Consider the following 72,089-nt stretch of genomic DNA (forward strand, 5'->3'; position numbering starts at 1 on the left):
ACTATAAATTTGGGGCATGATCATAGCGGAGGTCTTGCCAAGGATTCGTGTAACGCATCAAGCTGAGTGTCTTTCCTTCGGGAGAAGACTTTGGGTTGCCTGAGGGCATTGCCAAGGTGAGGAAACGGATTTGAGGGTATAGCGAAGCTTCGAAATGGGGCGAGTTTCCAAGTTAGAAGGTGTCATCATTCTGGAAAGAGGTATGTCGAAGTGTCCAAGTGCGAGGCACACCGAACCGGGAAGCCGTGCTAGCAGGGCCAAGAGGGCGCCTGTCTATAGGGCGAGTATTGAACTACTACCGGGAGCATTGGCTACTTGCTTAGGAAGTGACAACTGGAAAACAAAGAGCTTTGTTCGGAAAGGCGGCGATGCTATGACTTTGGGAATGTAGTACTCACCAAAGGTCGTCCCAAGTGGCCGAATGCCAAGTGGGACGACAGTGCTAAGATGTATCCTCCACATTGAGTGTGGGAGGATCCCGCCTATGCAATAGGCATAAGGGCGAAGTCGTGGGTCTGGAAGCGAACACATCTTCAAGGTAGTGAAGGCAAAGAAAGGTACGGGAGCAGAATGCTATGTGAGCTATGCCAAGAGGGCATCTTAATGCTACGGGAGCGAAAGGCTACCGGAGCCATGCCAAAGAGGGCATCTTAAGGCTACGGGAGCGAAAGGCTACGGGAGCGGCGTCAAAAGAGCACATGATGTGCTAACCTGTGAAGGAAAGCCTCAGGCGGACATGAAGGCCGTGAGGGTCATGGTGTGATTTGACTAGTGTGGGTCAATCACAAAGTTAGACACCAGAGGGTGCAAGTGCGGAGGCACTTTCCAAGTGAACACCGAATGGAGGTGAAGTGCAGAGGCATGCTTGGAAGATACTTGGGGGAGAAGTGCATGGGGCACGACTCCTTTTGAGAAAGGACTTCGAGGAAGTCCAACCCACAAGACAAAGGGAGCTTGAATGGGCATACCTGAGGGGGCAGACTCCGGGATGTCTTAAGCCATGATGTGTCATCGGGGACGATGACATTATGAGTGTGGGAGGATGTCACAACTCGCATTTTGGAGTTGTGATTTCGACCAAGAACTGGTAAAAAAAGGTCCTTCTGATGGTCTGACGTAGAACAGTCTACTCGGGCAACTTGGGCTTTTTAATTTTAAGCATATATAAGGGGGGTATAGGTGATGAAAGCTCCGACCTGCCTCCCCCATGCGTGCTGCCACTGAGCTGTATAGAACGAGCTACCTTGGGGGCAACCTCAAGGGCCTGCCTAGATTACTCAAAAGGAGTGTCGAAGGCACCCATACGAGTTAGGGAAACTCTATGGGCGGCGCAACGCCTTCGGGCCTGCGTTGGGCATCAAAGTGGTGCTGGAGGCTCGACGTATGGAACGGCCAGCCCTGCGGGCTGCCGAATGTTGGAACGAGACCTCCGTGCCGATTGGATACTTGACGCACCTGTCATAGGGGCATCATGTGTCAACTTGTGAGCATGGCTTTGGTTCAACCATGCAAGCAAGGGTCCGTTGGCCTAAAGGTGCAGGTGTGGGCGACACTGCACTACTTCGGAATGGAAGCATGCTACAAGAGGTCTATGTATGGGCATGGCACGAAAGAGGCGCATGACAATGGCCAAGGGCTAAAGGTTGCCTTACTCAGGCGAGGCACGAGCTAGTCGTGGATGCACTAGGCGAGTGTCAAGCTTGAGGATTGGGCTGTGCACGCGGGAGCGATGCTCAGTCTTGGGCTAAGGACAAGGCATGTCCTAAGCCAATTCCCCCAGGGCGCACATGGATTGTGATCCTAAGATGAAGCGCCACGACATGTCTAGGGCCAAGGGCCTAGGCATCTTACGGGCGGCACAAGTTAGGGCGAGCCTGAGGACGAGTCCTACCAACAGGCACAGGATCATGCTTGGGAATCCTAGGACAGGAAGGAAGGCTGGCCCACGGCGAGGGGAGTCCGCGGCCGCCGCACGGGCTAGCAGGTGTTGCTACCCAATGTAAGGATTTGGGCCCGTGACACTAGTATCATATTCCCTGCCTCTCAATATTAAGGTTTTCTTCTATGAGCTTGGACATCCAATTAGGCGATTAATGATAGTTCAAATGAAAACCATTTAAATGATATGGATAATCTGCTTGCTTTCTAACGAAAGTTCTTTTTTAACAATTTTAGAGTTAGAACGTAATTGATATTGCGAAACTTCATTGACAGCCGTTAAAAAGCTTAGATGCTTTGAATTCGAAAATTGAATTTTGTGAAATTGTTACTTGTTTGGATTGGATGTTTTTGCAAATGCTTGAAAATATCTTTTGGAGTTTATATCTCAATTTTGGGAGAATTTAGTGTAGATTCGAGGTGGTTTTGTATCGCAACCCCAATTTTTCACATTAGGATGTTGTGATGGAACCTAATCTCTAAACCTAGGTAAGTCTAACATTCATTGATAGCTTAAAAGAAATAATAAAATTGAGATAATAAAATAAACTATTAAATCTCATAATAAGCCCGAAATGGAACATCAACAACATAATCCCCAAAACTGGTGGAACTAAGTCATAAGCTCTGCAGAATGCTCTTAAATCTCTAATACAACACTGTCTGATAAAAGGATGAACAATAATGAGAAGATAACGGAAGGTGACTCCGAGGCCAGCAGACGCCGAGCAGGTATTCCTTAAAATTTGCGAAAATAGTTGAATGATCACTAGCGTCCGGCACTGGCAAATGTACCTAGATCTGCACAGAAATATGCAGAAGTGTAGCATGAGTACACCACAATGGTACCCAGTAAGTATCAAGCCTAACCTCGTTAAAGTAGTGACGAGGCCATGTCAAGACACCTACTAGGAAAAGATAAACTGAACAGAGTCTAATAAAGACCAATAACGGAGAATGACAAAATGAATGGTAACAAAGCAGTATAATAATGTAGGCTAATAATAGAATTTAAGGCAACGAGAAGTGAACACATAATGAGAATAACAAGTAATCAATTACGGACAGTTACAAGTAAGAAAATGAAGAAAACAACAAGAACTGTTTGACCAACTAGTCTTTTTAACATGGAATGTACAACAAGAATTTCAACTGAGGTACCACTTCTCATATCCACATTTCATAATTTCAATCACAGTCTTTCCTTATACCACCGCGTGAACCTTACATTTAGATATTTTTGAAAATATTTTTTTCGAAATAGCTACACGCACTTTAGCCCCCTTATGTCGCTATGTGGCTTCAAGTAATTCCCTTACCAGCAACACGCACATAAATTTCCACCCTATGTCACTGCATGCACATTAACCCCAATCCTTATACTGCCACATGCACATCAATATCACAATACAATAACAACTCGTACCATAAGTGCCCATATGCCACAACACAATAACAACTCATACCGAAGTTACCACAATATATAGCCTACGACGCAACCACAATGTGAACAAGAATATCAATAATAACAAAATAAGTGAGAATTAATCAACAAGGAAATATATCTCAATAATCAACAACTTCAAATAATAATAACTCGATAATAAAGGAGGCAGCATGACAATAAGAGAGATAACAAAGGCATATAAGAGCATATTGACAATAAGGGATAGAGCATGTGACAACAACATCAAGTAAAGCATGTAAGCGAAATTTAACAATGGAAGATATAACATGATATTAAAATTGCTAATTAAATGCATGAAAGAGTCTAAGAGTCTAAACAGGTCAAAATACCACATATAAGAGAAATCTAACGCGTCGTTCGATAGTTTGAGGCCTTGAGAAGTTTCACTTCAGGTATTATGACTTGTACGTGTGGTTGGAATTGAATTCTGGGAAGTTCGGAGTTGATTTGGAGAGAAAATTCTAATTTCAGAAGCTTTAAGTTGGAAGAGTTGGCTAAGGTTTGATTTTTGAGTAAACGACCTCGGAATCGGGATTAGAAGGTTCCAACAGGTTCGTATGATGATTTTGGACTTGAGCGTATGTCCGGATCGGGTTTTGGATGACCCGAGAGTATTTCAGTGCCTATTGTGGAAAGTTGGCGTTTTGGAAGAATTTCATAAATTTGGGTTGAAGTGTATTTTAATGTTATCGATGTCCGCTTGGGATTTCGAGTCTGAAAATAGCTCTGCATGATGATCTTGGTCTAGAAGCGTGTCTGGATGTGGATTCAGAGGTCCGTAGATCATTTTGGGGTCTTTCGGCGAAAGTTGGAATTTGAAGGTTTTTGGAAAGTTTGACCGGAAGTGGACTTTTTGATATCGGGATCGGATTCTGATTCTGAAAGTTGGAGTAGGTCCGTAATGTTGAGTGTGACTTGTGTGCGAAATTTGAGGTCAATCGGACGTGACTTGATAGGTTTCGGCATCGATTGTAGAAATTTGAAGTTTCAAAGTTTATTAGATTTGAATTGGAGGGTGATTCGTAGTTTTGATGTTGTTTGGCATGATTTGAGGTCTCGACTAAGTTCGTAATGTGTTTTGGGACATGTTGGTATATTTGGTTGAGGTCCCGAGGGCCTCGGGTGGATTCTGGATGGTTAACAGATCGAGTTTGGACTTGGAAGGAAAGCTGAAGCATCTGTCTTCTGGTGTAACCGCACCTGCGATGTTTTGGCCGCAGGTGCGGAGCCGCAGAAGCGGTCGAGTTTCGCAGAAGCGGGGCCGCACCTGCACATGCGGAGCCGCAGAAACGAAGGCGCGAAAGCGCGTATGGGGCCGCAAATGCGGAGTTGAGGGGCCTGAAGGAGGACTGCAGAAGCAGTATTTCGGTCGCACCTGCGGGACCGTAGAAGCGGTCAAGTGACCGCAGGTGCAAGAGGTCGCTGGGTAGTGTGCTCTTTTAAGAACGGAATTTGGCCCATTTTCTTTCATTCCCTCTTGGTTTGGGCGATTCTTGGAGAGGTTCAAGTGGACGTTTTTATCATCAATGGCAAGGTAAGTTATCCCCATCTATTTTGAGTTAAATACATGATTTTTGTATGGATTCAAGCATGGAAACTAGTAGAAATTGTGGGATTATTTTGGGTAGAAAACCTTGAATTGGTATTTTGGATTTTGACCACGAATTTGGGCATGAAATTAGAAATAAATTATATATTTGGGTTTGTGAGGTTATGGGTAATGGTTATCTTCGAAAATTTTCGGAATCCGGGCACGTGGGCCCGAGTGTGATTTTATCGACTTTTCGAGCGGAGTTGGAAATTTGTCTAAATTGATTTGTTATAAGTATTAGAGTATATTTTTATTGGTTTGCACATTGTTTGACTAGTTTTGGAGCAACGAGCACCAGTTTGAGGTGTTAGAGCGGCGTTGGAGCCGGTTACGGAACTTTGGAGCGAGATTAGTCTCATGTCTAACTCTGTGAGGGGAAAACTACCCCTAGGTGATATATTTAATATGTGTAACTTGTTGCGGGGACTACGTATGCATGAGGTGACGAGAGCCCGTACATAGTTAGATTCATGTTATTGTCCGGGTAGACTTAGGGTTGTCATCATGTTGTACTTGTACTGCAGGGATTATCCTTGCTCGTCTAATTCTTTTATTTCGTATTATGACTTGAGACTAGACATGCGTAGAGTGATGGACTTGCTATTGTAGAGTTTTCGCGAGTTTTATGATTTGCCACGGATTAATAGTGTTCCTCTTACGGATTTCTCGCGTGTTATGCGTTGTCATCGAATAATTTTTCTTAAAAATTATAACTCACATGTTCATTCTTGAGTAGGGGGTCAAGGACCCATTTAAACTTCTTATTCTAATAGGATCGGGCCATTCGCCTCGGCAGGATTTATGTACCACACTCTCATGGGAGCGGGTCGTTCGCCTCGGCAGTTTAATAGATGTATCTATGGTTCGTGTCGTTCGACCCTCGGCAGTGCATGGTTTAATATTTATGTTGGATCGGGCCATACGCTTCAGCATTCCTATAAAAATATCCTCATGGAATCGTGCGCAATATTTGGCAAGAAGCCAGAGTATCTGTGAGATTTTCCCTGATTGGAATTATAACAATCTATTTGGTAGGTCCATTACACACACACACACACACACACACACACACACACACACACACACACACATATATATATATATATATATATATATATATATATATATATACAATTGAGGAGGAATTTTCTAATTAAGAGCTTGAGTTTATTGTAAGGAGGATAATTGTACCACATATTTACACTTGTTTATTTTATTTATTTACTCTGCCTCATATTTATTCACCTCCGTACTGTACCTGATATTATTGGACTACTAGTGAGTGTCGATGTCGACCCCTCGTCACTACTCCTCCGGAGCTAGGCTAGATACTTACTGGGTACCCGTAAATTTACGTACTCATACTATACTTGCTACACATTTTGTGCAGGTACTTTTATGTCTGGTGGCCCTTTGGGCACGGAGGCACGGATGATGCGGAGAATTGCCGTGAGCTGCATTTCAGGCTACGATTCGCAACCAGCAGAGTCTCCTCCAGAGTTATTTGTATTTTTTCTGTCTAATTTATATTCCGGACAGATGCTGTATTTTAGTTACTTCCTAGTAGATGATCATGCATTCGTGACACCGGGTTTTGGGAATGATTTTGGGTTGTTCTGTATTAAAGTTGTAAAAATATTACCATTTGCTTTGTAAATTTTATCTCTTACTATTTAATTGAAGGAAATTTAGGATTTCAAAAATACATAAAATGAGTAATTAAGTTAAACTTTTATTGTTGGCTTGCCTGACAGTGGTATTAGGCGCTATCATGGCCTTTAATGGATTTTGGGTCGTGACATATAATCTCGTGTAGACATTTGTCACCTCACGTACACGTCTTTCACATAATCCAAATAACAAAAATCAACCCAAGTCCTAAGAGGTAGTTCCCCCACACAAAGTTAGGCAAGATACTTACCCCAAACAAGCTAAATATATCCACTAATAAGCCTTTCCTGCATAAATCCAACTCTAAACGGCTCGTATCTTGCCAAAATAACTTAATAACATAAATACAAACCACATGAAGCAATTCCAGATGATAAAGTTTCAATCTTTAATGAAAATTAAAAAGTCAACCCTGGGCTCGCACCTCGGAACCCGGTCAAACTTACAAAATCCGAATACTCATTCCGATACGAGTCCAAACATACCAAAATTATCCAATTCCGACTTCAAATCCTCAATTTATGGTTTAATAAAGTTTTTACAAAATTCTCTAATTTTTCCAACTCTAATCACTAATTAAATATTTTAAACAATGATGGAATCATGAATAATAAATAAATTCGAGTCAAAACTTATCCCGATCTAATCCTTCAAAAACTCTCCTCCAAAATCACCCAAAACCGAGCTCTCTAACTCAAAATGTGGTGAATGAAATAAAACCCTTGAAGAATTTATTTCTGCCCAGCGATTTCTACATCTGCGATCATTTAGTTACATCTACGACTACGCATCTACGAAAGAAACATCGCATATGCGGCTCCTACTCAAGCCTAGGAATTCTGCTTCTGCGGCCAAAAATAGCGCGCATGCGCTTACGCTTCTGCAGACCAAGGGCGCATCTATGCGTTCGCTTCTACACAAAAATCACTGCATCTGCGGAGAATAGTTCACTTCTGCAGTTGTGCACCTGCGCCCAAGTATCCTCGCGTGCGACTTTCTCCTGGCCAGCCTCAATTTGCTTCTGCGATTACCCAGCCGCAGATGCGATGACACCAGAACTCAAATTTCTTCAGCAGCCTTCTTAAGTCCAAAATGAATCCGAATTCGATCTGAATCACACCCGGGGTCCCCCGGAACCCCGTCCAAACATACCATCATGTCCCAAAACATAACACGAACCTACTCTAGGCTTTTATTTCACTGCATTTGCTCATATATTGGTTTTTGCCTTATTTTATTAAATCTTCTACTCCTTATTTTCTTAATAAATAAAATTCAACTACTTTGAAATTATTAAAAGGAACAACTACATGGTTAGATCATCGTTGACTTGCCTAGCGGTGACGTTGAACGCCATTACGGCCTATAGAAAAAATTGGGTATTTTAGCCCTATTCTCTATTTGTTGCCTCCTTTATGTTTAATTGTGGTTATGTAACTTGTCGGGGGTGGTTGGTTTGGGTTCGGGTGAATTTCGGAGTTAATTGGGACACTTAGTCCCAATGTTAGGAGCTTAAGTTGAAAGAGTTCACAGGAGTTTGACTTTTATGTAGACGACTCCGAAATAGAGTTTTGATGGTTCTAATAGCTTCTTATGGTGATTTTGGATTTAGGCGTATGTCCAGATATTGATTTGGAGGTCCATAAGTTGATTTGGTATTTTTTGGCAAAAGTTGGAAGTTGATAGGTTTGACCGAGGGTTGACTTTAGTGATATCGGGTCCGGATTGTGATTGACCAAGGGTATAGGTCTATTGTGTCATTTGGGACCTCCATGCAAAATTTGAGCTCATTTGAAGTTGGTTTGATAATATTCGGCGTTAGTTTTAGAAGTTGAATGTTCATTGGTTCAAAAGGCTTGAATTAGGTTGCGATTCGTAGATTTGATGTGAGCCCAAAAACCATAAAGTCTACCAGCATGTGTTCCAAAACCTGGTATCACAAGTGTATGAGAAACTAGTAGAATATACAAAAGTCTACACTACTGTCTGAAATAGAGTAGACAGAAAATAAATGCAAAAGAGAAACTCCGGGTGCTACAGAACGGACTAAGAAGAGCATCTCACCACTAGGCCTCGGGGTAACGGGGTGCGCACCGGAATGACTGTCAGATGCACCTGCCTCAGAACCTGTACGATTAGTACAGAAGTGTAGTGTGAGTACATAAACAATATGTACCCAGTAAGTATCCAGTCTAACCTCGAAGAAGTAGTGATGAGGGATCGACATCGACACTTACTATGGGCTAACAATAAAATACCGAAATGCTAAACAAGCATAGAATATGTGAATAATAATAATAATAACACAATGGCAGCGGTGATTAAATGATTCTTTAACTAACAATAAATTCCAAAAAAAGTCTTTCACTAACCCATACTAATTCCAAATAAATTCCGAATAAATAAATAAATTTTAACCTCTCAATTCATGAAAATAATATCATGTGTATTCGGGCTTCAAGCATTAACACGCACGATTTATGCCGAGATCGTATGGCCCGATCCAAAATAATATGTACACTGCCGAGGGTCGAGCAGCACGAACCATAGATGCATCTATTATACTGCTGAGGCGTTCGGCCCACTCCACAAGAAGAGAGATTACTTTATGAACATCCGATTTAAAAGCTATTATAAGGCTAATACACAAAGAAGCACAATCTCTATTAACTGTCAAGTGACCCGCCAAAACTCAAGTAAGTGAAATTCGGTCTTTACAAATCCTTTAACAAGTTTCAATATAACTTAAGCACTTTAATGAATGAGTAGGGTGCAAACATCACAAGTATTTCATAATTTAGGTCCTAAACTACCCGGACTTAAGCATAATTAGTAGCTACGCATGGACTCTCGTCACCTCGTGCGTACGTAGCCCCCACAATTAGAATCAAATAGCAATTTAAATCACCTATGGGGTAAATTCCCTCTTACAAGGTTAGGCAAGAGACTTGCCTCGTCTCAAAGCTCACTTTCCGGCCATAAATTTACTCTAAGGACCCAACTTGGTGCCGAACAAATCCGAAGATAGCCAAATGTCATATAAAATAATCAATATACGTTCAAAAGTTAATAATTTAGCTATTAGAGTAATTACCCAATCCAAATTGAAAGATTTCTAAAATTTACCCCAGGGCCCACATGCCCGGATTCCGAAAATTTTTGAAGATAATTGTTACCCATAACCTCATGAACTCAAATATATAATTTTCACCCAATTCCATAATCATTTTCGTGGTTAAATCTTATTTTTATCAAAACCTAGATTTTTTAACTAAACCCATAATTTTCATAATTTTACATGTTAAAATCTACCCATAATCTATGTATTTAATTTACATTGGATAGAAATCACTTACCTTCAATAGCTAGGTGAAAACCATGCTGCTTCACCCTTTCCTTCAAGCCCAAATTTGATCCGCGCATTGCATGAATAGCACCTGAGGCCCCCGGGGCCTCTCCCGAACATACCAACAAGTTCGTAAACATAAAACGGACTCACTCGAACCCTCGGAATGCGTAAAATAATATCAAAATTAAGAATCACACTCCAAACCAAATCGAATCAACTTATGAACTTCAAATTCTTCCAACTTGCTCCGAACGCGCCAAATCATACTTAAACTACTCGGAATGACACCAAATTTTGCGTGCAAGTCTTAAATTATCATACAAAACTATTCTCGGGCAAAATCCCAAACGGACCTCGATATCACTAAAACCTACTTCAAACCAAATTTAAAGAACTTTAAGACCTTCAATGCGCCAACTTTTAACTTTATGCGTCGAAACGCTCCTGGGTCATCCAAAACCCGATCCGAACCTACGCCCAAGTCCAAAATCATTATATGGACCTATTGGGACCGTCAAATCCAAGTTTCGAGGCCGTTTACGACAAATGTTAACCCAAGTCAAACTTAACCCTTTTAAGCCAATGTTAAGGAACTAAGTGTTTCGATTTCGATCCGAACCCTCCCAAGCCCGAATTAACCGTCCCCACAATTCATAAAACAGTAAAAGCACATACGAAAAATTTTAATTAGGGGAACGAGGATCTAGAAAGCAAAACGACCGGTATAAAAATTATTTAATTTAAGTAAGGCAATAACTTCAAATTGATTACTATTTTATAATTTAATTAGTTAAGTTATCATTTTTTTTATAATTAAACTTTCAACAAGAACACCTAACCCTTGAATATTTAAGATTTTGTTTTTATTTTTTAGACAGCTATTAATTCTTAAGTTTATTGTGAAGACACAAATCAGATATGACGTTTTTTCTATCTCGCAAGGAAAATACAAATGTTTTATTTCTTTAATTAATAAAAAAAAAATACAATAGGAATTGTTAGGAAAGAATAAATCATTATCGCAAAGATAAAATAATGCATCTTTGAATATTGGACCAGATTGATACATGGTCGATGTGAAATTCAAGAACAGTCACGATGCATAAATCGTCACTAGTAAGGAATTTAAAATAAAGCTACTGAATATCAATTAATACCTAGCTCTAGATAAGTCTTAACTTCTCTTAGCTTAGAAAATAATAATAATAATAATTTGCGCATGAGACTACATCATGCAAAGAATAAATTGAGAAACGTCCAACTCAATCTCTTTTACCAAAATCATCAGCCATTATAGATTTTTTACATAGAGATAAATACATGAAATTTTCCTTTGAAAAAGGGTTCATGCAATGAAGTAAATATAATTAATTACCTCTGGCAAGATTGACATCCCTCTGTGCGGCAATAGTTGATAAACCCAATCATTAAGAATAAATAGAATATGATATTTGACACTTTTTTTTATTTTTCAGATATACTGCTAAGCCTTTAGTGTTTAGATTTTAACTTGGACACCCCATTGCTTAGTATTTGTTCTAAATCAAAACCTGAATAAATTATCGAACAAATCACAAAATTACAAGATGAAAGTGAGGGAAACAGTCTTGCAATTGCACGTTGTAGGGCAAAAAAAATATTTATGGTCTAAATGTCTAGCCATTCTGCTAGAGTTTTCTATGGGTCCGTTTGACGATCTAGCTCAAGAGTCCAGAAGAGCTAGTTGTACATATTTTACATATGGTTAAATATAATTTTTTCTTTTGACCAAAAACCAATACTTGGTAAAAGTTTAATGATGAAGAATATGGAATAATGACTTCTTTTATAGGAGTATTTGGCTTTATTATATATTATACAAATAAGAAAAGACTTTAACTAATAAAATCATGTATACCTCAACTATAGAAAAAAAGAAAAGAAGTAGCCGACATTATTTGTAGTTTTATTTTTTATGCTTTAATTCAGTAATCGACTTTATTTGTTGTTGCTTACGATTTATATAAATAAAATAATTAAATTATGAGCATAACACAGAAACTCCTAAAACCTAGAGCAACAAATCTCAATGACGGTAGAATGAAATTAATTTTTCAGATTTCGTTTAAAGAATTTCCGCGGGTCCTTCTTTCATAATAATTGTTAAGTTATAAGTTTAAATTAAAAATAATTTATATAAGGTCAAATTTGAATTTATTTAATAAAAATAATTTAATGACTATTCCTAAATAGTAGAAAATTAATTAAATAAATATTCCTAAATAGTAGAAAATTAATTAAATGACTATTCCTAAATATTAGAAAATAATCAAATGACTATTTTATCCAGTGTGAACTCTATTTTTAAATGGTAAAACAGACGAACGATATTTCGCTAAAACCTTCTTGATTTTAATATAGTACTAGTTTTTTGTATACGTGCGTTGCACGCGTGCCTCGTGCTTATTAATAAAAAATTTATATAACAGGCATAAATTGTAATGACCCAACCAATCATTTTTACTTTTAGAACTCCGTTCCCCTAAATAAAACTTCTCTAATATATTTTTATTAATTTATGACTTGCGGGGATGGTTGGTTCAAAATTTGGAAGTGATCGGGTTGAAATCGAAACAATTGGTTTCTTAGTTTGGCTTTAAAAGGTCAAGTTTGACTTCGTTCAATATTTTAAGAAAACGATCCTGGAATCAGGATTTGACGGTTCCAATAGGTTCGTATGATGATTTCGGACTTGGGCGTATGTTCGAATCGGGTTTTGGATAACCCATGAGCGTTTTAGCGCTTAATAGTGAAAAATAACTATTTGAAGGTTTAAAGTTCTTTAAATTTGGTTTGGAGTAGGTTTTGGAATAATCGAGGTCTCTTTGAAATTTCTAGTTTGGGAATAGCTCCGTATAATGATTTAAGACTTGCACGAAAAAATTGGTGTCATTCCGAGTAGTATAAGTATATTTCGGTGAGTTCGGAGTATGTTTGAACAATTTGAAATTTTTAAGTTGAATCAATTTGGTTTGGGGTATGATTCTTAGATTTGATGTTGTTTTACACGTTCCAAGATCTCGAGCGAGTCCGTTTTGTGATTTCAAACTTGTTGGTATATTCGGGCGGGCCCCCGAGGTCCCCGAGTGTTAAACGGACGAGGCTCAAACCAATTTTGGAATTTTGAAGAAGAGCTGAAGCCTTCTGCTTCTGGTACGTTCGCACCTGCGCTTGGACAGCCGCAGGTGCGACCCTCGCAGATGCGAGTTTTGTGCGCAGAAGCGGAAAAGGGAAGGAGAGGCCATCGCCGCAGATGCAGAATTTTGGCGCACATGCGAACGCGCAGGTGCGAAGCAGTGTGCGCAGATGCGAGCTTGGCCCAGGCTAGTGAGACTCGCACCTGCGAGGAATTTCCGCAGGTGCGAAGCCGCAGGTGCGGTCAATCCCTTCGCAGGTGCGAAAAACCTGCTTGGACAGAACCTTAAAAACGGACGAAGCTCAGTCTATTTTTGTCCTTTTTTTCTTCCATGTTTGGGCGATTTCGGAGCTTTTTGAGAGGGAATTTTAACTAACAACTTGGAGGTAAGTTAATTCTACACATCTTGAGTTAAATACATAGATTATGGGTAGATTATAACCGGTAAATCTTAGAAATCAAGGGTTTAGATGAAAAACCTAGATTCTTATAAAAATGAGATTTTAACCACGAAAATGGTTCCGAAATTTGATAGAAATTATATATTTGAGTTCTTGAGATTATGGGCAACGTTTTCATCCGAAAATTTTCGGAATCTGGGCATGTGGGCCCGGGGTGAATTTTAGAAATTTTACCGTTTTGGATAGGGTAATTTATTTAATAGATGAATTTCGAATTATTGAACATGTATTAATTATTTTATATAACTTTTGGATAGTTTCGAATTTTTCGGCACCAAATTGAGGTTTTTACGCGATATTTTGACTGAAAAGCGGACTTTGAGACAAGGTAAGTCTCTTGTCTAATCTTGTGTGAGGGAATTTACCCCATATGTGATTAAATTAATAATTGTTACTGATTGTGGAGGCTACGTACGCATGAGGTGACGAGAGTCCGTACGTAGCTACTATTTATGCTAAAGTCTGGGTAGTTTTAGGACTCAAATCATGAATTACGTGTGTAAATTATATTCTTTATTTAATTAAATTATGTGAAATATATTGTGAATTGTTAGGGAAAGTTAGTAAAAGATGGAAATCTCATATACTTAATTTTCTATTTAAATTAATTAATTATTAAAAAAAATTGTTCATCCTCTCTAATTAATCTCATAATAAATATACTCTCCTTCCGGAGGTACATAAGAAAATGTCCTCCTTTCTTGTGGAGCGGGCCGAACGCCTCGGCAGTATAGATGCATCTATGGATCGCGCCGCACGTCCCTCGACAGTGTACACGACACTCTAGATCAGGCCGTACGATATCGGCAGAAATCGTGCATAATAATAATAATAATTACACGATACCTTGATATTTTAAATTGCAGTTTGTGAATTTAATTAATAGATTGGAAATTGTTGCATTTGAAGGAATTTAATTATTTCTGCTGGTTCAATAAAATTATTGTTAACTCTGTGAATCATGTTGATTTAGATATTCTATTTTTATTTCAATTATTATTATTGACCCTTAGTGAGTGTCAAAGTCGGACATCTCGTCTCTACCTCTTCGAGATTAGGCTTGATACTTACTGGGTACACGTTGTTTACGTACTCATGCTACACTTGCTGTACATTTTGTGCAGGACCTGAGACAGGTGCTATCGTTGGACCTATCGGTGCGCACCCGCGTTATCCATAGGCTTAGTGGTGAGCTGCCTTTTGAGCCGTTAAGCAGCAACTAGTGCCTCTTCTGGAAATTTTATTCTGTCTATTTCAGTTCAGACAGTCTTTATAATTGTTTTGTATAATCTACTAGATGCTCATACACTTGTGACACTAGGTCTTGGCACACACACTAGTAGAATGTTTGGATTTAAATTTCGTTCTTGGTTATTTTAATTTACTAAATTTTTTCATATTGTCTAAATTCTTACAAGTAAGAAGATTTTAATTACTCGGTTAATTTTTAAAGAATTGAATATGGGTTTCAATTACTAGTTGGGTCGTGACATAAATTATTAAAAACAGCAATTGACGCTAAAATAAATACAATATTCTTTTTAAATGCTAAAAATTAATGTTATTATATTAACATAGTAATTGCATTCAATTCAATGTATTCTAAAGATACAAAGACGATAAAAGAGTTTTTAAAAAAAAGTATTCTCATAATATTTATCATAATTGAAGAGAAATCCAGTGAGTGTTAAAGGTCTACATCACCAAAAAAATATCTAACGGCAATATAAAGGATATATGGAGTTGTCACTAATTGTAACAAATGCAAAAGGAGAGAAAAAAATTAATGACAACTCAAATAAATTATCTTCTATTATTTCATCCTTATTACTTCAAGTTTGTATTATTTTAATTTGACTCTTAATACTATATTATAATTGATTTTATTTTATTTTCTGATTGCTTTAACCACCAATGCTTTTTTTGTTGAAACAAATTTATGTATCCTAAGATTTTTTCAACTTGATTTTTTTTTTACTAATATGATGAATTTAGAAAGAAATTGGATAGGATTATTTAGTTAATTAGTTAATTCAAAAACTTAATTATTTATTCTCAACACTAAAGAAAATAATTTATTTTTTTAATTCAAATTCTTTGTATTAGTTCATCTCAATTTTTAAATATTTAACTGTAATTATAATTTTATTCAAGTTTTGTTTTAAGGGATAAAAATATCGATCTGTATTTTACTTTTGGATATTTATATTTGCAGAACCATTAGTGCTACCAAATACTTTTCTAGCCCCCCCCCCCCCCCCCCTCTCGCCCTCTCTCTCTCTCTTGTCCTCTCTCTATATATATCTTTTATATTTTTTTGTATATTAATTTAGTCATTTGTTTTAATTATTGAGTGTAGTTTTTAAAGATATTATACATAGAAAATTACTAAATAGAAAAGTATTATTTTGAGAGAAAATGGTTCAAATATAATATGAACTATTATAGTTCACATATAATAACATAAAAGAAATTATAATTATGTTACATTATTCCAGTAATAAATAATTTATGTAAGATAATTAAAAAAAATTAATTGGTTTTAAAGTCCAATATAAAGATTTAACAAAAAAATATTAGGTGCAAGAAAGGGATAACTTTTAAAGTATTAACCATTATATTTTACATATAAATTTGTACCTTTTATTCATGATAAAATTTTCTTAGTATATATATTTCAAAATGTCGTAGTTGATATTTTTAAAACTTATACAAGAACTAAATGTGGGAAAATTATATTACTTATTTAAAGTCCTAAAGACCTTTTAAATATTAGGCATAAAAGTAGCATGATCTATTAATTACTTTAATTTTGTTAAAACACACGTTACTTTACTCTATTTTTCATAGAATCTACATCCACTAAAAGTAATATGAAAATTATTAAAATTTTGTTATATATGGACTTTAAACAAGGAAAGAATTTATGTATGGAAAAATACCAATTAGTTTTAAAATCCTAAAAATTTGGACTTTTTACTTACTCAAATAAGGAAACATTTAGTAATCAAAATTTTAGTCAATTGTAAAGTTCTAAATATTAGGGAACTAATTAAATGACTGTTTTATCCAATATGAAATCTATTTTTAAAGGGTAAAAAAGACGAACGACATTTCGCTAAGGGCTTGGTGCTTTTAATATATATATATATATATATATATATATATATATATATATATATATATATATATATATATATATATATATAAAATAGATAGGTTAGGGATTATTATCCATGTCAAGATGGTAGCTGATATTCTGAAGATGCATCCTAAGAAACATGTAAGTTGTAAAAGGTTTTGCATGGGGCAATAATTTAGGACATCGAAAATAAATGGTTGTATTTGCAAAAGTATCGGTCATCCCTACATTTCATGATAAAATTTCACTTCTATTGTACACCTTAAATGTAGAACCACTAATCTATATTAGCACTAAAACAACTCCATTAACAACCTCGTTTAATGACCACTTTTTTCTCTCTAAAAGTTACTTTCTTTTGAGTTAGTCAAGCACGTATTGAACACGGATTAAGACTCTCCCGCTCTTTTGACATCCATATTATTAGCCCAAGAAAAAAAAAATCAAGAAATGTAGCTTAAGGAAGGATGGCCTCTTGGAACAAAAATGTCCCTTCTTCTTCTTCTTCTTCTTCTAACTATTTTCCAATCTTAGGCATCCTTTCCCTCCTCCTCTTACATCCTACCACCACCACCACCTCCTCCTCCTCTTTAGCTAACGCCATTCGCGTCGTTGCCATCCAAAAACCTACCTCCGATGACATTCCTTCCTTCCGAGAGGCGCCTGCCTTTCGCAATGGCAATGCATGCAGCTCACGTGACATAGACAAAATCCAAATAGTAATGCCTGTTGATGCCAATTACATTAGGGGCACTATGGCTGCAGTATTGTCTATTTTGCAACATTCAACATGCCCAGAAAACACTTCCTTTCATTTCCTTTCCATTCATCTTGAGCCTGAGATCATTTCCCTTATCAACTCCACTTTCCCTTACCTAAGCTACAAAATCTACCACTTTCATCCTAATCGTGTTAGGGGGAAGATATCCAAGTCAATTAGACAAGCCTTGGATCAACCTCTAAATTATGCAAGAATTTACCTCTCAGATATTCTCCCTGAGGACGTGCACCGTGTCATCTACCTAGACTCAGATATCATTGTTGTGGATGATATTGCCAAGTTATGGGGAGTGGATTTAGGAGACAAAGTCTTGGCAGCGCCTGAATATTGCCATGCAAACTTTACAAACTATTTTACATACACATTTTGGTCAGACGTGAATTTGGCGAAAACATTTGAGGGAAGACAGACATGTTACTTCAACACAGGTGTAATGGTGATGAATCTTGATGAATGGAGAAAAGGAGGGTACACACAAAAGGTTGAAGAATGGATGTTAATACAAAAGCAAAGAAGAATTTACCATTTGGGATCTTTGCCTCCAATTTTGCTTGTGTTTGCAGGAAACATTAAGGCAGTTGATCATAGATGGAACCAACATGGATTAGGTGGTGACAATTTTGAAGGCAAATGTAGGGGACTTCACCCTGGACCCATAAGCCTACTGCATTGGAGTGGCAAGGGTAAGCCATGGTTGAGACTGGATGCTCGAAAGCCCTGTACCATCGATTACTTGTGGGCCCCGTACGATCTGTATCGTTCAACCAGAGTTGCATTAGAAGAGTGAGAGAGAGAGAGAGAACTGAATAGAACTCAAGATAGATTGATAGAAAGAGAACTTGCTGCATTTGAAAATGAAATGGTGCAAGAAGTACCAACATAGCTGCAATATAATTGCACCTCTAAGACATTGTCAGGGAAGAATGATTAAGATTACAGCTAATAGTCCTAAGGCTTGAAATGTAGAATCCTTAGGCCTTGTAAATCTAAAGAATGAAGCTAAAAGAGTCCACAGGTATATTAGACATCGATAGCTAAGAAAAGGAATTCACGAAAGTGAATGAACTTAATTGTTCTCCCCTTATTAGGCTTTGTACATTCGTTGTTCTTGATTGTAAAGGTAAACTGTTAATTTTTGAATGTTTCCTTCATGAATCCTTAACGCTAACAACAGAATATATTAGGCTTACAAAGATTTATCTTACAACACAGAGAACCCTTTCAGTCAAGGGATCCAATTCTTAGAATTCCATTGTCCCCACGAATAAAAAGCAATTCACTAAGGGGTTGTTTGGTTCGGAAGATTATAATCCTGGGATTATTATGCCACATCCAATGTAGGATAAAGAATACCAAGAATATGGTATAAAATATAAACCACTATGAGCTAATACCGATAACCAAACACCGAATAAATGTGTGTTACAGCGGGAGGTACGAGACCCAGTAACCAAACACTTCTTAGAGCTAGAAATCTCAGCATCTTTCCAGTTTTATAAAATTCGAATGAAGCAAGGGGAAAACTGCTGATCAAGTTTCTCGCAAAAGCATGTCTGTAACAGCGGAAGGCACGAGACTTAGTCTCTCTAGGAAGAGTCTCTTTCACCTAGTAGAAACACCAAGACAACACAAGCAAGTATGCAGTTAGTTCTCATAACCTATACAGCTAACTAATTATGTGTGACCTGAGTATCCAAAAAGTAGTTGTACACGTCTTAAATAATCTTGTCCCACAAATACCAAATGCCAAGAAACATGAGTCATCCACTTCCCACTTGTGCAATCTAACTGCAAGAGGAACTGGTCACCAAATGGTCCCACTATACATCTCTTTTGCATACAGCCTCTTTGTCGCTTGCCTCTCAAACTCAGCAGCCATCCAACAAGATAACCGTCTGTCATTGCTCCTAACAGATATATCAACAATATATTTTGCAACTCTATGCTTTGGGTGTGGCAGCAACAGGACATTTTCCTAGTGTGTTCCACAAAATATAATCCCCAGAAGTCACCTGTGACAATCATACCAAAGTCAGACAACTAAAGATTTTAATAACTCAAAAGACAGGGTTGATTGCAGGTGTCGAACAGCTGCTGTAATAAGCAGACCCAAATAAAGCTAGAGAACTATCAAGAATATCTTATTTAACTGATAACAAAAATACCTGAGTTGAAAATTCCACAGGTGCTTTAACAGCAGGGAAAATGCTTACCTGCAATGGCTCATCGCATTAAGAATAGCAGTAACTAAATATCAATATAAGCAGGAAACATAAAGCGCCTAAGAATCTCTGCGACTGAGAAACTGCTCATAGCACAAACCTAGAGCTGACAGTTAGCAGTTCAAGCATATGATGCAGTGAGTCAGTGACCGATGGTAATTTGCTTTCATCTAGATGTTCAAGGCGGAAAATAGTCCGATGCGAAGTTTGTACGCTTAAGAAAGAAATGTGAAGTGTAGAAGTAGGTTGAATCTACTATTACCTAGGAAAAGTGGGATGGGCCAATAAACACTTAGATTAATTTTCACAAACAAGAGGAAATTTATGACGCAATTAACATGTGAAAAACAAATAATTAGCAACATCAACTAATGCAATAAATGGAAAGAGAAGACCTAAAAACACCCTCCCATAAGAGCCAATTTTCACTTGGGATAAGCCCGTATTTTTTTACCCTAGTTATGAATGAGCTAACCAATAGTGTGCAAGATAAGACTTAATGGTGCATGTTATTTGCACAAGATATCGTGTTAATTAACAGCAATGCCAAGTAACTCAACTAAGAATTAGTGTGAGTAAAAGGAAGATACGACGAAAGAAATAGTGAAAACACAGCTTGATTATTCCCTAAGGCTACCGAATCTTAAATAGTGAATATAAGTGCTAAGATAGGAAGGAAAATATTCTACCTAATTACACAATCAATCAAATCAAATCTAATTAATCATAATTGATACTCCCTCTATTCCAATTTATGTGACTCTTTCCTTTTTAGATTTAATAACAATTTACTTTAAATTTCTCAATTTACCCTAAATGAGATGATGATTTATATCCATATATTCTTTCATTCTTAAACTCCCGTCCAATCAAACAGCATCACATAAATTGGGACGAGTGGAGCATACAGTATTATTTACAATATTCTTACCCCCCCCCCACCCAAGTTGCATACAAGTGGTATGTACCAAGCTTATTACAAATGTAACTGATACGAGAACAAGTGAGGAACTTGGCGAAAATATTTACAAGCTGATCATTTGACTTCACAAATTCTGTAACAATGTCTCCTTAAAGTATCTTTTCTGTGATGAAGTGATAGTCGAGCTTGTGTTTAGTTCTCATGAAACCCTGGATTTGATGCAAAACAGCAGCTTGGTTATAACTCATAAGTTTTATCTGACTGATTTCTCAAAACTTAATTTTTCGAGCAACTGTTTGATCCAAACTAGTTCGCAAGTTGACACAACCATTGAACGGTATTTTGCTTTTGCACTAAATCGAGCAACCACATTTGGTTTCTTACTCTTTCAAGACACCAAATTACCACCTACCAGAATACGATATCCATATGTAGACCGCCTATCAGAAGGTGATCCTGCCCAATCAGTATTTATGTATCCAACTATATGTTCATAGCCTTTATCCTCAAAAAGCAATTCTTTGTCTGGGGCTGATTTTATATATCTAAGAATACAGATAACTGCATCCCAATCACTATCACACGAAGAGACCGAAAACTGACTTACAACGCTCGCAAGAAAGGCTGTCAGGTCGAGTCACTATGAGGTAGTTTAACTTACCAACTATCTGTACCTTCTAGTATCACTAAGGGGATCCACTTGTCGTGGCAAAAGCTTAACATTCGGGTCCATATGAGCTAAGTTACTCGGACTCTTCACTTTCAGTGCCGCACCCGTGTCGACACGACGTGGGTGTGGGTATGGGTGTGGGATCCGTGTCGGATCTAGTCAACCGATTTTGGGTACTTTGACCAAAATCAACGGAGAAATTTGGGACAGATACTATGATTTTTGAAAACAGATCAAAAGCTAGGGTGATATGGAAGAAAATGGAATACCTTGTATATATAAATTTCTATGTCAGTCCTTTTCATTTTATCTCCTTCTAAAATTCTACTCTTGTTCAATATTTTCTCCTTCTCGGAATACCTTGTAAGTTTTTCACATGTCTCATAATTTATACATATTTTTATAACTCTATTTTTAAATAATTGAATTATTTTTAGCCGAATCCCCGCACCCGTATCCGTACTTGGATCCGTACCCCCGAATCTTTAAATTTAGATCATGAAGGATCTGACCTCTAGATCTGCACCCGTATCGGACACCCGCACTCGAGTCCGAGCAACTTAGCATATGAGTGTTAATAGGTCTACAACATGTTATTTCTATCTCTTCAAGATGTATCGAGCATACTTGCGTTGTGAATTTACAATTCCTGATTTGGATTAAGCGACCTCAATGTCTAGGAAGTACTTCAACCTGCCTAAATCCTTAGTCTGCAAGTGATGAAGGAGAAGTTGCTTCAATTTAGTTATACCATCCTGATCATTGCCCCTGATGAATATATCATCAACATAAACTACCAAATAACTACACAAATTTGGAGCAGCATGTCGATAAAATGCAGAACGATCAGCCTCACTGCGAGTCTACCAAACTCCTACATAACTGTGTTGAACTTACCAAACCATTCTCGACTGTTTCAGACTATATAAGAATCGACGCATCCGGCAAGACTACTAGACTCCTCCTAAGCAACAAAATCAGGTGGTTGCTCCATATATACTTCATCCTCAATATTATAGTGGAGAAAAGCATTCTTAATGTCTAATTGATAAAGAGGTCAATGGAAAACATCAACCATGGATAGAAAAAAAGGACGAAGAACAAATAGTTTGTTACCATCCAGGATGAGAGAGCGTTTATCGACTTAGGGATAGAAACGGAGGACAAACAAGACATAAAGGCATCATAGTGTGATGATAGATGATGATAACTCAAACCAACATAATTAGAATTAGGATTAATAGTGGATTGAATACCTTTTCGAAGAGAAGTTGGAGGACTAGGAGGAGACAAGTCCTCAGCTAATTTGCTTCGACACGGCAGTTTAGGTGCCGCACCCGTGACGACACGACACTAGTATGGGTGTGGGTATGGGATTCGTACTGGATTTGGTCAAACAATTTTGGATACTTTGACCACGACGGAGGGAAAAATTCCAGACGAGATACAATTTGATTCCCGAAATCAAAACCAAAACTAGGGTAAATTTGAAGAAAATAGCATATTTTATCTAAGAAATCAATCATTTACTTATCTACAACTTGAGAATAAAAATAAATCCACACTTTACAAGTTATACGTAAGTATTCCACAAAATTTCTCATAATTTAGAGATATTTTTATTTTTTGAATTATTTTTAGCTGGATCCCAGCACTCGTATCCGTACTAGGATCCATGTCCCCGAATCTTAGAATTTACATTTTGAAGGATCCGATCTCTAGATCTGCACCCGTGTCCGAGCAACTTAGGTCCTCAGTAGGTGAAGGATCCAGTATAGGACGTGAATTATCTGGACCTAATGTTGGATGTTGACGGTGATGATACATCAAGAGTAGTGGAGTTGTAGAAGGTGTTGTAGGTGGTGGAGCTGTGGGAGAAGATTGTGGAGAGATGGTGACAGAATCTCCAAAAAGATGAAAGTACTAACACCTCAAAAATGTCTAGGTGATCAGCTAGACCTGTGAAGTATAGTTGATATTCAAAGAAGGTAACATTGGCGAATATAAGATACCGCTAGAAGTCAGGTGAATAGCACCGATATCCTTTCTGCACCCTCAATTAACCTAGAAACACACAATGAGCACGAGGGGCTAAATTGTTTTTTCTGGAATAAGGTTATGGACAAAACACATACTCCTACACGAGGTGGAAGAAAGAAGAAAGATGAGTGAGGAAACAAAATAGTGTGAACTTGATTTTGGATAGATGAGGAAAGCATACGAATAATGAGATAACAGGGTGTGAGAATTGCATTTCCCAAAAAATGCAATGGAACATGAGATTGTATGAGCATAGTACAGTAGTCTCAATGTACTATGCCGCGTGAGAGAGATGCCATTCTTCTTTCATTCCCCCTCAACCAGATAGTCCTTATCTTTTGTATCTGAAGAGGCTTCTGCCTCTGTCACAATCTCCTTTCCTTTCCTAGCTACTTCTCGTGGTCTTTTTGCTTCTTTTTTTTTTATGTCGATCACCTTCATTTATCATATATGGTTTACCTTTTGAGGTGAAAAAATACCTGCAAGGTCATCAAAAGCAGTGATATTGTTCAGATCTGGAAAAATTATTAAAGAAATTACTGCTTTGTGTTGACATTAGATCTGAACCATTTGGTACAACCAGTGGTAGCAGTGGCGTTTCATTAGCTAGTGGTTGTTGGTTTTCTAAGGTAGCTTGGTTAAAAATCTGTGGAATTCCCAAGCTGCCTTTGATGGATCTGCCCATTCAAATGGCAGAAAATCTAGCAAATAAAGAAATTCCCGAGATCCACCAATAGTGAGCATCATATTAGAAAATTCACAGATCACAGTAAAATCGTACGCTGTGTCTTGCATTTTTCTCAACTCCATGAAACCTCCGCTCTATTTGTCTTCCAATCTACGCATCCTATCTTTCATCTTTTCTTCCAATATATCAATTCTTCCATCAACTTGAGCAAATTGATGTACCAGTCCATCCAATTGAATTGCCAATTGCCATAATTCCCAGTTGTACATTAGTTGTCTCACAATTCCCAGTTGTACATTTGGTAGGGCGTGCTTGACTTGGTCTTTTATTTTGCCTAGTTCTTTTTTTGGACCATTAGTTTGTCACATTTGCTCAAAATAATTTTACTAATCATTCTTGAAGAAGCTGTGACAAATATTTAGGGGAGTAGGTATATATCAAAGTATTTTAACAAAGATGTTATTGTTGGAGTGAAGAAAATACTCCTCACATTTGAGTCAGTTACACATGCCTTGATATTGATATTGAATATTTTTCCAACATTAAGTGGCATATGAGTGCAGATGGCATAATGGAGAAATACTCTAGTTAAACTAATGAATTATTTGTATTTGGTATCAATCTACTACTTATGAAGGTCACTCATGGACTATTACTTTAGCCAATATATCTTCCAATCGCGTTCCATTAGGATTCAATGCCCAATGGGCACCAAATGGACACAATTTCCCTTCAACTTCCTTCCCATTAGGTGTTGCGGAAAGGATATGCATCAAAAGCATCACTAACTGACTCTAGACCAAAAAGTTGGTCCATGCTTTCAGGTGAGAAGTTGATTGTCTTCCTCTAACAATATATTAATTTGGATCTTTGTTTGTAGAACTCTAGAACAAGGTCTAGACAGAAATCTCCAAGAGGGTGCACGAAAATTTTCTAGTTGTAATACTTGATGGTATCAACTATGATCTCATCAAAATCACCATCCTCAGCATAAAAATCCATCCCTTTTTCTTCAATGGGTTTTCGGCCCTTCAATCCTCTATTGCGTGAAGCTTTAGGATAAGGATTGTTTTTGTTTTGCCATTTGATAATGGTGATAGGTGCTTTGTGAAGAAGTGAAGAAATATACTTATATAAAATACTTATGTTTTTTTTTTTAATGTATACTTATGTCAATCTAAATCTTTAATATTTTTAGGCACATATTTATATATGTAGTAAGTGTCAATTCATATATACATATATACTAGCTTCAGAGTACGCGCGTTGCGCGTGTACTTCATATTAGTGAGTACGAATTTTTAAAAATTACACAAACATTATTAACCTATGTAATTGAGTTATAAAATAAAATTAAAAAAAGCACAAACTCTTGAAAATGATGAATGATGATCATATATAGCCAAGCTAATAAAGAAAAAACTAAGTACATCACATAAAAATATTCTAATGTCTTATCATGATTTTGGTATATGAGTTATGCATTTGCTTTAGTGGCTCAAACATAACAGAAAAATATGCTGACTCCTACTCAAATATATCTTGTAATAATTTTATATTCCTTATGGCCTTAAAAAATAAATTCTATTTGCTCAAGTACGTAATATGAATTTCATCTTATTCCTTAACAGAACTCAAATTGAAATAATAAAAAAAGACTCCATATTATTAGGTTTAAGTATCATACTAAGAATTCAATTGGATGGGTATTGTTTAAACCCAAGTACATAGTATGTTTTTAGAAAAAAAATAAAATGATTATTATAAAAATTAAGATAAAAATTAATATTTATTATTATTATTATCTTAACCAACATGAAGGTATCATGATATATAATTCTCAAAAGATATAAAAATCTATTAACATTTCATGTAAATTTAATGTGCATTCAGATAAATCATTACAATAGTGTTTGTAATATTTATTTTTATCTGCACATACTTTTTAAATTTTTGAATTATAAAAGCAAACTATAGTTAACTAATTAAAAGCTATTAATTGTTAATATTTAGTGACACGATACTTTAATTCAACTGATTGGGTATTATATCTCTTAATTCACGAATAATGTTGCTGAAATATGGTCTCGTTTGCTTTTTAAATGGCTTAACCATGAGAATCTTACTATTAATACTGACATTTGTCACGAGTTTCATAGTTATATCAATAATTAAAGGTAATCATGAATCAGAATACACACGAAGTATAACAGACAACAAAAACCTAAAACCAAGGAATTTTAAAAATAAAATTCAAAACTAAATTCAAAATAAAATTCATAACTAATAGCGTTTGGATCTTTTGATTTAAAGTTTTAAACAATAAATCTACTCTTTGTCCCTCAAGTGAGTTCCACGTCCATCAAAGAATATAATATATATTATCTCAATATGAAAAGTATGTTAATTTAAATAAGGTAAATTTTTTATTAATTTTGTTAGTTTATAGATATGTATAGTGTAGTCTTGTCCCACATTGGAAGAGGAGTAATATCTCCTTGTAATGTATAGCTATAAATAGGGACCTCTTGTATTGTATTTATCATCCAATATCAATAACATATTTTCTCCCGTGCCTTCTCACATGGTATCAGAGCATTAGTGAGAAAAGATCGATGTGCATCATTCCAGCGTTAACCGGGAAGAAAGAACTTAGTCATCGTGTAATTTTTCCGGTGACCTAAGGTTTGTCTAAGTGAAAGTCACTTTCTGTCGGTGTTGTGCTAAAACCAACACCACCACGAGGTAGATTACCCTCCGACTACCAACCCCTGAAATTTTATCCGGCAGAAAAGCCGCCACGCTCCTCCATGCGCCGGCAACAACTTTTCCGGCGAGGGTTCTGGCCACTTTCCGGCCATTTTTTCGCGAAACTTCTTCAGGACAGTGTGCTCTCCTCAAAATTCCGAGCCTACCCATCTAATTCAAATCAAATTCCGGCCACTTTTATATTTTTCCGGCGTGAACAGTGACCTTTCTGGCCATTTTTTGAAAATATTTCTTCAGGACAGCTTGCTCGCAAAGGAATTCCGAGTCTATCCATCCTGGTTACAACAAATTCCGACAATTCTGGAATTTTTCTGCGAGCTACAGTGTTTCCGGCGTGAACAGTGTTTCCGACACAGAACAGTGTTCTATTTTTCTGCTGTAAACAGTGTTTTTCAAGCTATTTCTTCAATTTTCTCACAGGAGTTACTTATTTCCACTATTTCAAGTTAACCATACTACTACAAATTGTAGCGACATGGGAACCGATGCTTTGAATAGTCTGATGGTTTCTTTAGCAGAGTATATTGAATTCCTTCAGTATAAAGCATATAAGCAGACATCTTCTGAAATAGCTTCTGTTGTTCAAACAGGTAATAGCGTGACTTGTTTCTCCCAATCTTCATCCTCTGAGTCTTGGGTCATTGATTCAGGTGCATCAGATCATATTTCTGGTAACAAATCTCTTTTCACTACTATTTCGTATTCTCAATCTCTTCCAAAAGTCACAATGGCCAATGGGTCTCAAACCATGGCAACTGCAATAGGTCAAGCAAGCCCACTTCCTTCCTTACCTTTAGATTCAGTCCTTTATGTTCCCAATAGTCCTTTTAATCTCATACCTGTTAGTCGCTTAGCCAAATCACTTAAATGAGCTGTTTTATTTCTTGATGACCATGTTTTTATACAAGAACGCAGTACGGGGCGGATCATTGGTACCAGGCGTGAATCAAACGGACTTTATTACCTTATCCTTGCTAAATCACATGGACTCACATCTTGTCTTCCTTCTACAACTTGTCCTGTTACTGATTCACCAGATTTATTACATAAACGGTTGGGACATCCCAGTTTGTCAAAACTTCAGAAAATGGTATCTGGTTTATCTCACTTGTCAGCTCTAGAGTGTGAGTCATGTCAGCTCGGTAAGCATACCCGCTCCCATTTCCCTCGGCGTCTTGATAATCGAGCAGAGTCACCTTTTACTTTAGTCCATTCAGATGTTTGGGGTCCTAGTCGGGTCAGTTCCACCTTAGGATTCCGCTACTTTGTCAGTTTCATTGATGATTATTCCAGGTGCACTTGGATATTTTTGATAAAAAATCGATCTGAGCTGTTTTCTATTTTCTAGACCTTCCACGCTGAAATTCAAAATCAATTTGGGGTTTCTATTCGCACATTTCGTAGTGATAATGCCCGAGAGTATTTGTCTTCCCCATTTCAGCAGTTTATGAAATCTCATGGGATTATTCATCAAACATCTTATCCGTACACATCTCAACAAAATGGGGTAGCTGAAAGAAAGAATAGACATCTTATTGAAACTGCTCGTACCCTACTCATACAATCTCATGCTCCGTTGCGTTTTTGGGGGGATGTTGTTCTTACATCTTGCTATCTTATTAATCGTATGCCATCTTCAGCTATCCAGAACCAAGTTCCATTCTCTGTCATGTTTCCCCATTTACCTTTGTTGTCTCTTCCACCCCATATCTTTGGAAGCACTTGTTTTGTCCATAACCTTACTCCAGGAACACATAAGTTAGCTCCTCGTGCTCTTAAGTGTGTATTTCTGGGTTTCTCGAGAACACAAAAGGGGTATCGATGCTACTCTCCTGACCTCCAGCGGTACCTTATGTCCGCTGATGTTACCTTCTTTGAAACCCAATCATACTTCACAGATTCGGGTCATCACTTAGATATTACTGAGGTACTACCAGTTTCATCTTTTGGAGATTCAGTCACTCCAGCACCACCACCTACAGCTCCAGCTGTAGCTCCACCACTTATAGCTCCAGTTGTAGCTCTACCACCTATAGCTCCAGTTCCACCACCTACAGCTCCGGTTGTAGCTCCACCACCTATAGCTCTAGTTCCTCCACATAATCCAGTTCAACCTTTTGCAGCTCCACCACTCTTGACTTATCATCGTCATCCACATCCAGCATCAGGCCCAGGTGATTCACGCCCCGCATCAGATTCTGCACCTACTGCGGACTTGTCTCCTCTTAGTCAACCAATTGCACTCCGCAAAGGTGTACGATCCACACTTAATCCTAATCCCCACTATGTCGGTTTAAGTTATCATCGTCTGTCGTCACCACATTATGCTTTTATATCTTCTTTGTCCACTGTTTCTATCCCTAAGTCTACAGGTGAGGCACTATCTCATCCAGGATGGCGACATGCTATGATTGACGAGATGTCTGCTTTACATGCGAGTGACACTTGGGAGCTTGTTCCTCTTCCTGCAGGTAAGTCTATTGTTGGTTGTCGTTGGGTTTATGCAGTCAAAGTCGGCCCGGATGGCCAGGTTGATCGGCTTAAGGCTCGTCTTGTTGCAAAAGGATATACTCAGATTTTTGGGCTTGATTATAGTGATAATTTCTCTCCCGTGGCTAAAGTAGCATCTGTTCGTCTCTTTTTGTCCATGGCTGTTGTACGTCATTGGCCTCTTTATCAGTTAGACATTAAGAATGCTTTTCTCCACGGTGATCTTGAGGAAGAAGTTTATATGGAGCAACCACCTGGTTTTGTTGCTCAGGGGGAGTTTAATGGTTGTGTGTGCAGATTGCGCAAGTCACTATATGGTTTGAAATAGTCCCCTCGAGCTTGGTTTGGTAAGTTCAGCACAATTATTCAGGAGTTCGGCATGACTCGTAGTGAGGCTGATCACTCTGTGTTTTATCGGCATTCTGCTCCTAATCTGTGTATTTATCCAGTGGTTTATGTTGATGATATTGTTATTACTGGTAATGATCAGGATGGTATTACTAATCTGAAGCAACATCTCTTTCAGCACTTCCAGACTAAGGATCTGGGCAGATTGAAGTATTTTCTAGGTATTGAGGTCGCTCAGTCTAGCTCAGGTATTGTTATTTCACAGCGGAAGTATGCCTTAGACATTCTTGAGGAGACTGGAATGATGGGTTGCAGACCTATTGACTCTCCTATGGATCCGAATGCTAAGCTTCTGCCTGGACAGGGGAGCCTCTTAGAGACCCTACGAGATATAGGAGGTTGGTTGGCAAATTGAATTACCTCACAGTGACTAGACCTGACATTTCTTTTCCGGTAAGTGTTGTAAGTCAGTTTATGGATTCTCCCTGTGATAGTCACTGGGATGCAGTTGTTCGCATTCTTCGGTATATAAAGTCAGCTCCAGGCAAAGGATTACTATTCGAGGATCGAGGCCACGAGCAGATTGTTGGGTACACAGATGCTGATTGGGCAGGATCACCTTTTGATAGACGTTCTACGTCTGGATATTGTGTTCTAGTAGGAGGTAATTTGGTCTCGTGGAAGAGCAAGAAACAGAATGTAGTTGCTCGATCTAGCGCCGAAGCCGAATATCGGGCCATGGCTATGGCGACGTGTGAGTTAGTTTGGGTCAAGCAGTTGCTCAAGGAGTTAAAGTTCGGAGAAATCAGCAAGATGGAACTAGTGTGATAACCAAGCTGCTCTTCATATTGCGTCAAATCCGGTGTTCCATGAGAGGACTAAACACATTGAGATCGACTGTCACTTTGTCAGAGAAAAAATACTTTCAGGAGATATTGTTACAAAGTTTGTAAAGTCGAATGATCAACTAGCAGATATTTTCACTAAGTCTCTTACTGGTTCTCGTATTAGTTACATGTGTAACAAGCTCGGTACATATGATGTGTATGCACCGGCTTGAGGGAGAGTGTTAGTTTATAGATATGTATAGTGTAGTCTTGTCCCACATTGGAAGAGGAGTAATATCTCTTTGTAGTGTATAGCTATAAATAGGGACCTCTTGTATTGTATTTATCATCCAATATCAATAACATATTTTCTCCCGTGCCTTCTCACAAATTTTAAAGTCCTAAAATATGAAGAGTTTTTATATATTTTAAATAAGGAAAGATTTAAAAAATGTAGTTGCTTTCAAAGTATTAGGCAATTAATTAAATGAGTATTCCTAAATATTAGGAAAATAATTAAATAATGCTTCCTAAATATTAGAGAATTAATTAGAACGACTATTTTGTCCAGTATGAACTCTACTTTTAGAGGGTAAAAAAGGCGAATGACATTTTGCTAAAGGTCTTCGTGCTTTTAATATAGTATGTATGTATGTATGTGTATGTATGTGTGTGTGTGTGTATATATATATATATATATATATATATATATATATACATATATCATAGTAAAAGGTATTTATAAAACCATAAATTTTATATATAGAAGTGTATTTCTAATGTATAAAATTTATATCGATAGAAAGTATCTTTATAAGATTGGGGGAACCCAAATTGTGGAAGGACGATGTTCAATGCGTAGTAGAGAGGGGAATAAATAATTACAGCAATTCAACAAAATTGAAAAAAAATACTTTTCAAGAGCCCAATGCATTTGAACTCCAAATCATGATTGCATGACACACCATGCTAAAAAATAGTGCCAGGAATAGAGTTAAGGAAAAAAGGCCACAGTGCATTGCGCTTCTGCTATGACGCAAAGCGATGTGACGCATCAGACTCACCCACCCCTGCCCAACCCCCTGCTTGTAGCCAGCCATGTCTGTGGAGCGTTCGATTTTTCCGTCCATTTTTAGTTCTTATAAAGTAAATCTTTTGGGACCACAAGAATATTTTAAATCTTTTCTTTTTCTTCACTTTTCTGCGGCGTACACCACCCCCAATCATCTTTTTCACTTTTCTTCTTCACAAAGCACCCATCACCATTATCAAATGGCAAACAACAAGAATCCTTATCCCAAAGTTTCACGCAACAAAGGATGGAAGGGCCGAAAACCCATGGAAGAAAAAGGAATTGATTTTTATGCTAAGGATAGCGATTTTGATAAGACCGTAGTTGATACCATCAAGCATTACAACAGGAAAATTTTCGTGCAGTATCCTGGTATTTTTGTCTAGACCTTGTTCTAAAGTTTTACAAGAATCTTAACAAAGATTCAAATCAATATGCTGTTAGGGGAAAGATAATCAGCTTCGCACCTGAATGCATTAACCAACATTTTAGTCTAGAGTCAATTAGTAACGAGTTGACGCAGATACTTTTCACAACACCTAATTGGGAGGAAGTTGAAGGAAAATTGTGTCCACTTGGTTCGAATTGGGCATTGAATGTTAATGGAACGCGAAAATCTTTGATTGGAAAATATTGGTTTAAGTAATAGACTATGGGTAACCTTCATAAACAGCAAATTGATACCAAATACAAATAACTCATTGGTTAAGTTACCTAGAGTGCTTCTCCTTTGTCATCTACACTCATATGCCAGTTAATAGGAAAATCAGCAGTATCAATATCAAGGCATGCATAACTCACCCAACGAGTTGTAGTTGTTACACTTATATAAGTTCCGGTATTTGACAGGAATCTTTCTGGTATGATTGGAGATTTGTTGGTCATTGCAGAGATAAATTTAGGATATAGAGAACTCTAGTTTTAGAGAACTCTTAACTTGCCTCAAACGATAAGTTATCTACTATTGGAATGAAATGGGCCGAATAGACTCGGAATGGATATAAAGGATTCAAAAAGCCAACCCGGAGTCCCTAACTAGTTTGGGATTGAGACCAAGTAGATCGATTGACTAACTTGATGGTTTTGAAGAGAAGAAAAAAAACCTGGATAAAAATTAGTAAAACTCGGATGCAAATACATGGACTCACCAACAAAAAAAAAAATGAGACAATTCACATAGCTTTTTTTGCCAAATGAAAATTGAAGGGAAAGATTTTTCAGATAATGATATTCAGAAATTATTGGTTTCATGCTACTTCCAGATGATAAATTAGGATAACACAGGTTGAACTATTCATGATTTATTTCCATGATAATGTTCCTCTCTAAAAGAAAGAATCAACTTGACAACAGATGATTTATAGAGGACTTACAGATTTTGGATCAATAGACATTCCTGACAATGATCCTCCCATTATCTTGAACGAAACCTGCAATCACATGATGAGTATAAATAAAATACTTTTCACAAAGCAATTAATTTCAACAACTTAAAGAAATGTTCATATCCACATCAGCTAATTGTCATACTATTAAAAAAATAATATATCTTGATTATGAGGTTGATGAAGTACTTTTGACTGTATTAAAAAAAAATCAGTAGAGTCAATTTGCACTCTGCGGACTCGCCTAACCTTGTTACTCTTCTGTTCCTCTTTTTCTATTTTGAATAGTCTCTCTCTCTCTCTCTCTCTCTCTCTCTCTCTCTGTGTTCCTCTCATTATTCTCTTCTTGTCTGAGGGGACAGAAATGGAAACTCCCAGGGATGGGGAGTGCTGATGGTTATGGGCTGTGGTAACAAATTGATCGCAGAAAGCTCCTCGAACATTCTCTCTCTCTCTCTCTGGGTGGTGATCTTGTGATGGGTATCAAGTTCGATCCCAACTCAAAACATTAACAACAAAAACATCATATCCAGTGTTCTGGGGAGGGTAGTGTACGCAAACCCTACCTCTACCTCGTGAAGGTAGAGAGGTTATTTCCGATAGACTCTCGACTCAAGGAATGCATAATCATAGCAGTTTTGGAAAAGAAATACAGTAATGAAGAAGCCATGGAAAGAGAAGCAGTAACCACAGCCAGAAAAAAAAATAAGATAACCAAAGCAAAGACAACAGGTAGTAATAGAAATCTAAGAATAAGAAACACGAGAATAACACTAGTACTACAGGTATAAAGAAGTCCTTACCGATTAAAAAACATATACTGATAAAAAAAGTATGTCCCCAAGTCTAACAGTTTTCACGAAGTCTACTATATATATTCATTCTTTTTTTTCAAACGGTTAAGTTGTCTCCATGTGACCTATAGGTCACGGGTTAGAGCCGTGAAATCAGCCATTGTTGCTTGAATCAGGGTAGGTTGCCTACATTACAACCCCTGAGGTGCGGCCCTTCCCCGGACCCTGCATGAACGCGGGATTCTTTGTGCACCGGGCTGCCCTTTTTTTTCAGTCAGCTCTATCTAGGGCCACATTCTCTGCTAAGACAATATCTTCCTAACTTTTCCATGCGACTTCGCCAGCTCTTTGCTTAATCTTAAACATTTGGTTACTTAGTATACCTAAACTCACAGTAAATCACAGTACTAGCATGTTCAAAGAATAGCCCTCTTATCCCTAGTTTCTTTTTGGTGCACCAATGAAGTTCCAGTGTGTAGAAAAGCTTGGTTGTTATTCATAGAGAATCGCATTATGTTGTAGATTCTCTACCTTTTAGTATACTACTTGTATACAGGAATTTTTTTTTTTTGATAAGGTAAAACATATTGATGAAACCAGCAGAAACTGGGAAATATTCATTTAAAAGGTACAGATATGTGCATCACAGAGTGTAATGAACAGATAAAGTTCAACATAGCTTCGGGCTCTAACAAGTTTGGGCCAGCCATGTTGCACCAAAAACTAAACAAGAATATACATTTGGGTTTAAGCTTAAGTACAGTGTCATTCTTGTCTGCAAAAATCCTAGCATTTCTTTCTTTCCAAATGATCCAGCATATAGCAGCAGGAAGCGAGGTTTTAGGGAATTTTCCCCACTGCTAATAGAATCGTTTACCTTACAAAAAAAAGGAGTTTATATGGAAAAATAAAAGGAAATCTTAGCTGTCTGGACAGCTCACATCAAAATAATCCATGAAAGAGGAAACATTACAACTAAAGTTGCTATACAGAATACTTACTTTAGCATAATCGTATGCTTGCCAGCAAAATGGCTCCTCCAAATCAACTGCTTGAAGATCCTTATTCATTTTCTCCATTAAAAAGTCTTCCACGTTCGCCATATTATTCGTCGACTCTGTTTCGGCATCACTCTCTTCATCTTCCATATTCCCAAGTACTGCCCCTGAGGAAGGCAATCTTTGAGGTTGCCATGGAGCAAACTTTACTGTCCCTGGAAATGTTGCCTCAACACTCTTTCCTGATACTCCTCGACCGGTTGTTATAATTTTCCATTCAACAAAGTGTTCAGCAACTGAAACTGTTCCAATAGAAGGTGTCCCTTCAAAAGAAAGCACCCTTCTCCTAGGGAAAGGTATTGTCACTGTGCAGAAATCCATCGACAGAGGAGCTCTATAACCTTCCATGAGCCGTAACCTAAACAAAAAAGCACCTTCATTTTCTGAAACCATTGAAAGCTGATAAAAACCCTTGATCGGAGGCCGCATACCACAAAGTGCCTGATAACGCATCAATACGAAATTTCCTAATGGTGGTGAGAACATAAGTGTTTGCTTCTCGTTACCATGCTCTGGAACTTGAGCACAGGGGTGGAAGGATAATAGCTCAACACGAGCAGTGTCCAAACCTATAAGTGGGAACATCACATCGGGCAACCCTTCTAATTCCGCTCGACAGTTAACTTGACCTGAAATTGTTATGCTATCTGGAATTTCATCGCGATCATACATGGCAGCATGGACTGTCTCGTGAATTGTGAACAGAATTCTCTGCTTCCCTCTATAGAGATAAGGCTTCCATGCTGGTTGCTTCTGGTCTGCAGGAGGGATATCTGCTGAAGAAAATCCATTTATCTTGACAGCTGAAATGTTGGTGTAGTTAAGATCCAGAGGGGTGCCTACATTTAAGGTAGACGGCTTTTTTCAGCGAAGAGTAAATCCTTCAATTAAATCACACAAGCATGGACAAAACAATTGCAATGGTAGATACCACAATAAAGATTACCAACCAAAAGGCATCGCACTGCTTATAAAAGAGCGAATAGCATCTCTATCTAGGGGCCTCAAACCAATCTTTGGAGCATCAGATGTCATTGCTCCACTGGTTGCAGCTCCAGAAGCTGTGGATCCTGCAACTGGAGCAGCTACAGGTTTTGCTCTTGCTGAGATACCAATACTTCCAGTGAGAGAATCCAACAACCCACCCACTGATGGAGATGCACTTATGACTATTTCAGGTTCTGTCACATTGCCTGTTATGATGTCTCCTATCATGTGACCCACCATAAATGCCCTGTATTTGGAAAGTATTGCAATTTTAGTAATAAGTGGAACTGGAGAGATCTAACTACGCAAGATCTAAACCAACTTGCATTAGCCATAAAAGAACCTTGCGATGATTCATATTAGACCAAGCTAAACCCCAGCTTCAAAGCTAACTTCGAGGAGCGAAGTTCATGTATAAGTATATGATTAAATACAAAAAGACTTTAATATGCTATACTCTAATGAACTGTCAACTTAACTCCTATAAACTAATCAAATCCCCCCCCCCCCCCCACACAAAAAAAAAAAAACCAAACCCCAAAAGAAAGAAACTAATTCCTCTACACACAGCAAGGAATAGTAGGTGGCGATGACAGGCTCAAAATCTTTTTGATAAGTCAATGACAGGCTCAAAGATCTATAATACTGTACCTAGAAAAGGAAATCTATCATATTTTGGCTGGGCAATTGCCGGGCGATTATCAGCATCACTATTATTAGCTTTAATACATATTCCCCTCCCCCCGAACTTGAGAAAAATCCCCCTTGCATACCTTAACTTTGCAGGTGCCCCGTTATACACCCAAACTTGTAAAAAAAGTGGATCCGAGATCCCCTTGAACTGTGTTAGACCATTGTAAAGTGGAGGGTGTGATTCATATGCTTAACACGTATCAAAGACAAAAAGAGAAGGAAAAAAAATCAGAAGTATGCCCCTTACAATGTCCAACATACATATATCTACCCCATGTCCATGGAAGCACCCTTTCAACTTCAGTCTCCAATTAAAACATCACTACCGAGTGTTCGGACCCGGGAAAATTCTCCAGCCACTTCTCTTTCTCTACACTCTTAAATCGCTGTGGGTGGTACTATTTCTCTCTCTCTTTCTTCTTTGAGTATATATGACTTTGTTCTCATTGTTTGCTCTAAAAAGCAGGAAGTCTTTACGGTGCTGCAAAATGGCTGGAGTTTCATTAGGCAAATGTAATTAACTTGCGTGCTTTATTGTAATCAAACATTACTGGAAATAATAATTGATTTTTCTGGATAACTTTAAACTAATTAGGCAAGAAGGCCGTAAGAAAATATGGAAGAAGATGGTGAAAAATAGAAATGGAGGTCTGCAGAAAATGGGGAAGAAGATGACCCTTTTAAAAGAAAGAAAAGAAAAAATATAAATGTTGGACACATGGTAGTGAAATGAGGTCTCAAACACACATTTTAACATCTCATGCCATTCCATTATCTACTAAAGACGCGCAAACAACGTGGCAGTGTAAGGGGGTCTCAGACCACTCCTTTTACATGTTGGGGTGTGTAATGAGTCCCCAGCAAAGTTAAGGCGTGTCTGAAATTTTTTGCAAGTTCAGTGGGAGAGTATGCACTAAATCATAATATTATTACTATTACTGTTGTTTTTAAAATTATCATTTCATTTTTTTGGGTCAAAGCAACAGATTAATAGTAAAGCATGTTCACATTAAGATTAATTGGCAAACAAACTGTTACTAGTTTAATGTCAAAAGCATCTTTTACCTTCCTACTCTTTCACTATCTCAAGCATTAATTTTCTTTATTTCTCTCTTGGCAGGGGTTACAATTTCGAAAGATTTCTTTACTTGTACAATTTCTTGAAACTTGAAGAGAAAATAGCTGACCTGAAAGTTGATGTTAGTCCACCTATAATACATATTATGGACCAAACAAGATTACGAAGTCAAATGTTATTACGACAGCACCGATACCATCAAACAAAAAGAAAAAAAGATACCAGATAAATCTTTTTTTTGGTAGTTACCAGATAAATCATATAAGTTTAATATGGAAGATGAAAAGGAGGAGAGATGATGAATGTGTACTCCTGTGCTCAGATATGCCCATTTATACATGCAAAAGTAGCGAGGGAATCAAGGAGCCTCTATCAATTTTAATGGCCTTCCTTGAATACTGTACATGAATATCTCAAGCAAGAGAAAAGGAGGGAAAATAGGAAAGGAATAACATATCAGGTAAAATGAAACAACTCAGAGAAGCATCACCAGACCCAAGAAAACCAGAACCAATAACAGCCATATGGTGAATTAATCTTATTCTGCATTCAGAGACTTGTATGGCAAAAACTTATTTGAAGATTAAATGGCAAACAGAAAGCATGCCAAGTGGAGAAGTTTCATCTGTAAAATAGATCCTTAACAGGATAGATCACTGAGGATAGAATTTAGACATTGGAAACTCGGGTTGAGACATCAAATATATATAACTTACAGTTGTTGCACTTAAGATGAGAAAATAGGAAAGTAATCTGCCTGTATGAAAGAAGGCAGCATTCATATCATAATGTCAGTGAGAAAATGTGTCCAAGGATAAAAGGGGTAAGAGAATTAATAGCATCAGTTGAGCGCGGAGCTTTATGATTGATCAAGCAGTGAACAAGAAGGAAAAAGACAACTAATGAATACTCTTACATCAAAGGAGGAATCAACTTAAGCCATAGATAGATGCCAAATGTCAGTTTTACCTCTTAACTTGAAACAGGTAAAGATGGAACTTACCCTGTGATGGATGGAAGATTAAGCAGGAGGGCTGATAAACTTTCATCTGCTCCAACAGCATTTCCACAGTCAGATCTTTTACACATCCTTGTATATGTTTTTAGATGATGAGGTTCCACTAAAGGCAGTACAAGGATACAATAGTGGTCCTTTATGTGCAAAACAAGCGGCCACAAAGTACGATTTGTTTCCTCCTGTTCATTTTTAGTGTAAAGACTTATTATGTGACGCGTAATTGGATCATCAACCCAGGAATCTGAACCTTCAACTGAATGGTTTATCCTAATGCCAAATCCACGAGCAGATCCCTCCCTATAGAAAAAGTTATACATTGTAATTCATGGAAATTCCGATGGCTACAATGTAAGGACATGAAAGTGAAGAAAGATAAAGAGAACAATGGAAACTAAGTCAACAATAAGTAAGATAACGGATTTGACATGATAAAGTCAGATAGTGAGCAGTTGCATGCCATTTCACTCTCCATGACAACTTCATCAACAGTCATAGCTAATAACACCAGACATCTTTATAGAAGAAGTTAATAGGAAAATTACTAGAGGTTTTCTTACCTAAATCTTTCATAACCAAGAAATTCACAAATCTGACAGAATCTGAAAGAAAATGGACTTACGAAAATGGAAAACATCTGAGTTTTTCCATCCAAAAAAGAGATAAGAGCAACAAGTTGAGTTTAGATTTTAGAAGATGGTTTCAAGATGTCATTCAAATCTCAACTTGCAATTCGAGGAACCAACCTTTCAAACATGAACCTATCCCCTCGGGCCACAATCATAGAAATACACAGAGAAAGAGATAGATGTGGGAGGGGTCCCCCTATAGTCATTTATCTCCATGTAGTACTGATCAGATTTCTTTATTTTTTATTTGTCATAGAATTGGAGACCAGAAAGAATTGAACTGAAGTCTAACAAATAAAAATGATAATCGAAAGTCCAGTGGCTTCCTTATCCTTGGGAATTCTTCAACTTTTTGCTGATAATCCATCTTTTGAACTGAATTCATTTCTCCAACTGAACTACAAAAAACCATGTGTTTCACTGGGCAAGACTTGCATCTGGCTTTTAGTCATGAAACCAAAATTTCATAATGAAAGGCTCAAGAATAAAATCAAGCTAATTGAAGCTCCACTTTCTCATTTGGCCTAGTTCTTTAAACTGGATTATTACCCCCTCACATCATCTCTAAGATTATAAAATTAGGAAACAGAACTAAATAAATGACTGTAATGAACCCACAATTTTTTATTCCTAAACAACTTATATCATAATAAGCATTCAGTAGATTATCCAAAACCACACGCATCGGCTTGATTAAAAGAAATGAGCTTAGATCCTAGAATTTAGTGGGCGTTGGGATATAAGAATTGTAAAATTCCAAAATAGGGGGAAAAAAATTTTCAAGTGAAAATGGTATTTGAAATTTAGAGTTGTGTTTGGTCATGAATATAATTTTGGGTTGTTTTTGAAGTTTTTTGAGTGAAAATTTTGAAAAAAAGCTTTTTGGAGTTTTTCAAATTTTCGAAAATTTTCAAAATGCATTTTCAAGTGAAAATTGGAAATTTTATGAACAAACGCTGATTTCGAAAAAAAGTAAAATTTTTTTGGAAAAAAGGAAAAAATTTCTTATGTCCAAACGGGGTCTTAGAGTACCTTTTTGAGAGAAAGGTAGAAATACGGGCGTTATTATCTACGGAGTTTTGAAACCCAGGAACATAAAATTTCTCAATTATCCACAAAAAAAAAAAAAAAAAAAGATGTTGCTATTTTCTATTACTGTAGTTTTCGAGCTAAATTAGTGGGCGTTTAGACATAAGAATTGTAAAATTTCGGAAAAAGGTGAAAAAAGTTCAAGTGAACATGATATTTGAAAATTAGAGTTGTGTTTGGACATGAATATAATTTTGGGCTGTTTTTGAATTTTTGTGAGTGATCTGAAGTAAAAAATTTGAAAAATAGCTTTCTGAAGTTTTTCAAATTTTCGAAAATTCCGAAAGGATCGACACTCAGCCCTTTTTTGTTTGCCCTGGCAATGGACGTACTGACGCGCCACATCCAAGGGGAGGTGCCGTGGTGCATGCTATTTGCATATGATATTGTATTGATTGACGAGACGTGAGGCGGTGTGAACGCGCAGTTAAAGGTATGGAGGCAGACCCTGGAGTCTAAAGGTTTCAAGTTGAGCAGGACCAAGACAGAATACTTGGAGTGTAAGTTCAGTGGTGAGACTCAAAGAGGGGAAGGGGAGGTGAGGCTGGACTCGCAGGTCATCCCTAGGAGAGGAAATTTTAAGTACCTTGGGTCTATTATTCAGGGGGACGGGGAGATTGATGAAGATGTCACACATCGTATTGGGGCGGGATGGATGAAATGGAGACTCGCTTCCGATATTTTGTATGACAAGAAGGTGCCACCGAAACTTAAAGGTAAGTTCTACAGAGTGGTGGTCAGACCGACGATGTTGTATGGGGCTGAGTGTTGGCCAGTCAAGATCGCTCATGTCCAGAAGATGAAGGTAGCAGAGATGAGAATGTTGAGATGGATGAGCGGGCACACCAGGTTAGATAGGATTAGAAATGAGGTTATTCGCGACAAGGTAGGTGTGGCACCTATTGAGGACAAGATGCAGGAAGCACGGCTTAGGTGGTTTGGCCATGTGAGGAGGAGGAGCACAGACACCCTGGTGAGGAGGTGTGAGTTATTGACATTGGAGGGCCTACGGAGAGGTAGAGGTAGGCCAAAGAAGAGATGGGGAGAGGTGATTACGCAGGACATGGCGCAGCTTCAGCAAACCGAGGACATGACCCTTGATAGGAAGGTATGGAGGTCGAGGATTAGGGTAGTAGAGTAGGTAGTCTAGAGTGTTCATAACAGTAGTATTGGCATGTAGTCTTGCTTTCTGTTCGTAGTAGGTTTTTATGACTAACCGTTGTTTTCTTTCATTGTTGATCACCTTACTATCTTGTTGTTTTTATTCTGCTTTTATATGGCTTTTTGGTGATGTCCCTTCTTGTCTATATTTTTATTATTGTGGTGCTTATACTTTCCTGAGTCGAGGGTCTAATGGGAACAGCCTCTCTATCCTCCAAGGTAGGGGTAAGGTCTGCGTACACACTACCATCCCCAGACCCCACGGTGTGGGATAATACTGGGTATGTTGTTGTTGTTGTTGTTGTTGTTGTTGTTGTTGTTGTTATTGTTGTTGTTGTCGAAAATTCCGAAATTCATCTGTAAGTGAATCGAAAATTTCATGGCCAAACACTGATTTTGAAAAAAAGTGAAAAAAATCTCAAAAAAAAAGAAACTTTTTTTATGGCCAAACGGGTCCTTAGTCACTTAGATCAATCCAGTGTTTGTTATCTCGCACTAAAGCAGGTACAAGGCAACTCTATTCACCAAGACTTAGGCAAATAGGGAAAAAATCACCTAGTCTCTGCTAAGATCTAAATCTTGGTTCCCAATGTTGTCATTCGTATTCTTCATAGTGTTTTAATTGAATCCCCTTCGCTAAAAATTTATATTGTGTAAAGAGCGTAAAAAATTAGGTTATTTGGTTATATACAAGTTGTTGAATCCCCTTGACATGAGGACAAATTCTAGTAAAGTAGCAAAGGGGATTCAAAAACTATTTTTAGGTCATAGCTTCATATCTCAAGTATGATATTTTTGAATTCCCTTGTATGGCTCCACCACTGATTCTTCAACAGCTAAGTCATCCGGAGGCGGATGTAGAGTGTTGACGACCGGTTCAATTGAACCCATAACTTTTCAAAAATTTATATGTAAAAATTCCTTAAAATTATAAAAATAGTAGATATGAACTCATAACTTAAAAAATATAATAGCCCCAATGCTAAAACCTTAAAAATTAAACCCATAAAGTATAAATCTAGGATCGTCTCTCGAGTGATCCCTTGGGGAGATGAGGATAGTACATTATTATGTTCACTTCAAGTATAAATACTACTAAAACATAGTATAAACTATCATCCCAAGCTTCAAACTTTATTCAAAAAAGGATTAAAAAAACCTTTTCTTGCGGTCAATGAATGCAGCAGCTATCTCTGAATCTGTAGGAAGAGAAGGCACCACAGTATACTTCAAATCATCCTCGATTAAACTCTTATCTCTCTCACACGCCGCCCGCCACCTCTTCTCTACAACCGGAAATCTCCTGCAAATTCATCACACCACCACCATTATCAAAATTAAGAATGAAAGAACACACACACACACACAGAGGGAGAGAGGAAGTACCGGGAGAAAACAACAGTGTCTTGATTGGCGAGGATCCAGAGAGCTCTAATACTACAAGAGCCCGGCATTTGCGACACCGGAGATCAACTCAACGGCGGTTTCCTCCGAGCTCAACTAATTTCACCGCCGTTTGCGCCACCGTTTTTCTGGCGTTTACTGCAAATCTGCGACGACGTTTCGTTTGACATATGGATTTGAGAGAATTACTTAATGAGGCACTTGAAGATTAAAATGAGATTTGGTGAATATATTTTGGGGGAAATTCTCCAAAGGGCTGAGAATAATAATGGAGTTAATTTTATAGTCAAAAAAATTTTAACTAGAGAATTTGATAGAGTCAAATCCTAAATTTTTAATATGAACTAAGGATGCACTGGCAGCACTGCTGTCGTTACAATGATTTTTTTTTTTTGTTATCCAATTTTATATTCTTAGAAAATCATTGAAACTCTTATAAAATACTACTAAATTTTTTTTAAAATTAAGATTCTAACACATCATGTCTTATATATCCCATGTCTTTTGAATTATAACTTTATCATTTAAGTAGAAAAATTACAAATTGATTGCATAAACTTACTAGTTTTGGACTGAACAAAGAACCAGATGCAAAGTAATTTGTCGAATATGATGAATATTGTTGATGGTTAGATTAATCATAAAATATTGAAATCCAACTTCACGAGATATTGCATCGTTTACACATGTATTACGTAACTTTTTTCCTAGAATATCACTCTAAGTCAAAAATGAAAGAAAACATAAAAGTTGCTCAAGACCCTCGTCTCCTTCCAACATAAGACATGAGTTATAAAATTATGGAAAAGGATCAAATTTGCCCCTTTACTATGAGAAAAATATCAATTTCATTTGTCGTTATACTTTCGACACAAAATGCTCATGCCGTTACCCAAATGGCTTAAATATACATCTACTTCATTAAAACTATCCTAGGTGGACTCTCAGTGGCACTACCATTTTGGTGAAGTAGATAACACATGACTTTCCACTTTACCGCCCAAACCCATTTACCCCCTCGCCTCCGTTTTTTCTATCAACAACATGTCCTACTCCTTTTCCATCACCATTAACATATATATAATTTACCCGTAAAACTGTATATTTAAATTTATAACGTGGTTTATAGACAAGCGAATCGATTTGATCCAAAAATAATTTTAAAAAAAAATATAACAAAAATAGGATTAGCGATTTAAATCAAAAGGAAGATAGCAAGCATGATTATGAGCTCGGTCTTCCCTAGAGCAAGAACAGTAACAATGATAAAACAATGATAAAAAATACTTTTCATTGAGCTTGAACAGTATATTATAACTTTTGTGTGCAGGATTTGTCGTCTCCTTACAAGAGTTGCCAATCTAGTATTTATAGCTATTCCTAGAAAGACAAGATCCTAAAATCATGCTCTTCTTAAATGAGAATAAAAGTGGCACTGATGGGTGCATAACGGCTGGCGTTGAATGTAAATATTCTTTGTAACGGCAGTTCATTTAATTCTATCCGATGTCAAGCCTCTGAATCTTTGCCATCAGTTATGCTTCATTCGAAATTCACTCTGTATCGGTTATGTACCTCATAAACGATATCAATCATTTACCGACTCAAATTCTGTTTGTTCTCGATTTCACGTGTCACCTCGCTATTCAGCCACCTGTAATCAACCAATTTTACCCCATACAGATAGTCCCCCTACTTTCTAGTGACGCAACCCAGTGTTACCGGAAAGTATATAAATATCCTTTCTTCGCAGAAAAGTTCTTGAACGGTCTTTGACATTTGAAATACTCCTTACACGTGTTGCCCCGTGATTCAGTGAGTATTCTTGTCGGGTTTTGAGGTAATGACCACGATTTTGTGCCGTCTATATCTTCTTCATTACTCATCATTTTTACTTCTTTACTTTTACTACTCTCACAATCAATCTCTTTCTCTGAACTTTCTTAGAGCCTTTTTTACAGCATTCAGCTTTCTCAATAAGAACCTCTTTGCTAACCTTTTACCACCATGTCTTCTTATTCTTATACTGCTTCATTCGGAAACACTAGACTTCTCTTCAGTAGAGGCCCGGAGAAAAACAAAACTAAGGAGGCTAACGTTGAGTCTGATCCTCCAATCGTTAATACCATCACACTACTTCATCTCAGTACTACAAACGATCTTCAAGAAAAAAAACCCTCTGAAACCATCGATAAAAGACATCACCTCGTATCCGGTGGTGCATCGATCATAAGCTTGGGGATAGCAGCGGAAATCATCCTTAGGGCATGCATTATTGAGATCCCTAAAGTCGACACTAACTCAAATTTCTGTTCTTCTTCTTCACATGGACAATACCTGAAATCAATGTGGGGTACTTAATTTCACGGATGAAGCTAGCTTCAATAAGCTTATTAACTTTAGTTTCAATTAAGGGAACCAACAGTGGCCTAAAGCGTCGTTGAGCTTGCTTGATGGGACAAACACTTTTCTTGACCACAAGATGATGGACTACCACTTTGTGGTCTAAGCCAAGAATCTCCTTGTAACTCTGGGAAAAGACATTCTTATAGTACTTAAGTAGTTTAATGTAAGCAATTTCTTCATCAACTTCTACTAAAGCACTTACATAAGTGGACCTTGGATCTTCTTCAGTGCCAAGGTTTACCTATTTCAATGCACAGACCATCATTTTAATCTCTTCTTCAAGTTCAGGCAGAGCATCTTCAGCGTCTTCATCTTCTTTAGGATCAATATCGTTGAAAAATATGTGGTAACAGGAGGAAATATCATTCAATTCTTCATGAACATTTTTGGAGATAAAGTTTACCACTTATCTTATGCACTAACATGATATGAAGAGCCAACCCTTTCTTTGTCTTCATCATGTTCTTTGGTGTAGACCACAACATGCGACTTTACTTTTAGTACCTCTCCGCATGAAACTACAAGGTTTGTTTATCGCTTCATTCTGGAAGGGATCAAACTTTAACAATCATTGGAGAGCCTTTGAGATTTAGATAAAGAAGATGATTTCATGATTTTATAGTTTCTGTGCAACTTGCTTTTCTTCTTATATGGCCCTAATCTCTCAAATACGAAAGTTCTTGCAGTTGATTTTCTAGAGATCAAAGACAGAAGGCCTTTCATTAGAAGCAACAGATTCATCTTCCGTAGTGATGTAGTTGTTACTTGCCCTTCTCATGGGGATGCAGACTAGCGAAGGTTGTTTGTATCCTAAACCTTCACGTGATTGACTTGTAACAGTTCTGAGGGAAGCTTCCCTAATTTTGATAGTTCAGTATTTACAAGTAGTTTTTAAGCATTTGGATTGAAACCTTCATCCTTACGCTTCCTTGAGAGTGTATCATTTTGTAGTGTATTGCGGGTCACAAATTGTCCAAGTGATTTTGCAGATAACTTTACCATGTCAATTTTCCTAATAGGAAGGGTCAGTCCTCCTAATGCATTTCCTAGCAACTTAAGAGATTGTTCTTCTACCTTCTTAAACTTGGGAACATAGTGAAGAGCATGTGCTACCCTTTTACTTGAAGATGAGATATCCAATTAAGGTACCTTATTCATTTTGGCGAGTATTTAATCTTCTTTAATGACGACCTTCCCAACTCCCACCTCGGCTCTCTTGGAAATGGGCTCTGCATTCTTAGTCGTTGCAATGTCATCACTTTTCCCTTCGTGGCGTTGCCAACTTTGACTTCACTCGTGGACGTAGTTTTTCAAGTAGAACTCTGCATAAGCAAAATATGACTCAGTTTCAGTGAATGGCTTATCATAGGCAACTATCTCTTTTTTGACTCCGTCGTTATGATATTTCAAACATTGATAGTAGGTGGATAGAACAACTTTGTTCTCATGTATCCACGGCCTACCAAGCAACATGTTGTATGAAGTTTTTGAGTCAATCACATACATCCATACACTTGAATGCATCTCCGATGGTGATCTTTAATTTTATAGAACCTATTGACCTTTTCCCCCTCCCCGATTAAATCCTTGAATTATCAAGTGGCTTTCAAAAAGTTCTTTAGTTGAAATTCCAAGTTCCTTCATTATGCGGATGTGAAGAATATTGACTCAGGATCCGTCATCTATCAAGATTTTGTTTATCCTATGGTCAAGCACATACCCTACCATGAATAAAGAACAATTGTGCAGCGTTTTACTAAGTAGAAGATCATCAACAGTAAATGTAATTTTAGCCATGCTAACATCTACGACTTCACAAGAGGACCTTGGAGGGTCCTCTAGCGGTGGCGGACACAATGTAATTTTTGCTTCTTTCTCATCAATGTTACAACACAAAGCTTTGACGTTGTTACGAACTAATTTGGTGCTAAACCAACTTGGTAATCAATTTTCCAGTGTTACTAGTCGACGTACTTTTCGGTGGTGGTGCTCCTCCATGTTCTCCTTCTTGGAGCACTTAACTGGATTTTTTATTTTGGATGTCCTCACTATTTTCCCCCTAGTTTGTTGTTTGGACGACTCCTTTAGTGAACATGCTTTATGGAATTTACGGTGAGTCACGAAAGTCCAACCCTCGTCATCAAGTTGATCTACTTGGTCTCAATATCTATTTGTGGATCCTTCTTATACTAGCACTAGATCACTTGGCATGAGATGAGATAGTAATTCATTTACATCGAGAGGTTCAAAGTTTCCAAACTTGATCATTCTTCGCAGAAAGATATTTGGCATGTCTTTCTCTTCATGTCCCTTAGCAACATTGCAGGTAATGAATGGATTGAGTGAGCCAATAGTGATACAAACTTGGTTTATATTTGCTTTCTTATCTTCAAGTGTGATTTTTCCTTCAATAGCTAGTTCCATAAATTTATCCTTGAAAATAAAGCAATTCTCAATAGGGTTGCTGACCAGTCGATGGTACTTGCAATAATTTGGCTCATTGGTTCTCCCTGCTTCATCTGGTTATTTCATCTCTAGCAACTCGAGAAGTTTTAGCACAAGGAGTTTATCAAAGATTGCGCAAACATCAGAATCAAGGAATGGGTACTCTTTCTCTTGCATTTCCTTTAGGGTCAGTTTTTGATTTGATTTATTCTCCAAAGAAGTCATCTTCACACTCTTCTTCTTGCTTACCTTAGTAATGAACCTCACGGGCGAAATATTGACATTCATGGATTTTTTTCTTTCAGCATTGGGTAAAAAAATCATTTTCTTGACCTCTTGATTGTCTCTTTCTTTGCGAGGTTCATGGACAAGTGGCCCTTCACTCCCAACTGTAGCCATGCATAACTCTATATCATAAGCGTGATTGGCCAGTTCTTTGAAAGTCTTAGGCTTTATGCATGGCAAGATGTAACAGAGACCCTAATGCATACCTTGCAAGCACCTATATTCTGAAAGCTTCACTAAACTTATCTTTATAGTTAAGACTTATATGCCTCCATCAATTAATGAAGTTAATAACCAGCTTTCCCTTCTATTGGCACATGTTTGTAAGTTCCACCATGATTACAATATGTCTAGTGTTATAGAAGTGGTTGAGAAATTTTTGCTCCAATTGCTACTGGCTATCAATAGAACCAGATTCAAGGGCTTGTACTAGTCAAAAGCATTCCCTTTAAGGGAACGAAAAACTGTTTGACTAGGTAATCACCATAGACTCTATCATTGTTGCATGTCTCGACGAAGCGCACCATATGTTAGTTCATATTTCTTTTATCCCCACTGCTAAAATTTTGAAGGTTGATAACCAGCAGATATATTCAAGCTATCAATCCTTGTGGTGTATGGTTTTGCATATGTATGAGAGGATTTGATAGTCTCCTCGTACTTATCCTTGATAGTCCCCATGATAAACTCATTCAATTGATCAATTGGAGCAGAAGAGACTTGAATTTCCTTAGCAAGTACCACTTGTCTTGCTGGAATATCAATTCTCTCTTGATTTTCTGGACGCTTCCCATGTGCATGACTGGAATCTCCTTCCATTAGGCCATTCACCCTATTTGTAAACTTGTCATACATTTGGTTAAGCCTTCGATCACTTTCGTCAAGTTTGTGAGTTGGTCCTCTGCGGGCGAAACATTGGTTATCATTGCATGCATCACTATATTAGACGATGGAGAATAACATGGATTCTCACGAACATGATATTTGGACATGTTACGCGAAGTGAATCCAGTACTCAAGATATCATCATCGATTTGTGCATGAGATTTCTTGGACTTAAAAAAACTAAGTTGGGCAAGAACCTTATTGATCGTTTCAGCGATGTTATTCCCTTCTGCAGTCGTGCTTGCTGAACATCTTATGCCTTTTGAAGACAACGAACCGAAGACAATAAAAGATTTGGATTGTGCTTGATATGTTTGTTGTCCCAACAATTTGGCTTGATTCCTTGTGATTGGTCCCACACTTTCCTTAGTAACATCTAGGAGAAGTTTTCCATAGCAACAGAAAATGGATTCGGCAGCCTTTGCGGAAGCAAACTTTGAGTTGACCTTCTTAGGAGCCATCTTAGTGTTCTTGGATTCTAATTGTTGGAGAGAAAAGATGAGAGGCAAATATTGGTCCCACTAGGTGCGCCAAAAAATGTGTAACAACAAATTCTTGCGTCGAGAAAAATAAATAATCAAGACTAGAAAATTGCGTGACAAATGTAGTATTTGATTTCGGTAAGTGATGAGTATCACAATATCTATGGTATTCCTCTGATTCTTCAAGAATGTAAATTATCTTGATGAACTTGATTTTGATTTTGATTCAAGGGCTTGTAAAACCTGGTCTTGAATCTTCATCTTGAACTTGAATAAATTATCTGCCACGAACAAGTAATTTGATCTTGAACGTCTTGGTATTTTATTTGCCTTCGTTCTTGATCTTGAACTTGAACTTGTAGCTTGAGTGCTTGAACTTGTAGCTTGTAAAGAAATATGCAGCTTTTGATCCATGAGCTCTTTGCTTGCTTCTTGTTCTTACTTCTGGTATCTTCTAGCTTTATGAAGACCTCTATTTATAGTTGTAGGGAGTGGTGTGGCTCTGCGATTTTATTGGTCTATTTAAACTAACCAATACCACCCAGATACTTGGCACAACTCTATTGGTTGTTGATTTGACTTGGTATGCCACCCTCTCTTGACACATGGCATGATTTCGTTGGCTCACTTATTTATCTTGGATCGCCACATCAGTTGACACATGTCTTGATGTTTTTTGGCTCGTTCTTTTGACTTGGATTGCCACATCACTTGACACGTGGCATGAGCCCGAGATTAAGATGGGCTAATAGCCATCTGGACCTTGGGCCAATAAAGTGGACTTATCATTTATTCAATTAATATTTAACTGACTCTAATACTCTCCCCAAGAACTGGTAGTACAAATCATTAGCTTCTAAGATTAGAATTTACAAAGCTGGTGTGAAATAAGAATATGTCATCTGTTTAAAATATATACATTAACAGATTTAAATTCTAAAGCTACCTAGAACAAGAGGCAGTTGTGACTGATCGCATGTACATCTTCAACATCCAAAATCTGCACGCAAGGTGCAGAAGTGTAGTATGAGTACAACCGACCCCATATACTCAATAAGTAACAAACCTAACCTTAGGTTGAAAGTAGTGACGAGCTTGGGCAAAAGTCAGAGTCCAACTCTAATAATATCTCATAACAATGCAATTTAAAGCAACACAAGTAATAACTCAATAATAAAATGCTCAACTAGTATAAAATTCTGGAAGATAAACATTTTCTTTTCAATATAACAGTAAAACTCAAATCTTTTGCTGAAAGTCACCGAAAATATGAGTAAGTCTGAAATATGTGATTTTTCTCAAAAACTTTAATGACACATAAGAAGTCTCATTATCAGATGGCATGAGGAAAAATACTTCTCTATGCCTACATATCAAGTATGCATGTCTAATGCAATGCAGTACAATGATGAACTCATATACTCACACTCTCAGAGTACTCAATCCCACAGTACTGTATATGGTCAATCCAGCCCAGGGAAGATCCATCCCAAATATATATATACATAATAACTGACATTCAGTCACTCAGTACTGTACAGGGTCAATCCAGCCGAGGGAACTCCATCCCAAATATAATTAAATAAGGCAACTCCATGCCCAAGGAACTCCATCCCAAATATAAATAAATAAGGCAACTTCATGCCCAGGGAACCCCATCCCGAATATAAATAAATATGGCAACTCCATGCCTAGGGAACTCCATCCCGAATATAAATAAATACGGCAACTCAAATTGCACATCGAATAACGTGGAAATTATAAATTGCACCTCGAATCGAACTTATAAGTTTTCCAAATTTTTAAATTCTTTTGCGTACAAGTCATAAATGACATAACGAAGCTACAGAAATTTTCGGAATCACAATCCGGACCCGATATCATAAAAGTCAGCTTCCGGTCAAACTTCCAAACCTTTAATTTTTTACTTTCGCCATTTCAAGCCAAATTCAATTACGGACTTCAAAATAAGTATCCATACACACTCCTAAATCCGAAATCACAATATAGAGCTATTGGAACCATCAAAACTCAATTCTAGAGTCGTTTGCTCAAAAGTCAAACACCGTCAACCCTTTTCATTTAAGCTTCCAACATGAAATTCATTCTTCTGAACTAATCCCGAAATATCTGAAAATCAAAACCGACGATTCACACACGTCATAATACATCATATGAAGCTATTCAAGACTTCAAATAGCTGGAAGGAGCATAAATGATCAAAACGACAAGTCGGATCGTTATAAAATTATTTTATGAATTTAAATCCGATAAAATTTAATTGCTTACCAATGAGAAATAGCATCAATTTTCATATATTTGCTTCTTCATTTTTTCTGAACAATAATTGCTTGTAGAATCACTGGTGAGTTGTTCTTTTCCATGCCAAAATTTTACTTTATGTCATTTTCAGAAAGTACAATATAAAGTTACTTTTGTAACATAACATGAAGTGGTTTACTTTGATGACATCACGTGAAAAGGTCTTGAATTTTGTGTCTTTTATCATATGCTTTACCATTAACCCATTAATTTTGACAATATTTTAGTCACAAACTCTGTCTTGAAAAGAAAAAGCCAACAAAAATGTCCATGTAAACGTCATTCATGGTATCTTTTTCTCATGATATGCTTTGAAGTTAGGATTTGAATCCTCTCTTCTTCTTTTTCTTTACTTAAGATAAAATGTTTATGCATTCTTGAGAATATACATCTTTAAATTTGATCCAGTGGATGATATACTATCATTTTTAAAGGCATTTCTCTTGGGACATGTGATGTAAATAATTTTTTTAGTATACTACTTCACCTTTATTTACATCAAGTGGCGGAACTCTATGATAACATTAATATCCTTTTATCATTATTTTTGTGCACATTTCAAAATTTTCATCACGTGGCCCAGAATATTTTTCTCTGGACTTGTATTGCATCTTTTTTTTGTCCATTAAGTATTTGTTTGGCTTTAATACTCTCATAGTATTTTAAAAGCCAACTTTACATGTCTTTGGAAATTTTTTGAGTTCCTCCTTAACCGTTCAAAATTAATTAGAGCATGTAAATATTTTTTTCTCCTTTTCTTTTTTATACTCTCCCACAGGTTCATGTACTTCTTTTCTGTAATTTTTTTCTTTAATTATTTTATTTGAATCGGTGCAAACCACATCGATCATTCACTAAGCAAACCAAATAACTTACTAGACTTTTGATTTGTTGTAGGCAACAAGAATAGAATATACTTTCAGGAACTAAGGAGTCTTGAGTTGTTTAGGCTTTTTAACAGGTAACTCATCTCCTTCGCCATCTTTGAAATTATTCGGTATTTTTTTCTTCCAGAGTTTTGATAAAGCAACAATATGAAGTGCTTAAAATTTACCCCATCTCAAGTAGAAGACCTTTTTTTAGGCGGAGGCGATTACACCGTCTAAACCAAAATTTTACTTTATCTGAGGCGAAGACCATTACACCGTCTAAGCTAAAGATTTTATTTTATCTGGAAATTTGACTTTATTTTATCTGAGGCGAAGTCCATTACTCCGCCTGAGCTAAAGATTTTTATGTTGTCTAAAGTGAAGACCCTTACATCGTCTGAGCTGAAAACTTTATTTTGTTTGAAGATTTGACTTTACTTTATCTGAGACAAAGACCATTACATCGTCTAAATCGAAGATTTTACTTTGTCTTTAGGTGAAGATCATTACACCGTCTGTGTCACGACCTAGAATTTCCACCCTCGGGACTGTGATGGCGCCTAACATTTCACTTGCTAGGCAAGCCAACGTTAAAGTAATCCTCAACAATTTTTAACAAAACAAGTTAACTGATACCAATTAAACTAAAATAATTGAAATACAGTGCGAAAAGTCATAACAACCGCAAAATATAGATACAACCCCGGATCTGGTATCACAAGTGTACGAGCGACAAGAATAATACATATAATGGTCTGAATGAAAGTAAAACTATCTAAAAAGAAATAAACAGGTAGGATAAAGTAGAGGAGGACTTCAAGGCTGCGAACGCCGAGCAGCTGTACCTCAAGTCTCTGTAAGATGTCCGATCCGAGTAATCTACTGACCGCCGATGGGACCGTCTCCAAAGTCTGCACAAGAAGTGTAAAGTGTAGTATGAGTACAAACGATCTCATGTACTCTGTAAGTGTCGAGTCTAACCTCAATGAAGCAGTGACGAGGCTAAGGCGGGTCACTTATAATAACCTGTATGCAGTATAATAATAATGACAGGAAAGGAAATAAAGGAAAATAAAGCACTTAACTCGTGAAAATAACCTCAATCCTCGAGAATCAGTAAAATCAGAAATACAAATCCTCATAATCTCGCATGAAAACACCGAAGCCAAAACACAATAACAAGGAATACAAAATACACAAACCGTTGCGGCGCGCAACCCGATCCCACCATACAAACACGACCCTCCCTTATTTCACCATATAAATAAAAATCTTATTTCACCCTATAAATAAAAATAATAAGTAAAACCCGTTGCGGCGCGCAACCCGATCCCACCATATAATCAGAATCAATATCATTATTCTCCCTTATTTCACCATATCAATCCTCCCTTATTCCACCTAATGCAGCGTGCAACCCGATTCCACCATATCAATATCAATCCTCCCTTATTCCACCTGTTGTGGCCTGCAACCCGATCAATAAACACAAATTAATAAATGAATCAATTCAATAACTCGAATCAAAAGAATCTCTACGATTAACAAATATGAAAGCGGAACCATAAAGGAAATCTCGTACCAAATCAAGAATTTGCTATAATTTATACTAAGTGGCAAGACAAGTTAAATAAATAACAACTAAAGGGTACAAGTAAATCAATTAAGGAAAGTTGCATCTAATCATGAAAGCATGGGAGAAACTAACATTTTAATACGAGAATAATAAATGGCAAGTAACAAAAGGCATAAGAAACAATTAAAACATGTAAGAGTTAAGACATGGAATACAATAATTAACGAAATACGGAAAAATATGGAAACAAGTATTTTGGTGGCGCATAAACACTCGTCACCTCGCATATATGCCGCTACACATGAATTTCATATAGCACATAACTCAAGGTTCCTAATTCCCTGAAATCAAGGTTAGACCCAATACTTACCTCGCTTCACAAGCAAATCAAAGCTCTACCGGGGCCTTTCTTCTAAAATCCGCCTCCAAACCAATCGAATCTAACCGAAATCGACTCAATAACATCAAATAATGCTAGAAAAATCAATTACAATACATAAAGTTAAGATCTTTATACTTTTTCCAAAAAGTCAACAAAAGTCAACTTTGGGCTCGCTTGGTCAAAACTCCAGATTCGGACCAAAACATGATTATCCATTCACCCCTGAGCCCGGTTATGTAATTAGTTTCAAAATCCGACCTCAATTTGAGGTCTAACTCCTAAATTTACAAAAATCCCTAATTCTACCAAAATCCCTAATTTCGACCATAAAAATCCTAGATTGAATGTTGAAACCTTATGAAATGTAATGGGCAATTGCAAAGAAAAAGATTGAAGTTGCTTACCAAATAATTTAGGAAGAAAATCTCCCCTAGGGTGTTTAGGGTTGAGAGTTTGAAAGAAATGAGCTAAATCTCGTTTTCCCTTCTTTTGTCCAGGCGTAGATGTCGCAATTGAGACCTAGGGTTCGCAATGCAAATACGAAAAAGTACTCGCAAATGCAAAGAATTCACACCTCTGCTGCCATCGCAATTGCAAACTTGGGCTTTGCACAATTGCGACCATTTTGATCGCAAATGCGAACTAGTTCACACCCAGCACTTCATCGCATATGTGAACTATCTGTTTGCAAATGCGAGCCTAATACTATCGCAATTGCGACACAAGATTCCCAAATGTGATAACTGTTCCTGTGCAAAAACAACCAGCAATCCCCTAACTTTATCAACCAATCTGCCACGCGTCTGAAACTCATCCGATCCCTCGAGGCTCCAAATCAAACATGAACATAGTCCAAAAATATCATACAAACTCGCTCGCGCGATCAAAATACAAAATAACACCTAGAACTATGAATCGGACACCAAAACGAATGAAATTTTCAATAAAGCTTAAGAACATGAAATTTCTCAATCGGACGTCTGAATCACGTCAAATCAACTCTTTTTCGAACCAAATTTTGCAGGCAAGTCATAAATACTGAAACAAACCTATACCAAGTTCCGAAACCAAAATTCGAACCCGGTAGCAACAGAATCAAACTATGGTCAAACTTGTGAATTCTTTAAACCTTTACATTTCTAGTTTTCAACAAATTACGATAAACCAATTTAGAGACTTTCGTATTCGATTTCGGGCATACGCCCAAGTTTTAAATCACGATATGGACCCATCGGGACCGTCAAAATACTGATCCAGGTCCGTTTGCTCAATACGTTGACCGAAGTCTACTCAAATGAGTTTTAAGTAATGATTTCACATTTTCATCAATTTTCTCATAAAAACCTTCCGGAAAAAGGATACGGACTGCGCATGCAAATCGAGGAAGGCTAAACAGAGCTATTCAAGGTCTCAAAACATAGAAATGAAGGGTGAAACTATAAATGACCTAACGGGTCATCATATTCTCCACCTCTAAGACAAACGTTCGTCCTCGAACGGATATAGAAAAGTACTTGGACTGGTGAAAAGGTGTGGATATCTACTCCGCATGTCCGACTCGGACTCCCACATAGCTGCCTCGATCGACTGACCTCTCCACTGCACTTGAACTGAAGGATAATTCTTAGACCTCAACTGCCGGACCTACCAGGCTAGAATAGCCACCAGCTCATCCTCATAAGTCAAATCCTTGTCCAATTGGACTGAGCTAAAATCTAACAAATGGGACGGATCACCGTGATACTTTCGGAGCATGGATAGATGGAATACCGGATGGGATGGTGATAAGCTAGGTGACAATGCGAGCATGTAGGCCACCTCACCCATTCTCTTAAGAATCTCTAAGGGTCTGATATACCTAGGGGTCAACTTTCCCTTCTTTACGAACCTCATCACACCCTTCATGGGTGAAACACGGAGAAATACCCTCTCTCCAACCATGAATGCAACATTGCGAACTCTACGGTCGGCATACCTCTTCTGCCTAAATTGAGCGGCGCGGAGTCAATCCTGAATAATCTTGACTGTATCCAAGGCATCCTGTACCAAATATGTACCAAGTAACTGAGCCTCTCACGACTCAAACCAACCAACTAGAGAACGACACCGCCTCTCGTACAATGCCTCATAGTGAGCCATCAAACTACACAAGTGGCAATAACTGATCCCAAGAACCCATAAAATCCATAACACAAATGCGAAGCATATCCTCCAATATCTGAATAGTGCACTCGGACTGTCCGTCCATCTGGGAATGAAATGATGTGCTCAACTCAACCTACGTGCCCAACTCACATTGCACGGCCCTCTAGAAGTGCAAAGTGAACTGCGTACCTCGATCAAAAATGATAGACACGGGCACACCATGAAGACGAACAATCTCGCGGATGTAGATCTTAGCTAACCTCTCTGATGAATAGGTAACTGCCACTGGAATGAAATGTGTCGACTTGGTCAACTTGTCCACAATGAAACATATCACGTCGAACTTCTTGTGAATTTGTGGGAGTCCGACAACAAAATCCATAGTGATACTCTCCCACTTCTACTCAGGAATCTCTAACCTCTGAATCAAACCACCAGACTTCTGGTGCTCATACTTTACTTGCTGACAATTTAGACACCGAGATACATATGCAACTATATACTTCTTCATTCTCCTCCACCAATAATGTTTCCGCAAGACCTGCTATATCTTGGCATCACCCAGATGAATAGAATACTGAGAATTGTGGGCCTCCTCAAGAATCAACCCATAAAGTCCATCCATATTGGGCCACAATTACGACCTTGCATCCTCAAAACCACATCATCTCCAACAGTAACCTACTTGGCACTACCGTGTCGCACCATGTCATTGAGGACAAGCAAATGGGAATTATCATACTGACGCTCTCTGATGTGCTCATACAAGGAAGGCCGAGCGACTGTGCAAGCTAGCACACAACTGGGCTCTGAAACATCTAACCTCATAAACTGATTGTTCGAACCCTGAACATATGTAGCAAGCGGCCTCTCACCAACTGGGATATACGCAAGGTTACCGATACTCACAACTTTTCTACTCAAGGCATCGACCACCAAATTAGCCTTTTTCGGGGTGATACAAAATGGCGATATCATAGTCTTTTAACAGCTCCAACCACCTCCTCTGCCTCAAGTTAAGATCCTTTTGCATGAACAAACACTATAGACTCCGATGATCCATGAATACCTCGTACGACATGCTGTAAAGATAGTGCCTTCAAATATTCAGCGCATGAACAATGGCTGCCAACTCTAAGTCATGAACATGGTAATTCTTCTCATGAACCTTCAATTGTCGTGATGTGTATGCAATCACCCTGCCATCATCAATACTGCACTGAGCCCAATACGAGATGCATCTCAATACACTGTGTAGGATCCTGAACATATGGTCAACAACAACATTGGCGCCGTGGTCAAAGCAGTCTTGAGCTTCTGAAAGCTCAACTCAAACTCATCCACCATCTGAATAGGGCACCTTTCTGGGTCAATCTAGTCAATGGGGCTGCTATGGATGAAAAACCCTCCACGAACCGACGATAATAACCCGACCCAGGAAACTCCGGATCACTGTAGCTGAAGTAGGTCTAGGCCAGTTCTAAACTGCCTCAATCTTCTTAGGATCCACCTTTATGCCCTCTGCCGATACAACATGACCCAAAAAGGCGACTGAGTCTAAACAAAACTCACACTTTAAAAACTTGGCATATAACTGGCCATCTCTCAGAGTCTGAAGTACAATCCAAAGATGCTGCTCATGCTCCTCTCGGCTGCGGGAGTAGATCAAGATATCATCAATGAATACAATCACAAAAGAATCCAAGTAGGGCTTGAACACCCGGTTCATCAAATCCATAAATATTGATGGGGCATTTTTCAACCCAAATGACATCACTAGGAACTCATAATGCCCATACTGAGCCCGAAAAGTTATCTTAGGGACATCAGATGCACTAATCTTCAACTGATGGTAGCCACACCTCAAATTAATCTTCGAATACACCTTGGCACCCTATAGCTGATCAAATAAGTCAGCAATCCTTAATAACAGATATTTGTTCTTGATAGTGACCTAGTTCAACTGCCGATAGTCTATGCACATCCTCATCGACCCATCTTTATTCTTCACAAAAAACACGGGTGCACCTAGGGCGAAACACTAGGTCTAATGAAGCCCTTATCAAGAAAGTCTTGCAACTGCTCCTTCAACTCTGGCGGGTCCATACGGTATGGTGGAATAGAAATGGGTTGAGTGCCCAGAGCAAAATCAATACAGAAGTTAATATCTCTGCCGGGTAGCATCCCCGGTAGATCAGCAGGAAACACCTTTAGAAACTCACAAACAACTAGTACATAATCCATGGAAGAAACCTCTGCTGGTACTGAATCCCTTCTCAACCATACATCGAGCCTTCATATAAGAAATAACCCTGCTGGTAGAATGGCCAAGAGTCCCTCTCCACTCTAATCGAGGCAACCCCGGCATGGCTAAGGTCACCGTCTTGGCATGACAGTCCAATATAGCATGATATGGTGACAACAAATTCATACCCAAGATAACATAAAAATCTACCATATCAAGGAGTAGAAGATCTACACTAGTCTCAAGACTCCCAATAGTAATCACACACAAGCGATAGATGTGATCTACAATAATAGAATCTCACATAGGCGTGGACACATACACAAGAGCACTCAAAGAATCACGAGGCACAACCAGATATGAAGCAAAATAGGATGACACGTAGGAATAAGTAGATCTCGGATCAAATAGAACCGAAGCATATCTATGGCAAACTGGAACAAAACTTATGATAATGGTGTTAGATGACTCGGCCTCAGGCCTAGTTGGGCAAGCATAACATCAGGGCCGGGCCCCACACTCAAAACACCCATCATGTTGCTGTGGCTGCTAAAGCTGAAGCTGGCCCGAACTGGCCAAATAACCACGGTGATAGCTCTGAATCGGAGGTGCACTGATAGGAGCTGATGGTGCACTGATAGGAGCTGATGGTGCACTGTAGGCTAGCTGTCCAGAATAAGGCACATAGGGACCACTTCCCTGAAGCACTGTGAGATGCCTGAAGCGCTGAATGAAATGGCTTGAGAGGATGGCCTCTACCAAAAGCACCCCTGCCTCCAGATTAGGCACCACTGACACTACCGGAATGATGAGGCCTCTTATCTGACACCAGACCTCTCTCCTGAGCACGAACCAACTCGATCCGTCTAGAAATATCTATGGTCATCTGGAAAGAAATATCACTCCTGGTCTCCTTGGCCATCTGAAGCTTGATAGTGTAAGTGAGCTCATCAATAAATCTTTTCACTCTCTCCCTCTCAGTAGGAAGCAAGATAGTGGCATGTCGAGCTAGGTCCACAAATTGAGTCTCGTACTGGGTAACAGTCATACTACCCTTCTGAAGACACTCAAACTGCTTGGGGTACTCATCTCTCAGGGTGACAAGAATGAACTTTTCTAGAAATAGCCGTGAGAACTGATCCCAAGTAAGTGCAGGCGACCCAACTGGTCTAGTCAACATGTAATCTCTCCACCATCTCCGGGCGGAACCAGTCATCTGAAATGCTGCAAAACTCACCCCATTGGTCTCAACTATACCCATGTTGCGCAATAGTTCATGGCAACGGTCTAGGCAATCCTGTGAGTCCTCAGAAGATGCACCACTGAAATGAATAGGATAGAGCTTGGTGAACTTATCCAACCTCAACATAACCCTAGAAGACAAAGCGAGTTTATCACTGGCCTGTGTCATAACAACCGGCTGAACTACCCTAACTGGCAAGGTTGCTGGAGTCTGATACTAGGGGGCCACCTGCTCTGGGGCGTAAGTAGCGGGAGTCCGTGCTCCTCCCCTAGCCCGAGAGACGGCTGGTGCCACCAGAAAGGTAATGGTTTAGGCTACACACTCCATAAGGCCCACCAAACGGACTAGAGAGTCCTGAAGTACTAGAGTGGCTATGATCCGCTCCAGAACCTAAGCTGGTCTGACGGGAACAGTCTGAGCTGGAACCTCCTCCTCAAAATCCACCCGAGGCTCCACTACGGGTGTTGTTGCTCGAGCTCTAGGCTGATCTCCTCTACCTCTACCTCTGGCGTGACCTCGGCCTCGACCTCTGCCCCTAGTCATAGCTGCCACAAGGGGCTCCGGCTCCTGTCCGGCGGTAAATGCAGTGCAAGTTCTCGCCATCTGCGAGAGAACAAGAATATAAGGTTTCAATTATCAATGATAGAGTAAGAAAGAAGTAATATTTTTCCTAAACTCCATAGCCTCTGAAAGATAAGTACAGACATCTCCGTACCGATCCTCTAGACTCTACTAAGCTTGATCGTGAGTCGTGAGACCTAGGCAACCTAATGCTCTGATACCAACTTGTCACGACCCGAAATTCCTACCCTAGGGACCGTGATGGCGCCTAACGTTTTACTTGCTAGGCAAACCAATATTAGAATAATCCTCAGCCATGTTTAACAAAACAAGTTAACTGATACCAATTAAATTGAAATAACTGAAATAAAGTGCAAAAAGTCATAACAACCGCAAAATATAGATACAACCCCGGATCTAGGGCTGTTCAAAACTGAACCGAAACCGTTAATCGAATTGAACCGATGACTTGTTGGCTTATTGGTATCAGATTATTGGGGTAATGGATGGTGAACGAATTGAGATTTTATAATTAATGTCTTAACGGTTTGGGGGCGGATTACTCTATTTTCTTATTGGGTAAACCGTTAACCCACTAAGAATTTTTGTATTTATACTTTTACCCAAATGTATATAAAGTACTATTGTAACACTATGGTAGTTGACTCTACTCTCTAGAGATAAAGTCTATTGTGGTAGTTTTACCGGCATTATCAAGGCCTAAAAATAAGATATTAGCATCTTTCTACCACAGACCATGCGATGCGAGAACTCCGTAGAACCAATTGACCAAGAACATTCTTTTCAAATTGATTTTGATTGACTACAAGCCCTAAGATACATATTTAAGAAAAGAGACAAAGGTGTTTGATGGATCGAATGATATAAGAACAAAAGGCGTATCACAATCTCTCGATGGATTCAAGGGAGGATCTTTCCTCGAAATGGTAGACTTTATCGCTAGAGAGTAGAGTCAAGGTAGACTTTCTATTTTTATTCTTCATCTGTTTGGTAATGATTGTTCAAAAAATTTCAATTTGGTTTAGCCGATAAACCGCCCACTAATCATTAATCTGATACCACTCCGCTCATTGTCTTATTGGATGGCTAGCGAATTACTATATTTATAATTTGATAACCGATAAACTGAACCGTTAAGCGTAATTATCCGCCCGATCAGCCCGATAAGCAACCCTACTCGGATCTGGTGTCACAAGTGCACGAGCGACTAGAATAATACATATAATGGTCTGAATGAAAGTAAAACTATCTGAAAATAAATAAAGTCATGAGATAAAGTAGAGGGGGACTTCAGGGCTGCGGACGCCGATCAGCTGTACCTCAAGTCTCCGTTAGATTTCCTCATCCGAGCAATCTACTGACCGTCACTAGGACCGTCTCCAAAGTCTACACAAGAGATGCAGAGTGTAGTATGAGTACAACCGACCCCATGTACTATGTAAGTGTCGAGCCTAACCTCGACGAAGTAGTGACGAGGCTAAAGTGGGTCACTTACAATAACCTGTAGGCAGTATAATAAGAAATACAAGAAAATAAAGCAGTTAACTCGTTACAATAACCTCAATCCTCGAAAACTAGTAAAATCACAAATACAAATCCTCAGAATCTCGTATGAAAATACATAAGCCAAAACACAATAACAAGGTATACAAAATACACAAATCGTTATGGCGTGCAACTTGATCCCACCGTACAAACACGACCCTCCCTTATTTCACCATATCAATAACAATAATAACAAGTAAAAACCGTTGCAGCGCACAATCCGATCCCACTAAATAATCAGAATCAATATCATAATCCTTCCTTATTTCACCATATCAATCCTCACTTATTCTACTTGTTGCGGCGTGCAACCCGATCCCACCATATCAATATCAATCATCCCGTATTCCACCTGTTGCGGCGTGCAACCCGATCCATAAACACAAATCAATAAATAAATCAATTCAACAACTCGAATCACAAGAATCTCTATGATAAACGAATATGAAAGTAGAACGATAAAGGAAATCTTGTACCAAATCAAGAATTTGCTATAATTAATACAAAGCGGCAAGGCAAGTCAAATAAATGACAACTAAAGGGTACAAGTAAATCAATTAAGGCAAGTAGCAGTTAATCATGGAAGCATGGGAGAAACTAACATTTTAAAATAAGAATAATAAATGACAAGTATCAAATTAAGGCATAGGAAGCAATTAAAGCATGTAACAGTTAAGACTTAGAATAAAATAATTAACGAAATACGAAAAAATATTGAAACATGTATTTTGACGACGTATAAACACTAATCACCTCACATATACGCCGTTATACATGAGTTTCCATAGCACATAGCTCAAGGGTTCCTAATTACCTCAAATCAAGGTTAGACCCAATACTTACCTCGCTCCGCAAGCAAATCGAAGCTCTACCGGGGACTTTTCTCTAAATCTGCCTCCAAATCAATTGAATCTAACCAAAATCGATTCAATAACATGAAATAATGCTAGGGAAATCAATTGAAATACATAAAGTTAAGATCTTTACACTTTTCCCAAAATATTAACAAAAGTCAACCATGGGCGCGCTTGGTCAAAATCTAAAATTCAGACCAAAATCCGATTACCCATTCACCCCCGAGCCCGGTTATGTAATTAGTTTCCAAATCCGACCTCGATTTGAGGTCTAAATCCCAAATTTATAAAAATCTCTAATTCTACCCAAATCCCTAATTTCTACCATGAAAGTCCTAGATTTAATGTTGAAAAGTTATGAAATGTAATGGGTAATTGAAAAGAAATAGATTGAAGTTGTTTACAAAAGTATTTAGGAAGAAAATCTCTTGGGAAAATCGCCTCTAGGGTGTTTAGGGTTGAGAGTTTGAAAGAAATGAGCTAAATCCCGTTTTTCCCTTCTTTTGTCCAGGCGCAGATGTCGCAATTGCGACCTGGTGCGAACCCTGCAAATGCGAAGAATTCACACCTATGCTTTCATCGCTATTGCGATGGTTTTGTTCGCAAATGCGAACTTGGACTTTGCACAATTGCGACTATTTTTATCGCAAATGCGAACCAGTTCCCTCCTAGCACTTCATTGCAAATGTGAACTATATGTTCGCAAATGTGAACCCGATACTATCGCAATTGCGACACAATATTCGCAAATGCAATAATTGTACATGTGGGGAAAAAATAGCAATCTCCTAACTCTATCAGCCACTCCGCCACGCGTCTGAAACTCACACGAGCCCCCGGGGCTCCAAACCAAATATGCACACAAGTCCAAAAATATCATACGAACTCGCTTGCACGATCAAAACACCAAAATAATACTTGGAACTACGAATCGGACACCAAAACGAATAAAATTTTCAATGAACCTTAAGAACATGAAATTTCTCACCCGGACGTCCGAATCACGTCAAATCAACTCTGTTTTGCACAAAATTTTGCAGACAAGTCATAAATACTGAAATGAACCTATACCAAGTTCCGAAACCTAAATTCAAACCCGGAAGCAATAGAGTCAAACTACGGTCAAACTTGTGAATTCTTTAAACCTTTACACTTATAGTTTTTTACAAATTATGATAAATCAAGTTAGGGACTTCCGAATTCAATTTCGGGTATATGCCCAAGTGTCAAATCACAATACAGACCCACCAGGACCTTCAAAATATTGATCCGGTTCCGTTTGCTAAAAATGTTGACCGAAGTCAACACAAATGAGTTTTAAGGCACAATTTTACATTTTCATCAATTTTCTCATAAAAATCTTACGGAATAATGACACGGACTGCGCACACAAATCAAGAAAGGCTAAACAGAGCTATTCAAGGTTTCGAAACACATAAATGAAGGGTAAAACTATAAATGACCTAACGGGTCATTACAGTCTGAGACAAAAAATTTACCTTGCCGAAAGCGAAGACCATTTGTCTGAAGCAAATATCATTACACCGTTTTAGCAGAAGACCTTATTTTGTTTGAAAAATTGACTTTACTTTATCTGAGGCGAAGATCTTACTTCGTCTGAGCCAAAGTTTTTCTATTTTATCTAAAGCGAAGACCATTACACTGTCTAAGCCAAAGATTTTGCTTTTTTCGTGCTTGGTAGGATTAGTCTTGAGATAGGACATATTATATTAAGGATTTAAGACCACAAATATTATCTTTCTAAGTTAAGTGCTAATAAATATTTTTCTCTCTTTTCGCAGTCTAAACATGGTTTACTTCAAAGACTCAATACTTTCTTCCTCCAATTCACAATACCTTGTTATTTCATACCATAAGGGGAGCAAGATGGAGACGAGATTATTAGTTGATAGGCCACTAGTCGGACAATATGCTGCAGCTTCGTGGGTACCTTTGAGGGATCCACCTTATTTGGCAGACTAGACACTTGAATACAATAGATCTCCTCCCAAGACATGGATGCTTTGCAACCCTAATCATCATGCTTGGAATGTCGCGAGTACCCTACCATTTTTGGGGCGACGAATTATTAACAAGAAAATTTATTGGGGTAATGATTTTTCGTTCGGCGGTGAATTTGATTACGTTCCTAGGCTACTGGAAAATGGAAGAAGATGTCTTAAGTAGGTGTCATCTAACCCTGGGGGGCGCAAGCATTTATGACATGGTATATGTTTCACTCTTCACATATGACCGCAATACAAATATTATGCAGGCTTTCTATGAGGTATGGTGTCTTGTTACAAATATATTGCTTACCTCTGCTGGATAACTATCCATATCAGTTTGGAATTTATACAAGATCGTTGGTCTACCTATAACAGGATCTCCTTACGAGGAAGTTGTGAAAAATATTGAAGAACTTACAAGTACGTATGATAAGGGGAGAAGGTTTCTTCCCCAAACTTGTGAGCATTTGTTTGATGCCTTCTATCAGTTCGAGAGGGAAGTGGCAATGACCCAAAGGTTTCTGTGAAAAAATGGATAGAGTTTTGGTTCAAAAAGACAATGAAGTACACTCAACCTCCACCAAGGAAAGAAAAGAAGTCTGCTCGTTTGAAATCGACGCACGATCCTAGTGGAGTTATAGAGGAAGCAGTTAATTGATCGACTGTTAAAGAAGCCCTATTCCATTAGCTAGGAGTTATTGGTGACAAGAAAGATGAGACATACTTGGCTACTTTTCTATCTTGTTGGTTATGTATTTTTGTGCTCCCTCAAAAGAAGGCGACTTCATTCGTCGTGGGACCTTTAAGATCGCGTGTCATCTGGCTTGTAAACAAAGAGTTAGCCTCATAGTCCCAGTCTTAACTAGCATATATAAGGGTTTAAACACGATTTCAAAATGCTCGTTGCAACCAAGCTTACTTTCTAGTCCATTATGTGTATGGTGTGTTATCCCATTACTTTAGGACTCATTTCCGGTACGCAAAGGGGCCAGCTATTCCTCTTATAGACGCATGTTCTGGTGAAGTTGCTGCTAAATATTATGGGTAAGAGGAAGCAAGGAAGCGTATCCATAATGGAGAAAATATCATTTGGACTTCGACGATTCCCCACATATCTGATCTATACCACTACTATGACGATGGTAAGGCAGATATGTTTAAATTTCTTTATGAGTATTTGCTCGAATTATCTTCCATTGAAGGATGGAGTCAAATTTATTATTGAATCTTACAGCCCTCATAGATTTAGCCACCAATTTAGGTTTTATCAAGATACCCCCGGTTGCTTGGAGCGAGATTTTTATGAGGCCTTATTAGAAGAAGGGTTAAGACTTGCACGAATTTGTGTGCTGAGTAGATCTAAGTCAAGGACAGTATTTCCTCCTTTTGGATCTAACATGAAGAAATTTACATTGTCTAACTATAGATCTTGGTAGGCAAGGGCGTATGAGAGCTTTCTTGAAGACCACTTACAATTTCTGATGAATACTGTTGAGACAATCACAAATACTCTTCAAGAGCGCAACAAGGATGTCCTAGTGATTGATAAGCTTCATGCTTTAAAGTCTAAGATAGTTGATACACACACATGTAATGGACCGCTTCTACCCAAAGAAGTTCAAAGAGAAGAGATCCATGCTCCAGTTGACAAAAGTCTCATTCTATTCGATGTAGTCGTTGATGCCTCTAACAAGCAACTATCCCAAGAGGAAAGTGATAGCAACAAAGGAAATTAATGTTGGAAAAAAGAAAAGGCCTAATCTATAAGAAGTTGTAGAGGTCCAAAGCGTCGATAGCCCTTCAAGAACACTAACAACTTGTAACGAGAAGGTAAAAGAAAACGTAAACATTTTATTTTTTAATCACAGCCAAATGACTTTGCTAAAGTGTTCTTACATTTTTTTTGCAGCCAAATAACATTGGAACGTTGAAACGAGGAAGGCCACAAGATAGTGGTGAGTCTATAGCAGGACCAGACCCGCAAAAATCATCTTTCACAACTAAGGCAGATGAAGAGACAACTTCTATTTCTCGTGATGGAATTAGGACAAAGTTGGGCTCTGAATTGCGTGAACAACCAACAATTGCAGTGTCCGTTTTTTTATGGAAAGAAGGTTGTCTTGGATATTCAAAAGGAGTTTATCTTGAAGCTTTTGACTTTGATCCAGCGTAAGCTGAAAGGTAGTGATGCAGACAAGGTCTCTGAGCTTGAAGAGAATAGTAAAGTGATCCTTAAGGCAATGGATGGGGATGATGCGGATATTTCCCCTTTGAGAAACTTACTGGAGTCCCTTTTTGAGCTTGCTACTTCATATAACAAGATAGGATCTGATTTATCTGAGAAGGTTGAAGAGACTGCAATATCAGAAGTTGAGGTACACCATACAAATGCTATGATTGAAGAATAAGAGAAGTCTAGAGAAATATAATTTATCCGTCAGTCTCTAGTTATACTGAAAGAGCAGATAGAGAAGCTCTGTGAAAAAGAGAAGAACTTAGAAGCCCTTCTAGAAGTTGAAGAAGCCAAGTTAGGAGCCTCAACTGCTAGAAAGGAGTATGACGCATGTTGCATGTTTCCTTGTTGAATGCTGATGACTTGGGCGATTTGGAGAAGAAGAAATACTTGGAAGCTATGCTCAAGGATTTGGCCAACTACAAGTTGTGTTTAGACTAGGCTATAAATAATGTTTTATCTGTTTTTCCCTTTCTTCTTGAAAAGATAAACATTACCCATAACACTACGAACTCAAGTATATAATTTAAGCTTAGTTTCATGTCCAATTTCGTGGTCAAAATCCAAATTTAACAATTCTAGATTTGTTTTCAAAAATTCCACAATTGCTACCAATTTTCATGTTAAAATCCATATATATTTAACTCGATACAAGTAGGAATAACTTACCTTATGATATATGGCAAAAATGGTCTCAAGAATCACCCCAAAATCGCCCCATATGTGCTCCAAGAACTTTAAAGTGAAGAAATAAACTCAAAATCGCGAAATTAGATATTTAATACACTTGCCATGCCTCCTTCTTCATAATCGCGATCCTTAGCCATGTGATCGCGGTTAACAAATGTTCCACCATCATTTCTTTATCGCGATCGCGGCCAAAATCCCGTGATCGCAATGTACAAATTATGTTTTCTTCTTCACAGACACCCTTCGATATAATGGCCATAACATTTCGTACAAAATTCCAAATGACAAACGGTTCAATTCTGAAAACTAGATTCAAAGCGCTACAACTTTAATTTTTTTATCATCCCTAAATTCCTTATAGATTACAAGATATAAGCTCTCGAAGTCACACCACTAACAACAGAAATTCCTTATACGCGATCGCGACCCTACATTCCACGATCCGATTCACAAGGCCTGAAATGCACTTTGCTCTTTGCGATCGTAGCCCAGACCTCCGCGATCACGATTCACACCCCTAGCATTAGTTATCAACAATTCAAAAGGGCCTAAAAGTGGTCCGAAACCACCCCCAAAACACACCCGAGGTCCGAGAAACCCCGTTCAATCATTCTGACAAGTTTATATACCATATGTAAACTTGTCCAAAAGCTCGAAATACAAATTACAACATCGAAACCAAGAATTAAAGATCAAACTCAAATTCTCAAACTTTTTTAACTTTCAAACCTTCATCCTTTTTTCGAACGCGTCTGAATCACACTTAGATATTCTGGATCACGAAAAAACTTCACGCACAAGTTCCAATCAATAAAATAAACATATCCAACATCCCGGAATACCGCCCGGAGTCTGATTAATGTTCCCTTTTGTGCTATCTTTCTTTTTTTAAATTTATGTGCTTCAACGATCACGAGATGGTAGTTTATCCATGTATTCTTAAGAAAAAACCTCACTTTTCTTTTTATTAAGGGGATTAAACTTAGAATAAAACTCTAAGCTGCCTACGTACCTCGGTGAAGATGATCAAGTCATTACGTAGTTCATAACAAGTGAGTTGTTTTTTAAATACTTTATGGATTTGAAGATTTGGCAGACTTGAAGACTGTAACTTTAAGACCTAGCGGGTTTGAACACTTCAAATTGATGATGTAACAGACTTGACAAAATCAACTTGACTTATAATTGGAGACTTTAACTTGAATACTTAGCCTTTTATTAAAAAAACTACAATCATTCCATCAGAGATCTCAATTTGACATGGATGGCTTACCCTCATTGAGCCATCAAGATAAGACAGAGAGTTCAACGAAGGAATACATGTACACCTAGTTTTCAAGTGTCAATCAAGTGAATTATATTCCATCATACCTCATTGGAATAATGCCTTGGTTAATATTTATTTTTGAACTCATATGACTGAACTTAGAATGAAACTCTAAGCTACCTACGTACATCGGTGAAGAGGATCAAGTCATACCATAGTTCGAAATGGGTGAGTTTTTTTAATGTCCTAACTTTTTCCTAGGCCGCTTCTTTTGAGGTTTTCAACCTAGCAGACTCTTATTTTTAGGGTCGTGCACAGTTTATACTCTTGCGGTCCAAGAGTATCATGCATTTTATGCTCATGCGTCGATGAGCGTATTTGTTTTCTTTAAGGATAGTATCTCTTCATGAATTTCCCATTGAAGGGGCCAATCCACAAACCTTATGAGTCAACTATCTTGTAAGCGCCACTTGAGTATACCTCTCGTATAACATATGGTCCATACCACTTAGCAGAGAATTTGCCTCCAGATCGACGAGAGGTAATAATAGGCTTTGACCATAAGAACTTGGTCACCCACTTAGAAAGATCTAAGGCGCACCCTTTTGTTAAAAGATCGAGACAAGCGAGCTTGATAACATTCAAGGTTTTGTTATGTTTCTAGCCTCTTTTCATCAAGAGCTTCCAATTCTTCAAGGCGTAAACGAGCATTTTCTTCATTAGTGAGTTCTTCTTGAATATCAAACCACAACAATAGGATTTGACGCTCAAGTGGAAGGACTACTTCAACTCCATAAACAAGAGAATAAGGAGTCGCTTGCATTGATATACGATATGTGGTCCTATATGCCCAAAGAGCCTCTTCCATTCCCTAGTGCCAATCTCTCTTAGACTTAGAGACAAACTTTTTCAATAAGTTGCAGAGCGTCTTGTTATATGTTTCAACCAGTCCATTGGCAGCAACATAATACATGGAAGAATTGCGTTGCTTGAAGACAAAAAGATCACATATTTTATTCATCAACTTGTTATCAAATGGCTTACCCTTGTCTGTCAATATATATGGAGGAATGCCAAAATGATAGATAATATTGACTTAGATAAAGTTAGCCACATTTTCCTTCTTTACTTCCTTAAGAGAAACAACTTCAGCCCACTTCGAAAAGTAATCAGTTGGGCCAAAATGTATAAATGTCTACCATAAGACTTTGGCAATGGACCAACAACATCCAAACCCCAAACATCAAATAGCCAAGAGGCAACAGTTGGGTGCAATACTTCATATGGTATATGTTTGAAATTAGAATGGAATTGGCAAGATTTACACCTTCGAGTGTAATCTAAACAACCTTTCACCATGGTTGGCCAATAATACCCCCTTTGTTTAATGTAAAAATAAAGTTTTGGCCCAGATTGATGCGCTCCACATAATCCAGAATGTGCTTCTTGCAGGGCTTGAAGGGATTCATCGGCCCCCAAATAATGTAAGAGCACTCCATCAAATGATCTTCTATAGAGTGTATCTTTGTAATAAAGAAAACAAGGGGCTCTCCTTCAGATTTCTGTCTTCCTTCGGGGATTTTTTAGGTAAAAACGATAATCGATTATTGGTTGTCACCAATATTCAATTTCAACCTCAAGAATAGCAGCAAGATTAACTTTGCTTTCTCTTCTTCTTCGTAGTCATTTGGTGGAGGAACTACCCATCTTTGGCAAATATCGACTTGCGTTTCATCAGGAAAATGTAATGTGGAAGCTAAGGTTGCTAATGCATCAATTCTCTTATTTTCCTTTCTCGACACGTGTTGAACAGTTACCTCTCCAAGGCAACTTACCAATCTCTGAGCATATTTGTGATATGAGACAAACTCTCGATTCTTGACCTCATAGCTACTTAAAGCTGATTGATCACTAATTTGGAGTCTCCATAAACTTGTAGTTGTAATTATTTCATGTCCACAACCATTTCATGCCCAAGTATGAGCGTTTGATATTCAACAACATTATTGGAGCAACATTGTGTAAGAGTGAAAGAATATAGCAAAACTTCTCCTTGAGAAGTGATAAACACTAATCAGCATCAGCTCCTTCACAATGTGTAGCGCTATCAAAATACATCTTCAAGGAGGTTGAATTTCGATGACCATTGCATCTTCATTAAGCAATTCATCAGACAACTCTCAATCATCAGGAATCAGATGGTCAACTAGGAAGTCTGCTAATGCTTATATTTTTACCGCCTTTTGAGGAACATACACAATTTCAAATTATTGAAATTGGAGATACCACCTCACTAGTCGATCACTTAGGAAAGGTTTAGACATGACAAACTTGATAGGATTCACTCTTGAGATGAGACGCATAATGTGATCTTGGAAGTAATGTTTCAGCTTCTGAATAGAGAAGACAAGTGCCAAACATAACTTCTTGATAAGTGAATACTTGAGCTCATTTGCCGTCATCATCCTACTCAAGTAATAAAGTGCAGTTTCTTTTCCTTCATTGTTTCCTTGAGCCAGAAGCGCTCCTACTGACCTTTCTTGTGCTGAAATGTATAACATTAATGGCTTTCCAAGTATGGGGGCTGCCAGTACTGGAGGCTTCATCATATACGACTTAAAAGCATTTCTACAAGCTTGGCCCCATTCAAAAGGAACCCCTTTCTTCATGAGGCGACTAAACGTTTGGACATGAATCTTCGTCAATT

At 37.9% G+C, this 72,089-nt stretch overlaps 4 protein-coding genes across 5 annotated transcripts; 2 read left to right on the plus strand and 2 right to left on the minus strand.

Moving 5' to 3' along the window:
- The first annotated feature begins 17,074 nt into the window (after positions 1–17,074).
- On the plus strand, positions 17,075–18,716 carry LOC104089201 (probable galacturonosyltransferase-like 4). The gene has a single exon (XM_009594046.4). It carries the CDS (start codon positions 17,263–17,265, stop codon positions 18,361–18,363), a length of 1,101 nt encoding a protein of 366 aa, XP_009592341.1. The 5' UTR covers positions 17,075–17,262; the 3' UTR covers positions 18,364–18,716.
- A 203-nt stretch (positions 18,717–18,919) lies between these two features.
- LOC104085257 (AP-5 complex subunit mu) lies at positions 18,920–43,173 on the minus strand. Of its 2 annotated transcripts, XM_070186152.1 has the most exons (8): positions 42,900–43,168; positions 42,673–42,816; positions 38,623–38,934; positions 35,812–36,095; positions 34,805–35,700; positions 32,998–33,054; positions 19,742–19,789; positions 18,920–19,588 (listed from the first exon to the last, which is right to left on the minus strand). In XM_070186152.1, exons 1-8 carry the CDS (start codon positions 42,965–42,967, stop codon positions 19,517–19,519), a joined length of 1,881 nt encoding a protein of 626 aa, XP_070042253.1. In that variant the 5' UTR covers positions 42,968–43,168; the 3' UTR covers positions 18,920–19,516. The 2 variants fall into 2 exon arrangements, with proteins under 2 accessions (XP_070042253.1, XP_070042254.1); XM_070186153.1 differs by lacking the exon at positions 38,623–38,934 and having other exon boundaries at positions 42,900–43,173.
- Positions 40,675–41,584, plus strand: LOC138899510 (uncharacterized). Its single transcript, XM_070186034.1, has 2 exons — positions 40,675–40,680; positions 40,780–41,584. The coding sequence occupies exons 1-2, from the start codon at positions 40,675–40,677 to the stop codon at positions 41,491–41,493; spliced, it is 720 nt and encodes a 239-aa protein (XP_070042135.1). The 3' UTR covers positions 41,494–41,584.
- Positions 43,174–59,740: 16,567 nt separating the features above from the next.
- On the minus strand, positions 59,741–60,370 carry LOC138898603 (uncharacterized). The gene has a single exon (XM_070184681.1). The coding sequence runs from the start codon at positions 60,368–60,370 to the stop codon at positions 59,741–59,743; it is 630 nt and encodes a 209-aa protein (XP_070040782.1).
- Between the last annotated feature and the right edge of the window lie 11,719 nt (positions 60,371–72,089).

Source organism: Nicotiana tomentosiformis, chromosome 9 (assembly GCF_000390325.3).
Source record: "Nicotiana tomentosiformis chromosome 9, ASM39032v3, whole genome shotgun sequence".
Taxonomy (NCBI): Eukaryota; Viridiplantae; Streptophyta; class Magnoliopsida; order Solanales; family Solanaceae; genus Nicotiana; species Nicotiana tomentosiformis.

What these genes read in the sequence shown, in the direction of transcription:
- LOC104089201 (XM_009594046.4), top strand. Translation starts at nt 17,263, where the DNA reads ATGGCCTCTTGGAACAAAAATGTCCCTTCTTCTTCTTCTTCTTCTTCT.
- LOC104085257 (XM_070186152.1), bottom strand. Translation starts at nt 42,967, where the DNA reads ATGCCGGGCTCTTGTAGTATTAGAGCTCTCTGGATCCTCGCCAATCAA. An exon ending in AAGCATACGATTATGCTAAA is followed by an intron (nt 33,055 to 34,804) that starts GTAAGTATTCTG and finishes ATGTGATTGCAG; the next exon opens with GTTTCGTTCAAGATAATGGG. An exon ending in TGTCTATTGATCCAAAATCT is followed by an intron (nt 19,790 to 32,997) that starts GTAAGTCCTCTA and finishes GAGCCATTGCAG; the next exon opens with GTAAGCATTTTCCCTGCTGT.
- LOC138898603 (XM_070184681.1), bottom strand. Translation starts at nt 60,370, where the DNA reads ATGACACAGGCCAGTGATAAACTCGCTTTGTCTTCTAGGGTTATGTTG.